Source organism: Dioscorea cayenensis, chromosome 4 (assembly GCF_009730915.1).
Source record: "Dioscorea cayenensis subsp. rotundata cultivar TDr96_F1 chromosome 4, TDr96_F1_v2_PseudoChromosome.rev07_lg8_w22 25.fasta, whole genome shotgun sequence".
In the NCBI taxonomy this organism is placed as follows: Eukaryota; Viridiplantae; Streptophyta; class Magnoliopsida; order Dioscoreales; family Dioscoreaceae; genus Dioscorea; species Dioscorea cayenensis.
Window position 1 is genome coordinate 18,298,986 of NC_052474.1, and position 72,089 is coordinate 18,371,074.

General features: G+C 38.8%; 2 non-coding genes and 1 pseudogene across 2 annotated transcripts; 1 reads left to right on the forward strand and 2 right to left on the reverse strand.

Moving 5' to 3' along the window:
• Positions 1–1,928: 1,928 nt before the first annotated feature.
• Positions 1,929–48,822, reverse strand: LOC120258733 (annotated as a pseudogene).
• Positions 5,956–6,062, forward strand: LOC120259694. The gene has a single exon (XR_005536250.1). It is a non-coding gene; the product is annotated as a small nucleolar RNA R71 (small nucleolar RNA).
• On the reverse strand, positions 28,211–28,317 carry LOC120259703. The gene has a single exon (XR_005536259.1). It is a non-coding gene; the product is annotated as a small nucleolar RNA R71 (small nucleolar RNA).
• Positions 48,823–72,089: the final 23,267 nt, after the last annotated feature.

The following is a 72,089-nucleotide window of genomic DNA, read 5'->3' on the forward strand; positions in this document are numbered from 1 at the left end:
CACTTAAGCTTTTGCTTATCCTCAAGCAAAAAAATAAAACAATGAAGTGTACATGAAGGAAAGATTGAATGTGCTTGGCCTTAGGTTCACCAAATACAGCAAGGAGAGCATTCTACAAGTAAGAGAAATTTCAACACTAAATACGAAAAAAAATCAATGCTCTAGCTAAAAACTTGAATAAAAAAGGACAACAAACCCAAAATCGTGTAAGTGTGTGAACTCGCTCAAGTCAACCCAAGGTATACTCCTCAAAGTTCTAAGTATAAGAGACTTATTTATCTACAAAAAGTAACAAAAATTTCAAAGATGGTAGTAGCTTCACACATCCTCTAAGGTAGCCCTTTCCAAAGTGGCCGCTAAGATGGGTTTCACACTTTCGAGGTGGTAGCTCTTTCTACCGAAGTGGTAGCTTTCACTCATCCTATGAGATAGCTCTTTTTCTCATTAGGGCATAACTAGTATTCGACTTATGAGAGTAGCTTCATACTTCATAGGCTGTAGCTCTTTCGACCCAACAAGCACAATTATACAATAAAACTATTTTTATTCTTTCTTTTGATTTTCCCTTTTTTTCAGAATTAACAAAAGAAACAACTATAACTAGTCCCTTTTACATCAAACTTGAGTTTCCAAAAGAGTTTAAAGAGTGAGTAGTGCAACAAGTGTCAATCGGGCAAAAATTGCTATAAATTCAAGCAAAAACTAGAGCATGAGAACATTCAGTGTTAAAAATTCTCCTAAACTCAAGAATGCAATCATTGCAACTAAGGTGAACTGCCATTGGCTATGTGAGCATGTATATCAATCAAAACTAGTATAAAAGATATGTGCATTATGAAACTCCCCCCCCCCCACACACACACACACACACACTTAAGTTGTACATTGTCCCCAATGTATACATGCAAGCTCACACATAATGTATATCAATCAAGAACAAATGTGGGAGAAGCAATCAAAACAATACTCCCCTGACTCCTAGTGTTGCATTTGAAGGAGCTAAATCCTTGGGAGTAATGTTCCAATGGGTTGCGAAGCTCACACGCCCAAATGCTGAAGCACATTGGCCGTGTCCATGACAAGTTCTCAATTCCCATGTTGACAAGACCATCTGCACGCATACACGAGGGGGTTCAGTGAAGCTCAATAAAACAAAAAACAACTCGAGTATATAAAAGATAAAGCAATGAATACAACTCGAGGCAACGAAATGAAATAAACTTAGAAGGAAAGTCCTTTCTGAGTATACAAGTCCAAAATGAAATGCAAAAAGTAATAAAAACGACAAAAACAAAGTCAAGTATCGATGTCACGCTTTGGCTCTACTGCGGATGCTGCTGGTGATGAGGTACACGGTGGGTCAACCGGTGTTGGACTAGGTGATCGAGATACCGGAGATATCGGGGAAGTCCGAGGTCTCAGAATAAAAGATGAGGCAATGTGTCGCTGAAAAATCTACTGTAGCATATCAAAATGTGCCATGAACTTTATATACTGTGAGGCTTGTGTAGCCTAGAACTCAGCAACCTCTCCTCAGACCTCAACGATCTCTGTCCGAAGCACTCCCAAAGCAATCTCGAGCCTCTCAAATCAATCATGGGCTCGAGATGGTGAAAACATGCGTACTGGGCTGGATCCTCTACCACAGGAGGTGCCTCCGTCTCCATCGGTGCCGGCTGAGGCTCAGGGGTAGGTGTAGAAGCACTGGCGTCATCATTATCCCCCTCAGCTATCTCTGGAGCTGGCATAATCAAGGCATAAACTCCAAATCAGATCCTGCGAACCATCCCCATCAGGCGAAACGTCTCTATGCCCAAAGGCACAGGTATACTCGCCTTGTTGATCCCCCGAATCGAGGTCAAAAGACCCATACCCATAACCAATCTCATGATGTATGGACCAGAGAAGATCACTCCCAATCTAGTGTACTACCACTGATGTCGTATATACTCCGTGACAATGTGTCCCAAATGGATCGGTGTGTGCTGAACCATCGAATACAGATACAACAGATCCTGCAGGCTCATGACGCCGGTGCTGTCACCACGGCCATTTACCGACCTACTCATAACAGCATAGAAATATCGATACGCAGGTCGGGAAATGCACGTGGCCTTCGACACCCCTGGCTCATACTGGCCCTGTCCACATAACACTCCATACGCCCTATACGGAGTCAAAGCACCCAGATAATCTATCAGTAACTGTGCGTACTCCTTAGTACCCGTAAACGCCTCCTCATACAACCCTAGTCTGATCAAAAAACTGTGTTGCACTCATGCTATAGTGATCCCCCAGCGCTCTGAACTATATAGCGGTGTCGCTATTAAAACTATCATACACACGGTTAAACTCAAATGAGGATAACACGTCAAGTGTAAGTGTACGGATGGCGGGCTCTCTGATCGTCAATAACTATCCCCAACCTCTGACTGATACCAACTCATCTACTTCATCCACTAACTTTCCTCCTTGCTGTATATCTCGTAATATGCTTGTGTCCAGGATATGAGCTTGTACGAATCTAAGTCTCGACAAACGCACAAAACCAGCCTGATGCTCAGGGATAGTGAATCTCATACTCTCGGACTCTGAAGATGACTCACGCGGCCGTTTATCCGCTTGCTCCTTTGATAGAGGTGCCATGATCTACAAAATTTAAAAGAAAATTGATCAAACAAGCTAAATAAGTAGTGCTGTAGAAATCCAGACGGTCATGTGAAATTTCCGCACGCCCATATGGATCCACGGGGCGTGAAAAACACACGGTCGTGCTTCAAAAATCCAACAATACACCATTTAATTACTTTTAACTTCGTTCTAAACACGCAAAACCTTTCTAATTGTAGAAACGAAACAATATTAACTAGTTTCATTGATTAAAATCAAGAATTGATGAAGAAAACAAAGAGATAGGGCTTACCGATGAGTTGAAATGAAAAAGAAACTTGAATTGGCTGGAAAACCCAATGAAAATCTCTCCAAAATGGCAGTACGAAGTCGGGAAGAAGTGTGAATGTGCTCTCAGGTGAATAGGGAGTGCGGAAAAGAAAAGAAACGATGATCCTTTGAAAAGGACTCACGCCTCTTGTCGTTTTGCGCATCCACACGGGCGTGTGGAAATTACCCACGCCTGTGGGCCTCTATAAGAGAGCCTCACAGGGGCAGATGCACGCCCCTGTGCACTCTCGGGAAAACACTCATTGTCTCTGAATACAACCTCACGGGCGTGCAGAAAATACCCAAGCCCGTACGCCCGACCCATAAGGGCAGCCGCACGCCACTATGGCTTCTCTGTCCAACTGAGAGAATCATCAAAGTGTTTCGCACGCCCGTGTGAAAATTATTCATGGGCGTGGACATTTACAGGCCCAACTCACAGGGGCGAACGCATGCCCATGTGTCTTCTTGGGATGGAGAGAGCTCTTCTGCAAAGATCTGCACGGGCGTGCGAAAAATACCCACACCCGTGCATTTGTCACAGGTTCACCTACAGGGGCGAGTCCACACCCCTGTGCGTTCTCGGGATAATTTGCTAAGTCTATGTATGAAAATGCATGCCTGTACTGAAATTACCCATGGGCGTGCGGAAATCACAAGGTCACGCACTGGGGCGAGTCCATGCCCCTGTGTATTCTCTTGATGAGCTAGCAGTACAAATCCACGGTCATGCGGAAATTCCACATGCCCGTGCGTTTTCTCTTGATGCCTTAAAAACTCTGCAGGCTCTGCATAAAATTTCTGAACATGTTTACACACTAAGAGCCTGCCCTATTATGCAAACTAAAACCAATGAAAAACATGAGAAACTAGCTCAAGTGACCAAAACTTTGCCAAATCCACATGAAAACACACGATGACATTGAAAATCATAGAAAAAAAAATCTAAAAATCAAGTCACCAACACTCAACACTTTATTCATGCAAACACTAAACTACTCAACTAAGAAAATAGTAAACACTTGGGTTGTCTCCCAAGAAGTGCTTGTTTAACGTCACTAAGCTTGACGTACCTTGTCTTACCTCACGGGGGTTCATAGATGAAGGTTTCCCTCTTACCCATGACTTGAAAGCATGATGAGCAAAGTCTCTTGAAGGTAGAGGGTGAATTATCGGGCTTGGGACCACCTAACAAAGGTTCATCCATTTGTTCAATTCACACCCATCTCCAATAGCCTTGCAGCATTTCCGGTGGTGTCTCCTAGCCCTCTTCATCTTTTGGAGCACCTTCTTCATGATTCCCTGGAGTAGATGGTAATTCTTCTATTGGACCAAGCATCATTACTTCTTCATTGTCCATATCTTGGTCGAGCAAACCCTCGTATGGATCTGGGTTGAACATTTCCTCCATGTATTCATCAAAAATCTCATTAGTAGTATCTAGAAAATACAAAGTATCATCAAAATCGAGAGAATGCCGCATGGCTTCGGCAAGGCAGTATGTGAGCTTATCATCTCCAACCCTCAGTGTCAGCTTCCCCACCGTCCATGTCAATTAATGCCTTAGAAGTGCGTAAGAACGATCTCCCAAGTATCAAAGGTACATCCTCATCCTCATCGACATCTAACACTACAAAGTCAACCGGAAAAAAATGTACTTGACCACCTTGACAAGTACGTCTTCAATGATGCCCCTCGAATGTCTCACTGTTCGGTCCACCAATTGCAAAGTCATCCGAGTGGGCCTAGGCTCTCCCAAGCCTAGCTTCTGAAAGAAGGTGTATTGCATGACGTTGATACTGGCCCCTGAGTCAGCCAATGCTATTTCTTCACCGAAATTGTGAATGTTACACGGAATGATGAAGCTTCCAGGGTCTTTCTTCTTGTTCGACATATTCTTTTGCAACACTGATGAGCAAGAAGCATCTAAGATCACTTAAGCACTCTCCTCCAACTTCCTCTTGTTAGTCAACAAGTCCTTCAAGAATTTTTCGTACTTAGGCATTTGAGCCAATGCCTCAACCAAAGGAATATTGATGTGAAATTGCTTGAACAAACTCAGGAACTTCTTGTATTGTTCATCCCTTTGGTCATTCTTCAATTTAGAGGCATAAGGGATTCTTGGCTCGAAAGGTGGGGGTGCCACCTACTTCTCTTTGCTTGTTCCCTCCTCGACCTCTATGACCTTGGGTGCATGTTCATTGGGCTTCTCACTCGGAAGCCCACCTTCAACCTCACGACCACTTCTCAAACTGATCTCCTTCACATGCTCTCTAGGATTGTTCTCGGTATTACTCAAAGAACCTACCTTGTGGTCTCTCCAATAAAGACTTCACAATTTGTTCCACTTGATTTTCAAGATTGTGCAAAGAAGCGGTGTGGTTATGAAGTGTAGCCTCAACTAATTGAAACCTTGTATCCAAAGATTGTATAAACCTAGTCAAAGCCTTCTCCAAATAGGTCATTCGGGTCTCCAAACCTGAAACTTGGTTCTCCATGTTTAGGGCTTGTTGTTGTTAGAAACCCGGTGGTGCCATGGCCTTTTGTGGACCTTGGTTGCTCCATGAGAAATTGGGATGACTCTTCCTACCCAGATTATAGGTATTGCTATATGGATTCCCTTGGTTCCTCATTGCATTACCCACAAAATCTACCTTCTCAACTGAAGAAGCATCACTAATGGAAATCGGGCAATCAGAGGGAGCATATCCTCCACCACACCCAGTGAAAGTAGTGATGGCCGCCACTCTATTCGAAGTTAGAAGATCTAACTTCTTTCTTACCGATTCCACTTGAGCCACCAATGAAGTTACTGCATCTATTTCATGGAGCCCGGGTGCCTTTTTTCTTTCCCGTGCATTTCACTGATAACTATTCATGGCCATGTCTTCCACTAACTAGCGGGCTTCTTCCAGGGTTTTATTCCCCATTGTACCTCCTACGGTGGTATCTAACAATTGCCTTGTACTCGGATTCAACCCATTGTAGAAAGTCTGAATAATCATCCACTCGGAAAATCCATGCTGTGGGCACCTCCCAAGAAGATCCTTGAAGCACTCCCATGTCTCAAACAATGACTCCAACTCCATCTGTACAAATGACAAAATCTCATTGCGAAGCTTGGCCGACTTCCCCAGAGGAAAGTATCTAGCAAGAAAAGCTTCGACCATCTCATTCCACGTCGTGATGGAGGCCTTGGGCAAAGAATGTAGCCACTGCTTGGCTCTTCCCTTGAGAGAGAAGGGGAAAGCGCTTAATCTGATAGCATCATTCGATACACCATTAATCTTTAACATATCTCAAACTTCCAAGAAGTTTTCTATATGGTTGTTTGGATCATTATTAGCCAAACCATTGAACTGCATTATTTTTTGAATCATTTGGATTATTGCCTGCTTTAGCTCGAAATTCTGAGCTCGAAATTCTTCCTCGATTGTGTGCCCAAAACTGAGGATCTAGCATAATCAGAAAGTGTCCTCTGTTGCTCATTCTGTTTTGCCATATTATCTGACCCTTCCACTTCTATCTTAGCTTGATTAGACGGTTCATGCACAAGTTCCTTTCCCCTTCTTCTGAGTGTACGTTCAAGTTCAGGATCTCCATCAATCAACATCAAAGGGTTCCCTCAGAACTTAACCTGGAGCTGCACCAAAAGCAAGAAAACAAAATCCGAACGATGATAGAAAAGAAGATGTGAAATAGAATGAATGAATGAAGAGCTAAGAAAAAAAAACGCAAAGTATCTCTAAATGCCTACTCCACGGCAACAGTGCCAAAAACTTGACAACGCCACTTGCGTATATGCCGCAAGTGCACGGGTTTGTCGAAGTAATAAATCTTAGATGAGTGGGTATCGTATCCATAGAGAGTAAGGAATAATAACACTTAAATTGTTTCTTAACTAAATGAAAAGTGAATATTGATTTGTGTGACAAAATGTGATGTAACAAAAGTAAAAGAAACAAGAGAGAGGGTGCAAGTAAAGGGGAGGTAAGACAATCGATATAAGTGGGGTACCCGGATATTGTTCCGCCTAGGACAATTGTTTTAAGCACAAAAACCCTCTATTATGCTTTCTAACTAATGCATTAATGAGTCATGGAGATCCTTAAATACATGGTGACAAATCTATGATCAACCATGCCTAACTCTATACATGTCTTGGAGGAGAAATTGAATAATTTCTCAACCTCACACTCGTATAGAATCACAATGAGTTCTAAAAATTCCAAGTGATAAATCCTCTTCCTAGATGCAGACCTAACCCTTTGATCCAGTTGGAAGGTCCCTAGCCACAATTAAGCCCTAGGTGCTAAAATCACTTCAACGCTTCACTCTGTTGCCCCTGCAACTAAGCCCCAGCGGAAGATCATCCCTTAGCATATTCACTCTACTATGACCTCAAAGAGCTCAAGGAAATGGAGGTAGAATAAATCACACCGGAGAGGAAAGGGGACGCTCCGCTACCTCTCGACTCACCCTCTCAACCCTCTCCAATCTAGCTTTGTATAACTCTCGTGGTGTGTCACTCACTCACAAGAGTTACCAACAAGAACTCTCAACCCTAGTGTCACTCTAAGGAAGTATTCAAACAATCAAGAATATAAGATTGGAACACAAATAAAACATCAATTAATTAAAAGCATAATAAAAAGGTTCAATAAAACGAATACATCCTAGGATTCACAAATATCCAAGTACCCACTAGGGGGTTTAGCTCTCCATAGAGCTAATTACAATCAATGATATCAAATGTAAAAGCAAAGAATCCATAGAAAACCCCCCTCGATAGTCATGGTGATCGTCTTGTGGAGAGTCCTCTCCTCGTCCAAGGGTCCCTTTGTCCGGCCTAGGATACACCTCACCGGATCGGTGCCGATAAAAGCTCTCCCACTAACCTTCTTCCAAACGGAGCGCAATCTCAGAGCAGTAGAACATCTCAGAGCAGTAGAAGCTCTCCCTTTGTCCTCCCAGAACCCTAATCACAGCCTTCTCTCAAGTTGAGGAAAAGATGGAGAATAGAATAATGAAATCAGGGCTAAAATCGGCCTTAAATAGGGCTGGAATCGGGAATCCACACGCCCATGTGAGCGCCCCTGTGGATTTTTCACACGGGCGTGTGGATTCTCTGTTTTACTCCTTCAACCGACTATGAATAGTACCTGCTGCAGTATTTGTCACAATACCGTGCTACAGTAATGGCTCGAAACACTCCCGGATCCATGCCTTCATCTAGGTAACATAAACGGGCACACGTTTACGCCGTAAATCGCTATGCTTCTTCAATAAACGGACATATTGGTGGAGATCTTGTTATATATGCACAAGCCGGAATGCTTGAATGTGACTGCCCTTATGGCCTTCCAAATCATTGTGTTAACTTGAATACAAGGAGGTTGGCACACATTCTCGCATCTTGGACATGACTTATGTCTTCGTATTTGAACCTTCTCAAAATTTCCTCCAAATGGTGCATTCACGATCTACATTAGCTTTTTTCTCTAACATTCTGCTTCACAACCCTATATGCATGAAAGTAACATAAATGCACACATATTAGCGTTAAAACCCGATAAAAGAAATGCTTATCATAAGGAAAGAACACTTCGCATTCTTATCACACAAGCACTTATCATCCTACCTCCATTTCCTCGAGTTCTTTGTGTCATAGTAGAATGAATGGGCTAAGGGATGACCTTCCACTGGGGCTTAGTTGCAGAGGCAACGGAGTGAAGCGTTGAAGTGATTTTAGCACCTAGGGTTTAATTGTGACTAGGGACCTTCCGCTTGGACCAAAGGGTTAGGTCTACATCTAGGAAGAGGATTTATCACTTGGAATCCCTAGAACTCATTGTGATTCTGTACGAGTGCGAGGTGTTGAGATTGTTCAATTTCTCCTCTGGGACATGTATAGAGTCAAGCATGGTTGACCTTAAATTTGGGACCATGTATTGAATGATCTACACGACTCATTAATTCATTAGTTAGGAAGCATAATAGAGGGTTTTGCACTTGAAATGATTGTCCTAGGCAGAATAATATCTAAGTACCCCATTGACAAGATCCCCTTGTGTATATCCCGCAAGTGCACGGGTTTGTCGAAGTAATAATCCCTGATGAGCGGGTATTGTATCCACAGGGAGTAGGGATTAAAAACACTCAATTCGCTTCTTTGCTATGTAAAAGATGAATAGTGATATATGTGACAATGATTCAATTCTCAAAAGTAAAAACAACAAGTAAGAGAGCACAAGTAAAGGAGAAGGTAAGGCAATCAATAAAGATGAGGTACCGGGATATTGCTCCGCCTAGGACAATCACTTCAAGTGCAAGAACCCTCTATTATGCTTCCTAATCAATGCAAGTGAATCGTGGAAATCCTTAATTATATAGTCCCAAATCTAAGGTCAACTATGCCTAACTCTATACATGTCCTGGAGGAGAGATTGAATAACCTCTCAACCTCGCACTCGCATAGAATTGCAATAAGTTCTAGGGATTCCAAGTGATAAATCTCTTCCTAATTGTAGACCTAACCCTTTGGTCAATGTGGAAGGTCCCTAACCACAATTAAGCCCTAGATACTAAGATCACTTCAACCCTTCACTCCATTGCACCCGCAACTAAGCCCTAGTGGAAGGTCATCCCTTAGACCATTCACTCTATTGTAGCTGCAAAGAACTCGAGGAACGGAGGTAGAATCTAACACATCAGAGGAGAAAGGGGATGCTCCTATACCTCTCGACTCATCCTCTCAACCCTCGCCAACCTAGCTTTGTCTAACACTCGTGGTGTGTCACTCACTCACAAGGTTACCAACAAGAACTCTCAACCCTAGCGTCACTCTAGGGGAGTATTCACACAATCAAGCATTCAAAGTTGGAACTCACAATAAACATCAATTAATTGAAAGCATAATAAATAGATTCAAAGAAATGAATAGATCCTAGGGTTCACAAATACCCAAGTATCCACTAAGGGTTTAGCTCTCCATGGAGCTAAGTACAATCAAAGAAATAGAATGTAAAAGCAATGAATCCATAAAAAAACCCCTTGATAGTCGTGTCGATGGTCTTGTGGTAAGTCCTCTACTCGTCGTCCAAACATCCCCTTGTCCGGTATAGGATATGCCTCGACAGAAGCTCCCCTACCAACCTTCTTCTAAAGGGATAACGATGTCGGAGCCGTAGAACCTCTCCAAAATCCTAGACAATACCTCTAAAAACCCTAGCCGAAACCCTCTCTCAAGTTAGGGAAAAGATGGAGAAAAGAATACTGAAATCGGGGCTGAATCAGCTTTAAATAGGGCTGGAATCGGGGATCCACACGACCCTGTGGACGCCCTGTGGATTTTTCACACGGGCCTGTGGAATTTCCACATGCCCGTGTGGATTCTCTATTATGCAGTTTTCTCGGCCGGCTGTGAAAAGTGCTGCTACAGTACTTTGCTACAATACTCTGCTATAGTATCCGGCCTGAAATACTTCCTGAATCCATACTTTCATCGAGGTAACGCAAACGGGCACACGTTGACGTCGTGGATCGCTTTGCTTCTTCAATGATGGAATAGTTGGTGGAGATCTTGTTCTATATGCATAAGTCGGAATGCTTGAGTATGACTGCCCTTGTGCCCCTCCAAATGGTTGTGCTAACTCAGATACGAGGAGGTTGGCACACACTCTATCATTTCACACCCGACCTATGTCTTCGCGTTTGAACCTTAGCAAGATTTCCTCCAAAATCATTGCATTATGATCCACATTGGTTCTTTCCTTCATAATCGGCCTCACAACCCTACCTGCATAAAAGTAACATAAAAGTAACATAAAAACACACATATTAGTGTAAAAACCCAAGAAAGGTAATGCTTAACATAAGGAAAGAATGCTTCGCATTCATATCGCACAAACACTTATCACCCATTTATATCAATTGCCTTACCTCCCCTTTACTTGTACTTCTCTTTCTTGTCTCTTTTATTCTTGTTTACATTACATCTTGTTAACAAAATCATTATTCATCCTTCAATTGGTTTAGAAACAATTTAAGTATTTTTATTCGCTACTCCCTGTGGATACGATACCCACTCACCTGGGATTTTATTACTCGACAAACCCGTGCACTTGTGGGACATAAGCAAGGGGTGTTGTCATTTACACATCCTCTAAGGTAGCCCTTTCCGAAGCGGCCGCTAAGGTGGCTTTCACATTTTCGAGGTGGTAGCTCTTTCTTATGGGGTGGTAGCTTTCACTTATCCCATGAGATTGCTCTTCCTCTCATTAGGGCATAACTAGTATCCAACTTATGAGAGTAGCTTCATACTTCATAGGTGGTAGCTCTTTCTACCCCAAATGCACAACTAAACCATATAATTTCTTTATTTTCTCTTTTCCAAAATTTGTTTCTAGCAAAATAGAACAAGTTCCAACGGGTTATGCAGCACACATGGCCCACATTGGTCGTGTCCATGACTAGTTCTCAATTCCCATAATGACAAGACCATTTGCACGCATGCATAAGGGGTTCAGTGAAGCTCAATAAAAACAAAAACAACTCAAGTATATAAAAGATTAAGCAATGAAATACAACTCGAAAAAAAATAAAAGATAAACTCAGAAGAAGGATCCTTTATGAGTGCAGAAGTACAAAATAAAATGCTAAATTAAAAAAAATATAAAGGTAAAGTAAAGCAAAGAGGCATCAAACGTCGGTGTCATCCTGTGTCGGCTCTGTTGCGGCTGGTGGTGGTGGTGGACTAGGTGGATCGATTGGCGCATGAACCGGTGATGATGGTCTTGGAGGAGCCAGGGAGGTCTGGGTTCGCAGCACAAATGGTGATCTCGCGTCTCGCTCTATCAACTGCTGTAAAATTTCCAAACACGGCAGAACTGAGTGTGTTGTATGGTCTGTGTCGCGCGGACCTCCGCAATCTCAGTCTGGAGTACACCTATAGCACTCTCGAGCCTCTCAAAATGATCGTAGGCTCGAGATGGAGAAAATATGCGCACTGGGGCAGATCCTGTGCTGTAGTTGTCTCCTTGGCCTCTGTGTGCTCTGGCTGCGACATAGGAGCAGCCTGAGGAACCTCCACTGTGTCATCTCTGTCCTCACTATCTTTAGTGTAGGTGTATTCAACACATACACTCCTGACTGACACCTGCAAACCATCCCCATCAATCTCATAGTTTCTATGCCCAGGGGAGCAGGTATAGTCACCTTCTCAGCCCCTCGGATCACATTAAGTAAGCCCATACTGATGGCTAACCTCATGATATAGGGACCAGAGAAGAGGGCACTAATCCTGGCATACTGCCCATGATGTCCCAAATGTAGCGGTGTGCTCTATACCATAGAGTATAGGTATAGCGGCTCCTCTTGGTAAAGCACACAAGTACTATTACCATGCCCGTTCATTGACCTGCTTAGAATAGCGTGAATGTATCTGTAACTCAGCCAGGAGAGGCAGGTGGCCTTGGAAACCCCGGGCTCATATTGCCCCTGTCCACACAATGCACTGTATGTGAGATGCGGCGTCAAACTCCTAAGATAATCTATGGGCAACTACTCATACTCCTCAGTCTCTATGTATGCCGCATCATATAACTCTATCCATATCGAAAGCTATGGTACTGTCTGAGGTCTCGAAACTGTATAGCTCCTATACTGTCAAAACTTGATTATGACCGATCAAACTCGAACGATGATAAAATCTTGAGTGTCATATAGCTATATCCAGATCAAAAATTGAGTCACACTAAACGGCCCCAACTACCAACCGCAAGCATATCCTCTATCTCGTCCACCATATCACCTGCCATCTGGATCTCTCTCAAAGTGTCTATGTCAGGAAAATATGACTGCCCAAAATGTAACTTTGACAACCTCTCAGTGTGAGTCTGGTGCTCGGGAATCATGAAGTCCATGCATTCGGTCTCAGGCCATGACTCTCGGGGGTGCTTTCCATCATGCTTCTTTGATCTGGGGGCCATATATGCAAAATTAAAATATAAAATCGATCAAAAGCATTCAAAAATTAATTCTACAAAATTCCACACGGTTGTGTGGAATTTCCACAAGCCCATGTATATCCACGGGGCATGAAAACCGCAAGGCCACACCACACTAAACCAAACATACACCTTTGTATCATTTCTAACTTGTTCTAAGTATGCATAAACCTTATATATATATAAATCAAGCAACATTCATCATTTTAATCGATTAAAATCAATTTATGGCAAAGAAAAGAGGAATTGAGGGTTTACCAACAGCTGAAGATAAAAACCTTTGAATTCGGCCGAAAATTCAAGTACAACACCTCTAGATCAACTGTGCTAATCAGGAGAGTAGTGGAGAGTGTTCTCTGAGTGATTAGGAGTGTAAGAATAAATAAATCTAATGGGCTTTTAAAGAAATCCCACGGCTTTTGCGTTTCTGTACATTCACACGGGCGTGTGGAAATTACCCACACCCATGTGACTCCATAGGAAAGACCCACAGGGGGAAGGTACACACCCCTGTGCGCTCTTAAGGAAACTTTCTTTGCCTATTTACGCAACCACTTGGGCATGCGGAAATTCCCCACACCCGTGCAGCAGACCTATAAGGGAATCTCCATGCCCCTGTGGCTCCTTTGTGCAACCGAGAAAATTCTATAAGTATTTCCCACGCGCATGCGGAATTTCCACATGGGCGTGGAACTTCACAGGGCCCGTTCACAATAGCAGATCCACGCTCTTGTGTATTCTCATGATGGAAGAGGGCTTTTTTGCACAGATCCGCAAGGGCATGTGGAAATTACCCACGCCCGTGCGTTTGTCACTGGGTCATCCACAGGGGCAAGTCCATGCCCCTGTGTCTTCTCGAGAAAATTTTCCAAGTCTCTACAAGAAGACACACACCCGTGCTGAAATTACCCAAGGGCATGCGACCATCACTAGATCATTCACAGGGGCGAATCCATGCCCCTGTGTGTTCTCTAGATGAGCTTCTCAATATAAACCCAGGGGCGTGTGGAAATTCAACACGCCCGTGCATTTTCTCTGGATGCCTTAGAAAACTGCAAACTCTATAAAAAATTCCTGAACCTATAAATACACTCAGAGCCTGCTTTTATCATGCAAAATACACTAGAGAAACATGCACAACCTGCTCAAATGATCAGAAACTTTGCCATACACATTTAAAACATAGCATGCACCAAAGATCCATGAGAAAATCTCAGCAATAGCATCTAAAAATCAGGATACCAACACTTAAAGCCTTATTCATGCAAACACTAAACTAAAAGCTAGAAAAAACAGTAAAGACTTGGGTTGCCTCCCAAGAAGTGCTTGTTTAATGTCACTTAGCTTGACGTACCTTGTCTTACCTCACGGGGGTTCATAGATGAAGGTTTCCCTCTTACCCATTGATAAGTGCTTGTGTGATAAGAATTTGAAGTGTTCTTTTCTTATGTTGAGCATTAGTTTTAGCAGGTTTAACCACTAATACATATGTATTTGTGTTTTTTTGTGCATGTAGGGTTGTGAAGCTAAGTATTGAGAAAAAAAGCCAAAAGTAGATTGTAAACGCATTGTTTGGTGGAATCTTGGAAGGAATAAACGGGAAGACACAAGTGGGAACTCCAAGATACGTGAATGTGTGCCAACCTCCATGAATTCAAGTCATTACAATGAGTTAGAGGGAGCACAAAGACAGTCACATTTGCGTATCCTAACTTGTGCATTGATAATAACACCTTCGCCAATGAAGCTTTCAATTGAAGAAGATGTGCGATCTTTGGCATAAACGTGTTCCTGTTTATGTTGCTTGGATGAAAAGTGTGGAATTGGGAGTGTTTTGCCGAGTTCTGTAGTAAGTTAGTGTAGCAAAATGCTATAGCAAGTATTGTAGCAGTTACAGTTCGCAGACCGGACGAATACAGGATTTGCAGAGAATCCACACGGGCATGCGGAAATTCCCCACGCCCGTGTGGAAATTCCACAAGCCCATGGGAAAAATCCAGAAGGGCGTGTGGATTTCCCGGTTCCAACCCTATTTAAGCCGTGATTCAGCATGATTTTTGGAAACATCTTTTCCCCTTTTCTCCAACTTTCGTCCATCTTTTAAGAGGCCATCGACTAGGGTTTAGAGAGGCTTTGGGCATGTCTTTGGAATGGTTCTAAGGATTAAACACCATGCTCCACTTGGAAGAAGGTTATTGGGGGAGCTTTCATCGGCACCGATCCGGTGAGGTGTGCCCTAGGAACGGACAAGGGGACCTTTGGAGAAGAGTTGGCTACTCCATAAGACCATCGACATGACTACCGAGGGGGTTTTCTCATGGAACACTTGTTTTTACTTTTGATTTCATTGTTGATTGTATTGTGCTCCATGGAGAGCTAAAACCCTCAGTGGGCGCTTGGATCTTGTAGACCCTAGGATGTTATTGGTTCATTGATATTTTATTATGCTTTCTTTAATTAATATTTCAATTGAGTTCCAATCTGAATGCTTGTTGAATGATTTCACCCTTAGAGTGACACTATGGTTGAGAGTCCATCTTGGTAACCATTGTAGATGAGTGACACACTATGAGGGTTAGACATTGCTTGATTGGAGAGGGTTGAGAGGGTGATTCGAGAGGTAGCAGAGCGTCCCATTTCTCCTCTAATGTGATTTATCCTATCTCTATTTCCTTGAGTTCTTTGTGGTCACAATAGAGTAAAGTTCTAGAGGATGAACTCCGCTGGTTCTTAGTTGTGTGAGCAACAGAGTGAAGCGTTAAAGTGACTCTAGTGTCTGGGGCGTAAATGTGACTAGGGGCCTTTTGCTTGGAGCAAATGGTTAGGTCTATACATAAGAAGAGGTGTTGAGACTGAGCGATTTCTCCGCCGGGACATAGTGTAGTGTTGGTCACGGTTGACCTTAGATTTGGGAACGTGTGCTTAAGGATTTCCATGACTCATTGAGCATTGATTAGGAAGTACAACAGCGGGTCTTGCACTTGAAATAGTAATCCTAGGGGAGCATTGTCCGAGTACCCCACTTCTATCGATTATCTTACCTCTCACTTACTTGTGCCTCTCATTCTTGTTTCTTTTATCTTTGTTGACATTACATTTTATTGACACTATCACTGTTCACTTTCACATGGTTAAATAGCAATTTTAGTATTTTTTCTCCCTACTCCCTGTGGATACGATACCCCACTCACCTGGGATTTATTACTCGACAAACCCATACACTTGCAGGGTCACACACATGGGGCATTGTCACCCATGACTTGGAAGCACGATGAACATAGTCTTTTGAAGGTAGAGGGAGAGTTGTTGAGCTTGTTACCACTTGAGGGTTCGTCGCCCTTGTTACATTCCCGCGCATTCCCAACAGCCTTAGGGCCTTTTTTGTGGCATTTTCTTGCTCACGTCATCTTCCAGAGCATCTTCTTCACAATCCCCAGAGTAGATGGTACCTTCTCCTCTAGACCAAGCATCATCAACTCCTCGTTCTCCACTTCTTGGTCTAGCAACCCCTCGTACGGGTCCGGATTCAATATTTCCAGCACATATTCATTCATTAGTTTCACCGGTAGTGTCAAAAAAATAGAGAGTATCATCAAAGTCAAGAGAATGTCGCATGGCTTCGGCGAGGCGGTATGTGAGCTTGTCATCTCCAACCCTCAGTGTCAACTTCCCGCTGTCCATGTCGATAAGTGCCTTGGAAGTGTGCAAGAAAGGCCTCCCAAGTATCAAAGGAACATCTACATCCTCATCGACATCCAACACTGCGAAGTCTATGTGAAATATGTACTTGTCCATCTTGACAAGCACGTCTTCAATGATGCTCCTCAGATACCTCACTATTCCGTCCACCAATTACAATGTCATCCGAGTGGGCCTAGGCTCTCCCAAGCCTAGCTTCTGAAAGAATGAGTTTGGCATGACGTTGATACTAGCCCCCAAATCCACCAATGCCATCTCTTCACCTAAATTGCCAATGTTGCACGGAATCACAAAGATTCTGGGGTCTTTCTTCTTCTTCAACATATTCTTTTGCAACACCGCCGAGCAAGAGGCATCTATGATCACCAATGCACTCTTCTCCAACTTCCTCTTGTTGGTCAAAAGGTCTTTCAAGAACTTGCCATACCGAGGCATTTGAGACAACACCTCCACAAAAGGAATGTTGATGTGCAATTGCTTAAATAGACCCAAGAACTTCTTTTCGTTGCTCATCATTTTGGTCATTCTTCAATCTTGAAGTATAAGGTATTCTTGGCTTGCAAGGTGAGGGTGCCATCTCCTTTTCTTTGTTGGCTCTCTCCTCAACCTCCATGACCTTGGATGCTTTAACATTGGTCTTCTCACTTGGAAGCCTACCCTCAACCTCACGACCACTTCTCAAAGTGATCACCTTCACATGTTCTCTTGGATTAGTCTCGGTATTGCTTGGCAAGCTTCCTTGTGGTCTCTCCGATAAAGACTTTGTGATTTTGCAATGAAGCGGTGTGGTTGCGAAGTGTAGCCTTGACCGATTGGGACCGTGTATCTGATGATTGCACAAATCAGGTCAAGGCTTTCTCTAGATCGGACATCTGGGTCTCCAAGCCTGAAACTCTTTTCTCCATGTTTGGCTCTTGTTGTTGTTGAAAACCCAGTGGTGCGGTGGCCTTTTGTTGCCCTTGGTTGTTCCATGAGAAATTAGGGTGATTCCTCTAACCCGAATTGTAGGTATTGCTATAAGGATTGCCTTAGTTTCTCATTGCATTACCCACATAGTCAACTTTCTCAACAGAGGATGTACCACCAATGGCTATCGGGCAATCGAATGGGGTATGTCCCCCTCCACATCCATCAGAACTCATTATGGCCGCCAATCTTAGAGAAGTTAGAGTGTCTAACTTCTTACTCAATGCTCCACTTGGGCCACCAACAATGTAATCGCATCTAACTCATGGATGCCGGCCACTTTCTTCTTCTCCCTAACATTCCATTGGTAGATGTTCAACCCCATTTCTTCAATTAATTGACGGGCTTCTCTGGTGGTCTTGCTACCTAAGGTACCTCCTGCTGCTGCATCAACTAGCTGTCATGTACTTGGGTTCAAACCATTATAAAAAGTCTGAATGATCATCCACTCTGGAAACCCATGTTGGGGATATTTTCCCTAGAAGTTCCTTGAACCTTTCCCATGACTCAAATAGAGACTCCAATTCCATTTGTACAAAGGACAAGATATCATTCCTAACCTTTGAAGATTTTCCAAGAGGGAAATAACAGGCAAGAAAAGCTTCTACCATCTCCTCCCATGTAGTGATCGATGCTCTAGGTTATGAGTGTAGCCACTACTTCGCTCTCCCCTTCAAGGAAAATGGGAAGGCTCTCAACTTGATGGCATTATCCGTAACACCATTGATCTTGAGTATAGCACACACTTCCAAGAAATTCTCTATGTGACTATTTAGATCCTCATCGACCAAACCATTGAACTGTGCGGACTGCTGTAACATGCGGATGAATGCCGGCTTTACCTCAAAATTCTGAGCTGTGATTAGGGGTTGCACAATGCTAGATTGTGTCACCAATACTGATGGTCTAGCATAATCAGAGAATGTTCTCTATCTGTTGTTCATTCTGTTCCGCTATGTTGTCAGACCCTTCAACTTCCACTTCAGCTAGATTTGACAGTTCTTGTACAGATTCTTCACCCCTTCTTCTGAGTGTACGTTCAAGTTTGGGATCACCTTCAATTAATATTTAAGGGTTCCCTTGGGTCATAACCTGGAGCTGCACCAAAATAAAGAAAACAAAATTAGAATAATGATAGAATAAGAAGATATGAAATACAATGAATGAATAAATAGCTAAGATAGCAAGTGCAAAGTATCTCTAAATGCCTACTCCCCAGCAATGGCGCCAAAAACTTGACAATGTCCCTTGCGTGTGACCCGTAAGTGCACGGGTTTATCGAAGTAATAAATCCCAAGTGAGTGCGGTATCATATCCACAGAGAGTAGGGAATAACAAAATACCTAAATTTCTACTTAACCAAGTGAATATGAATAATAATTATGTTGATAAGATGAGATGTAAACAGAAATAAAAGGAACAAGAATGAGTGGCACAAGTAAGTGAGAGATAAGGCAATCAATAGAATTGGAGTACTCAGACAATGCTCCCCCTAGGACTTATCCTTCAAGTGCAAGACCTACCATTATATTTCCTAATTAATGCTTAATGAGTCGTGGAAAACCTAAAGCACATGGTCCCAAACCAAAGGTTAACCATAACTAACCCTACACTATGTCCCGGTGGAGAAATCGCTCAGTCTCAACACCTCACACTGCACAAAGTTGCATAGAGTTCTAGGGATTCCAAGTGATAAATCCTATTCCTATGTGTAGATCGAACCCTTTGGTCCAGGCGAAAGCCCATAGTTACAATTAAGCCAAGATACTAAAGTCACTTCAACACTTCATTCTGTTGCTGGCGCAACTAAGCCACAACGGAGTTCATCCCTTAGCACTTCACTTTAGTGTAACCACAAAGAACTCTAGGAAATGGAGGTAGGATAAATCACACCGGAGGAGAAGGGGACGCTCTGCTACCTCTCGACTCACCCTCTCAACCCTCTCTAATCTGGGTTTGTCTAACCTTCAGGTGTATCACCCATCCACATAGATTACCAATATTGACTCTCAACCCTAGTGTCACTCTAAGGGAAAAATCATTCAACAAGTATTCAAGATTGGAACTCAGTTAAAAGCATCAATTAAGGAAATCTTCATGGAAGGTCAATGAAACAGTAACATCCTAGTGTTTATAAAATCCAAGTGCCCACTAGGGGGTTTAGCTCTCCATGGAGCATAATACAATCAACAATGAAATTGAAAGTAAAGATAAGCAATCTATAGGAAAACCCCCACGGTATTCATTTCGATGGTTTTGTGGAGTAGCCTTGTCTTTTCCAAAGGTCTCCCTTGTCCAGCCTAGGGCACACCTCGCTGGATCGATGCCGATGAAAGCTCCCCCAATAACCTTCTTCCAAGCAAAGCGCGGTGTTGAATCCGGAGAACCACTCCAAAGATGTGCCAAAAGCCTCCCAAACCCTAGCTGATGGCCTCTCAAAAGATGGAGAAAAGTTGGAAAGAAGGGGGAAAGAAGATCCCTAACATCAAGCTAAATCGTACCTTAAATAGGGCTGGAATCAGGCATCCACACGCCCCTGTGGATTTTCCACATGAGCTTATGGAATATCCACACAAGCGTTGATAATTTCCACACGCCCGCATGGATTCTCTTGAAATCTGATTTTTTGGCCGGCTGTGAACAATAACTGCTATAGTGCCTTGCTAAAGTGATTTGCTATAGTAACCTACTATAGTAACCCGCCGAAACGCTCCCAATTCCACACTTTTCATCAAGACAACATAAACGGGCACACTAGATCACAACTCTTCTTTAATCAAAAGCCTCGGTCATGAAAGATCTTGCTATCAATGCACAAGTCGAGATACGCAAATGTGACTACCTTCGTGCCCCTCCAACTTATTGTAATTGCTTGAATACATGGAGGTTGGTACACATTCACATATCTTAGAGCCCCACTTGTGTCTTCTCATTTGTTCCTTCCAAGATTCTGCCAAATAGTGCATTCACGATCTACTTTTGGCTTCTTTTCTCAAAACATAGCTTCACAACCCGACATGCGCAAAAAAACACAAATACACATGTATTAGCGCTTAAACTTGATATAAGTAATGCTCATTGTATGGAAAGAACACTTTGCATTCTTAACACACAAGCACTTATCATGCTTCCTTAAGGTGTCTCCGATAACGACTTCGCAATTTGCCCCACTTGATTCTCCTAATTGTGCAATGATGCGGTGTGGTTGCGAAGTGTGGCTTCAATCGATTGAAATCTTTGTATCCGATGATTGAATAAACTTGGTTAAAGCTTTCTATAAATTAGTCATCCAGCTTTCCAATCCTAAAACTTGGTTCCCCATATTTTGGGGCTTGTTGTTGTTGTTTGAAACCGAGTGGTGCCATTGTCTTTCTGTTGTCCTTGATTACTCCATGAAAGATTCTGATAGCTCATCGAACCCTAATTGCAGGTGTTGATATATGGATTGCCTTGGTTTCTCATTGAATTACCTACATTGCTATATGGATATCTAACTCCATAGAGAGCTAAACCTCTAGTGGGTACTTGGATTTGTGAACCCTAGGATGTATTTGTTTTATTAACCTTTTATTATGCTTTCGTTATTTGATGCTTTTAATTGAGTTCCAATCTTGAATGCATGTTGAATGATTTCTCCCTTAGAGTGACACTAGGGTTAAGAGTCAATATTGGTAATCTTTGTAGATGGGTGACACACCATGAGGATTAGACAAGGCAAGATTGGAGAGAGTTGAGAGAGTGAGTCAAGAGGTAGCGGAGTGTCTGCTTTTTCCTCCGGTGTGATTTATCCTACCTCCATATTCCAAGAGTTCTTTGCGGTCACAATAGAGTGAAGGGTTAAGGGATGAACTCCGCTGGAGCTTAGTTGCTACGAGCAATAAAGTGAAACGTTGAAGTGGCTTTAACACCTGGGCTAAATTGTGACTCGGGTCTTTCGCCTGCACCAAAAGGTTAGATCTGCATATAGGAATAGTGTTTATCACTTGGAATCCCTAGAGCTTCTTGCAACTTTACACTGTGAGGTGTTGAGACTGGTCGATTTCTCCGTCGGGACATAGTGTAGAGTTAGTCACGGTTGACCTTAGATTTGGGACCGTGTATTGTAGGATCTCCATGACTCATTAATGCATTAGTTAGAAAGCATAATAGTTGGTTTTGCACTTGAAACGATTATCCAAGATAGAACAGTACCCGAGTACCCTACTTTATATCGATTGTCTTTCCTCTCACTTATTTGTGCTTTTCTTTCTTGTTCTTTTATACTGTTTTACATCACACTTTATCAGCACAATCATTGTTCATCTTCACTTGGTTAAGTAGCAACTTAAGTATTTTTATTCCCTACTCCCTGTGGATATGATACCCCACTCTCTTGGGAATTTATTACTCGATGATAAGTGCTTGTGTGATAAGAATATGATGTGTTCTTTCCTTATGATGAGCATTACTTTTATTAGGTTTTAGTGCTAATATACGTGCATTTATGTTATTTTCATGCATATAGGGTTGTGAAGCCGAATGTTAGAGAAAGAAGCCAATGTAGATCGTGAATGCACCATTTGGAGGAAATCTTGAGAAGGATCAAACGCGAAAATATAAGTCGGGTTCGAGATGTGAGAATGTGTGCCAACCTCCTCGTATTCAAGTTAGCACAATGATTTGGAGGGGCACAAAGGCAGTCATATTCGAGTATCCTGGCTTGTCCATTGATAGCAAGATCTTCACTAATGAAGCTGTTTATTGAAGAAGCAAAGCGATCTACAAAGTAAATGTGTGCCCGTTTACGTTACCTCGATGAGAACATGGATTCAGGAGTATTTTGGGCTGGTATCCTAGCAGGTACTGTAGCAAACACTATAGCAATTCATTGTAGCAGGTATTGTTCACATCTTATAAGTGCTTGTGCGATAAGAATGCGAAATGTTCTTTCATTATGATGAGCATTACTTTTATCCGGTTTTAACACTAATATGGGTGTATTTATGTTACTTTCATATAGATAGGGTTGTGAGACTGAATATTAGAGAAAAGAAGCCAATGTTGATCGTAAATGCACCATTTGGAGGAAATCTTGAGAAGGTTCAAACGCGAAGACATAAGTCGGGTTCGAAATGCGGGAATGTGTGCTAACTTCCTCATATTCAAGTTAGCACAACGATTCGGAGGGGCACAAGGGCAGTCACATTCAAGCATTCCGGCTTGTACATGTATAACAAGATCTGCACTAACGTGTCTATTTTTTGAAGAAGCAAAGTGATCTACGGTGTAAACATGTGCCCATTTATGTTACCTCGATGAAAACATGGATTCGGGCGTGTAGAAAACATTGTAGCAGGATACTATAGCAAACACTGTAACAAATACTGTTCACAGCCGACCGAAGGAGTAATTCCACACGACCGTGGCAAAAATCCCCTGGGGCGCCCACATGGGCGTGTGGATTCCCGATTCTAGCTCTATTTAAAACCGATTTCAGCCCTGATTTTAGAATTCTTTTTATCCATCTTTTTCCCAACTTGAGAAAGGGCTTTAGCTAGGGTTTTAAAAGATATTGGCTAGGGATTTAGAGAGGTTCTACGGCTCTGACATCACACTCCGTTTGGAAGAAGGTTAGTAGGAGAGCTTTCATCGGCACCGATCCGGCTAGGTGTATCCTAGGCCGGACAAAGGGATCCTTGGATGAGTAGAGGACTCTCCACAAGACCATCGCCACGACTATCAAGGGGGTTTTCTATGGATTCTTTGCTTTTACATTTGATTTCATTGATTATAATTAGCTCAATGGAGAGCTAAGCCCCCTAGTGGGTACTTGGGTATGTACTTGGGTATTTGTGAACCCTAGGATGTATTCATTTCATTGAACCTCTTTATTATGCTTTCAATTAATTGAAAATTTATTTGAGTTCCAATCTTGAATTCTTAATTGTGTGAATACTCCCTTAGAGTGACACTAGGGTTGAGAGTTCTTGTTGGTAACCCTTGTGAGTGAGTGACACACCATGAGAGTTAGACAAAGATAGATTGGAGAGGGTTGAGAGGGTGAGTCGAGAGGCAGTGGAGCGCCCCCTTTCCCGTCCGGTGTGATTAATTATACCTCAATTTTCTCAAGTTTTTTGCGGTCATAGTGGAGTGAATGGGCTAAAAGATGACCTTCCGCTGAGGCTTAGTTGCGGGTGCAATGGAGTAAAGCGTTGAAGTGATTTTAGCATCTAGGGCTTAATTGTGCCTAGAGACCTTCCACCAGGACCAAAGGGTTATTGATAAGTGCTTGTGTGTTAAGATTGCGAAGTATTCTTTCCTTACAATGAGCATTACTTTTATCAGGTTTAAGCGCTAATACATGTGTGTTTGTGTTCTTTTGCGAAGGTAGGTTTGTGAAGATATGTTTTAAGAAAAGAAGCCAAAAGTAGATCGCGAATGCACTATTTGATGAAATCATGGAAGGAACAAATGCGAAGACACAAGTTGGGCTCAAAGATACGTGAATATGTGCCAACCTCCATGTATTCAAGCAATTGCAATGATTTGGAGGGGCACAAGGGCAGTCACATTTACGTATCCCGACTTGTGCATTATTAGCAAGATCGTCACTAATGAACCCGTTTATTGAAGAAGCGACGCGATCTATGGCATAAACATGTGCCCATTTATGTTGACTAGATGAAAAGTGGATTCAGGAGTGTTTTTGGTGGAGTATTGTAGCAGGTATTGTAGCAAAATCAATGTAGCAATTTACTATAGCAGTTACTATTTATAGCCCGTAGAAAATCAGAAATTCAGAGAACACACACAGGCGTGTGGAACATCCACACGCCCATGTGGATGCCCGATAAAAGCCGCGATTCAGCCCCGATTTCTTCATCTTTTCCCCTAACTTTTCTTCCACCTTTCCCCATCTTTGGAGGTGCCGGCGGCTAGGGTTTGGAGAGGCTTTGGCAAGGCTTTGGAGAGTCTTGACAGCCTTCAACATCGCATTTCCTTCGGAAGAGAGCTATTGGGGGAGCTTTCGTCGGCATCGATCCGGCGAGGTGTGCCCTAGGTTTGACGAGGGGACCTTTGAAGAAAACGTGGACGATCCACAAGACCTTTGACACGAACACAAGGGGTTTTCATTCATGGATTGCATCTCTTTACTTTTGATTTCATTATCTATTGTGTTTTGCTCCATGGAGAGCTAAACCCCCAGTGGGTACTTAGGCATTTGTGAACCCTAGAATGTATTCGTTTTATTGAATCTCTTTATTATGCTTTCAATTAATCGATGTATATTGTGAGTTCCAATCTTGTAGGCTTGATTGTTTAAATACTCCCCTAGAGTGACACTATGGTTGAGAGTTCTTGTTGGTAACTCTTGTGAGTGAGTGACACACCATGAGAGTTAGACAAAGCTAGATTGGAGAGGGTTGAGAGGGTGAGTCGAGAGGTAACGGAGCGTCCCCTTTCCCCTCCATTGTGATATATCCTACCTCCACGTTCCAAGAGTTCTTTGCGGCCATAGTGGAGTGAATGGGCTAAGGGATGACCTTCTGCTGGGGCTTAGTTGCGAGTGCAACAAAGTGAAGCGTTGAAGTGATTTTAGCACCTAGGGCTTAAATGTGGTTAGGGACCTTCCACCTAGACCAAAGGGTTAGGTCTATACATAGGAATAGGAATTATCACTTGGAATCGCTAGAACTCATTGCAATTCTATACGAGTGCGAGGTTGAGAGGTTATTCAATTTCTCCTCCGGGACATGTATAGAGTTAGGCGTGGTTGACCTTAGATTTTGGAACATGTATTAAAGGATCTCCATGACTCATTAAGGCATTAGTTAGAAAGCATAATAGGGGGTTGGCACTTGAAATGATTGTCCTAGGCGGAACAATATCCGGGTACCCCATTTATCGTCGATTGCCTCCCCTATCTTTTACTTGCACATCCTTTATCTTTTCTTATTTTCGTTTGCATTGAGTTTGTTTTCACATCACTTTCAACATATTTTCATTCTAGATAAATAGCAATATTGGTGGTTCTAAGCACTATTCCCTATCGATTCGACTACCCTCTCACCGGGGTATTATTACTTCGACACCCGTGCACTTGCGGTTTACACGCATATTCGATCGTGTCAGTTAGGTCGACATCTAGGAAGAGGATTTATCACTTGGAATCCCTAGAACTCATTGCAATTCTATACGAGTGCGAGGTTGAGAGGTTATTCAATTTCTCCTCCGGGACATGTATGGAGTTAGGCATGGTTGACCTTAGATTTGGGACCATGTATTTAAGGATCTCCATGACTTATTATTGCATCAGTTAGAAAGTATAATAGAGGGTTCTTGCAGTTAAAATGATTGTCCTAGGCGGAACAATATCCGGGTACCCCATTTATATCGATTGCCTTACCTTCTCCTTTACTTGTGCTCTCTTTCGTGTCCTTTTACTTTTGTTATTTCACATCTTGTCACACATATCACTATTGATCTTTAACTTAGTTAAGAAACAATTTAAGTGTTTTTATTCCTTACTCCCTGTGGATAAGATACCCCACTCATCTTGGATTTTATTACTTCGACAAACTTGTGCACTTGAGAGACCTACGCAAGGGGCGTTGTCAACAGCTGTTCAAGAAAAGTGATTTCCAGAGAATCTACACGGGCATGTGGAAATTTCACAGGCCCGTGCATTAGTTCCACAGGCCCGTGTGGGGAATCCATAGGGGCTTGTGGATTCCCGATTCCAACCCTATTTAAAGCCGATTTCAGCCCCGATTTCAACATTCTTTTCTTTATTCTTTCCCCAACTTGAGAGAGGACTATAGCTAGGGTTTAGAGGGGTTTTGTCAAGGCTTTTGGAGTGGTTCTCTGGCTTCGACACCGCACTCCACTTGGAAGAAGGTTATTGGGGGAGCTAGCAAGGCATGCCCTAGGCTTGACAAGGGGACCTTTGGAGAGGACGATGCCACTCCACAAGACCATCGACATGACTACCGTGGGGGTTTTCTATAAATTACTTGTTTTTACATTCGATTTCATTGATTGTAACTAGCTCCATGGAGACCTTGAATGTATTTGTTTCATTAAACATTGTTATTATGCTTTCATTAATTGATGTTTTATTTGAGTTCCAATCTTGAATGCTCCCTTAGAGTGACACTAGGGTTGAGAGTTCACCTTGGTAACCCTTGTGTGTGAGTGACACACCACGAGAGTTAGACAAAACAAGATTGGAGAGGGTTGAGAAGATGAGTTGAGAGGTAGCGGAGCATCCCTTTTCCCCTCCGGTGTGATTTATCCTACCTCCATTTCCTCGAGTTCTTTGTGGTCATAGTAGTGTGAATAGGCTAAGGGATGACCTTCCACTGGGCTTAGTTATAGAGGCAACGGAGTGAAGCTTTGAAGTGATTTTAGCACCTAAGGCTTAATTGTGACTAGGGACCTTCCCCCTGGATCAAAGGGTTAGGCCTATATTTAGGAAGAGGATTTATCACTTGGAATCCCTAGAACTCATTGCGATTCTATACGAGTGTGAAATCAAAATATTGTTCAATTTCTTCTCCGAGACATGTATAGAGTTAGACATGGTTGACCTTAGATTTGGGACCATGTATTGAAGGATCTTTGCAACTCATTAATGCATTAATTAGAAAGAATAATAGAGGGTTTTGCACTTTTATATTAATTGATTGTCTTATTTCTCAATTTTATTGTGCCTCTCCTTCTTATTTCTTTTATCTCTTTTTATATAAATCTCATTCATCATAACATCGATTTATTCTCATCATAGTTAGATAGCAATCATTGTGTTTCTATTCACTATTCCCTGTGGATACGATACCCACTCACCTGGGATTTATTACTTCGACACCCATGCACTTGCGGTTTACACGCATATTCGGTCATGTCACTCGACTAACCCGTGCACTTGTGGGTCACATGAAAGGGGCGTTATCAAGTTTTTGGCGCCGTTGCAGGGGAGTAGGCGTTTAGAGATACTTTGTACTTTGCTATCTTATCTATCTATTCATTTTATTTCTTATCTTCTTATTCTATCATCGTTCTAATTTTGTTTTATTTATTTTGGTGCATCTCCAGCTTATGACCCAAGAGAACCCTTTTATATTAATTGAAGGTGATACCGAACTTGAACGTACACTCAGAAGAAGGGGAAAAGAACCTGTGCAAGAACCGTCAAATCTAGATAAAGTGGAAGTCGAAGGGTCTGACAACATGGCAAAACAAAATGAATAACAGAGAACACTTTCTGATTATGCCAAACTGTCAGTATTGGGACAAAATCTAGCATTGTGCGACCCCCCATTACAGGTCCAAATTTTGAGTTAAAGCCAACATTCATCCAGATGATTCAGTCAGTCAGCTCAGTTCAATGGTTTGGTCGATAAAGATCCAAACAATCACATAGGGAACTTCTTGGATGTTTGTGACAAGCTAAAGATTAATAGTGTATTGGATAATGCTATCAGATTGAGGGCTTTCCCATTTTATCTCTAAGAAAGGGCCAAGCAGTGGCTTCATTCCTTGCCAAAAGCATCCATCACTACTTGGAATGAGATGGTCAAAGCTTTCCTTACAAGATACTTTCCTCCGGGAAGTCGGCCAAGCTTCATAATGAGATATCATCGTTTGTGCAGATGGAACTAGAATCATTGCCTGAGACATGGGAGCGCTTCAAGGATCGCTTGCGGAGATGCCCATAACATGGTTTTCCCTAATGGATGATTATTCAGATCTTCTATAATGGCTTGAATCCAAGTATGAGATAATTGCTAGATGCCACCGTAGGAGGTACAATGGGGAGTAAAACCCCTGAAGAGGTCCAACAGTTGGTAGAGGATATGGCCATGAACAGCTACCAGTGGAACGCATGAGAAAGGAAAAAGGTGGCTGGGCTCCATGAAATAGATGTAGTCACTTCATTGGTGGCCCAAGTGGAATCATTGAGTAAGAAGTTAGACCTTCTAACTTCTAATAGAGCGGCGGCCATGACTACTTTCACCGGGTGTGGTGGAGGACATGCTCTACCCGATTGCCCGATCTCTACTGGTGATGCATCTTCAGTAGAGAAAGTCGACTTTGTGGGTAATGCAATGAGGAACCAAGATAATCCTTATGGCAACACCTACAACCAAGGTTGGAAGAGTCATCCCAACTTTTCATGGAGTAACCAAGGGCAGCAAAAGGCCATGGCACCACTAGGTTTCCAACAACAACAAGCCCCGAACATGGAGAATAGAGTTTCAGGCTTTGAGACCTGGATGACCGATTTGGAGAAAGCCTTGACTAGATTTGTACAATCATCAGATACATGATTTCAATTAGTCGAGGACTACACTTTGCAACCACACCACTTTATTGCACAACCTACAGAACCAAGTGGGGCAAATCGTGAAGTCCCTATCGGAGAGACCACAAGCAAGCTTGCTGAGTAATACCGAGACTAATCCAAGAGAACATGTGAAGGAGATCACTTTGAGAAGTGGTAGTAAGGTCGAGGGTATGTTTCCAAGTGAGAAGACCAATGTTGAAGCACCCAAGGTCATAGAGGTTGAGGAAAGAGTGAACAAGGAGAAAGAGGTGGCAACCTCACCTTACAAGCCAAGAATCCCTTATCCCTTTAGATTGAAGAATGACCAAACAGATGAGCAGTACAAAAATTTTCTAGGTTTGTTTAAGCAACTACATATAAGCATTCCCTTTGTTGAGGCATTATCCCAAATGCCTAGGTATGCCAAGCTCTTGAAAGATTTGTTGACAAGCAAAAGAAAATTGGAGGAGAGTGCCTCCATGATTTTAGGTGCATCTTGCTTGGCGGTATTGCAAAAGAATATGCCGAACAAGAAGAAAGACCCAAGAAGCTTCATTATCCCATGCAATATTGGCAATTTAGATGAAGAGATGGCATTGGCGGACTAGGGGCCAGTATCAACATCATGCCATGCTCTTTCTTTCAGAAGCTAGGCTTGGGAGAGCCTAGGCCCACTCGGATGACTTTGCAATTGGCGGACCGAACGGTGAGGCATCCGAGCCGCATCACTGAAGATGTGCTTGTTAAGGTGGACAAGTACATATTTCCTATAGACTTCATAGTGTTGGATGTCGATGAGGATGCAGATGTTCCCTTGATACTTGGGAGGTCATTCTTGCGCACTTCCAAGGCTTTTATCGACATGGACGTTGGGAAGTTGACATTGAGGGTTGGAGATGACAAGCTCACATACCGCCTCGCTGAAGCCATGTGACATTCTCTTAACTTTGATGATACTTTATATTTTCTTGACAATACCGATGAACTAGCGATTTTTCTATTTATGGTAATAATAGATTTGATTATATCTTGGGACTAGAAATCTTAGATTTGTAAGCCAGTTTTGGCATTAGTTTACATTGTTAAGTTCTTTATTTGTTAGCTAAAATTTGAAAACTTATCTTTTTCACTAAATTTTGAATTTTCTCTTTTTTGAGTTTTCTCGTATCTTTCTTTGGCTCAATTTATTGTAAGCCTATTGGCTATGGAGGATTAGTCTTATAATAGTTATTTTTCCTTGAGTAATAAACCTTACTCCAGTTTCTATAAAATCCTGGTAATCTTTTGATGAACATTTTCAAGATTATCGCTGCATCAGTTTGGTGTCAGGGATGAATCGATCATGCCACCATGTGGTCAGGGATGCCCTACACAAAGGATGAACGAGATCTATGGGCATGATGATGATGCCTGATTTGAGCAGCGGGTTGGTCGCCTTTTGGACCATCGAGTGGAGTGAATGATGAAGGAGTTCACCAAAATTTTCACATCAATCGATGTCGTACGTCAAAAAAGGGACCAATGACTTCATCAAAGATGACTGTGGGTATTTTACTGACATTGCCCAGGCATGGCAGTGTGAATAAGAAGATCATGGGGGTGATGCTAGAACCCAGCACGATGTAGACAGGCGATGGGAATATGACATACTGGTTGAGATTCCAAAATTTCAAGGTGGACTTCAAGTAGAGGAATTCCTCGAATGGATGGCTATACTCAAGGATACTTGGAATTTAATGCGGTGCCCGAAGATAGGAGAGTGCCATTGGTGGCGATAATGCTTTACGGCCGCGCAACCGCATGGTGGCTGCAATTAAAACTAAGTCGCAGTAGGCTGGGGAAAGCAAAGATCAATTCTTGGGAGAAGATGAAGAAACACAAGCACTCCATTTTCTTGCTCCACAATTACTAGTGTTTGATTTTCAGCCACCTACATAATCTACACCAGGGCACTCATAGCATAGAGGAGTACACCACAGAATTCTACCAGTTGATTGCTCAAAATAAAGTCCAAGAATCAATAGACCAGTCAGTGGAGCGGTATATTAGGGTTTGCAAGTCCAGATCCAGGAGACCATCAACCTGATCGACCCAATCTCCATCTCGTTGCCCCATCAACAATCATTGATTATTGAGCGTCATTAGTAACGCTCAGTCCCTATGAGCTCAATGGGAGTGCTTGGAGGAAACATACCGCTTGTCATTGGTATAGGTGGTGTGACTCAAGTGGGGTTACTGCTGATCATCCCATGGAAACAGCCACTATGAAAGGGACCAATAGCAAAATCATTCAATGTTTTAATTGTCGGGAGAAAGGGCATCGTCAGGTAGATTGAAAGAGGTTGGGTAAAAGAGTTATTCTAGCAGAGGAAGAAGATGACACAATAGATTTAGGCCCGCTTGAGTTTGATGAAGGTGACCTCGATGAGAAGGTTGTTGAAGGCGATGTCGGTGTTGCCTTAGTTGTACGCAGGTCTTGTTTGACACCAAGTGGTACTGAAGACAATTTGCTATTAACCAACATCTTTCGTTGCACCTATACCATCCTCGGTAAAGTATTTAAGTAGGTGATGGATGCAAGTAGCTGTGAGAACATCATTTCTGAAGAGGCAGTGCAGAAGCTCAAGATCACAACCAAGCGGCATCCTACGCCGTAAAGATTGGACTGACTTAAGCAGGGATGTGATTTGACAATTTCCTAGCGTGCCTTGGTTGCCTTCTTAATCGGCGCCAAGTACAAGGATGAAGTGTGGTGTGACGTAGTGCCATGGATGCATATCACCTATTATTGGGGAGGCCTTGGCAATACGATTGGAGGATGGTGCATGACAGCCGCATAAACTATTATAGTTTCACCTTTGGAGTAGTAAAGATTGTGTTGGTGCCTAATAAGCTAGTGGAAACACCATCTTCTACCATTATTAACTCCAACCTATTGTCTTATGCACTGTTTGAGAGGCAGTTGGAGAATTCAAGAATTGCATTCATCTTGCTTGAAAAGACAGCATCATGAGCATAGAGACCTCAATAATTCTGAAAATTGTTCTTCCTCTTCTAGATGTGTTACAAGACATCTTCCCCACCAACCTAACAAATGGGCTACCACCCCTTCGGGACATCCAACATCATGTAGAGCTACAACTTTGCTCTGCCTTACAATATCGACCACACTACCAGATGAGTCCAAATAAACATGAAGAATTAGGCTATCAGATAGAAGAACTATTGATGAAGGTGTATATCCATGAAAGCATTAGCTATTATGTAGTTCGCGTCATGTTAACACCAAAGAATGATGGCACTTAGCTCATGTGTGTGGACAATATAGCCATCAAGAAAATTACTATCAAGTACCAGTTTCCTATTCCTAGTTTGGATGATTTGCATGGCCAGATTAGTGGTGCTATAGTGTTCACATGCCTGAATCTAAGAAGCGGGTATCACCAAATACATGTGCACCCTGGGGATGAGTGAAATATGGCATTCAAGACGTGTGAGGGGTTGTATGAATGGATGGTTATGCCATTTCGGCTTTTCCAACAACCCCAGCACATTCATGCAGGTCATAAATCAACTTCTATGACCATTCATTGGCATGTTTGTGGTTGTGTACTTTGATGACATCCTCATTTATAGCCTAAGCCATGAGATGCATCTTGTACATGTTTGAGATGTCCTCACTGCTCTTTAATCCCAACAGTTTTATATGGCCAGGAAGAAGTGTGTTTTCTTTATACCCAAGTTATTGTTTATCTGTTATGTTGTTTCAGGAAAGGAAATACAGGTGGATGAAGTGAACATCATGGCGGTGTAACAATGGCTAACTCCAACAAGCATCACAGAGGTGAGGAGTTTCCATGGCCTTGCTTCCTTTTATTAGTGGTTTATCTAGCATTTCAGTAGTATTATGGCACCACTCACAAAGTGTATGAAGGGTAGCAAGTTTCCATGGACAGATAAAGCAAATGCCGCATTCCGTATGATGAAGGAGTGCTTGACCATCGCCCTTATCTTGGCACTACCTAACTTTACCCACGTATTTGAGATGCTGTATTGAGCCAACAAGGGTGAATCATCATGTTTTTTAGTGAGAAGCTGTCGGGAGCACATTTGAACTATAGAACATACGACATCGAATTTTATGCTTTTCTTTAAGCTATCAAGTGCTAGAGCATTATCTAATTCACCGAGAGTTCATCTTGTACATGGATTATGACTTTCTACGGCATATCCATCAACAAGACAAGGTGTTCTCTCGTCGTGGCTAGTCGGTAAACTTTCTGGATGTATTTACCTTTGTTGTGAAGCATAAGGCAGTGGTCTCCAACGCATTGTGGATGCACTTAGTAGGCGTAAAAGCCATGAAGTTATGCTACGAGTCGAGGGACCAGGTTTTGCCTCTTTTCGTGATTTGTTTGTGACTATCCCATATTTTTCTGAGATTTTACTAGATGTAAAGGTTGCAAAACAGTAGCAATAATCTCTTTAATAAGATCTGATTATACAGATTTCTTACTATATGATGTTTTATTGTTCAGGGAAATGAACTCTATGTTCTAGAATGCAGCTTGAGGGTACAAATCATTAGGGAGTTACACGGCGAAGGCCACGTGGGAAGCGGTTGGATGGTCCTATTATTTCAGTCATCCTACTTTTGCCCGGGCATGCTCAAAAATGTTGAAATATTCATTCAACGGTGACGGATATGCCAAATATCCAAAGTTGGAGCAACCAAAGCTAGCCTCTATTTGCCACTATCAGTACCCTCACAGCCATGGATGGATATCAGTAAGGATTTTGTGCTTGGCCTGCCTTGAACTCAGTGTGGTAGTGACTTCATCTTTGTTGTGATAGACCACTTTTTGAAGATGGTGCACTTCATTTCCTTCAAGAAGACAACAAATACTATTCTTCCAGGAAGTCTACTGTTTCCACGGCCTTCCATCTTCCATCATCTTGGACCGAGATACACAGTTCCTCATGTACTTTTAGCATAGCTTGTGTAAGATGGTGAATACCCAACTCGGCCTTTACAGCACTTATCATCCCCAGGCAGATGGGTAAACTAAAGTTATCAACCGCTCATAGGGTATCTTATTGTGCTGCCTCATTGGGGACCATCTTAAAGGCTGGGACATGAAATTAAGTTAGGCAGAGTTAGCTCACAACCATGCTACAAATCATAGTACAGGATTCAGCCCATTTCAGGTGGTGTATTCAGCACCCCATCGTGTGCTCCTCTATTTTATTCCCCAACCAGCAAAGAACCAGATCAACGAGAAAGCCACTGATTTTGTAACAAGTTTACAGTACATTCATAAGACCATGCTTGACAACTTGATAGCTACAAATGCACGTTACAAGCATCATGTGAACCAGCACCGCCACCATGTTGAGTTTGAATTAGGTGATTTTGTTTCCGCTGTGCTGCCCATGGAATGTTTTTCAGTTGGGGACTACAACAAGCTTAAAGCTGAAAAAGATTTGGCCATTCAAGATCTTTGAGAAGCTCAACCCGAATGCCTATAGACTACAGTTATCAAGCCACATCCGGACAATAGATGTCTTCAACATCAAGCACTTCTTACCCTACTATGGTGATTTCTCAGACAATGATAGTTCATGGGCGAATTCTACCCTACCTAGGGGAAATGATGTGGTACGTATTGAGGAGTTGGCCTATGCTTTCATGAAGAGTGGAATCTAAACTACCAGGAGCATTTTGGTAATTGTCGGGGCGGCAGAGTTTAGTAGTTTTATGGGTCCTACTTGATGGAAAACAGGTTATCGAACACAAGTCACCAAAAATGTGGCCAAATTCCATCTTCTTGGCCTTCAAACAATGATTTTGCCATTTATGGTAATAATGGATTTGATTATATCTTGGGCTAGAAATCTCAAATTTGTACACCGATTTCAGCATTGGTTTTTATTTGTTAAATTCTTTATTTGTTTTTTGAACTTTGAAAACATACCATTTTGAAAAATTTTTTGAATATTCTCCTTTCATGGGTTTTCTCGTATCTTTCTTTAGGTCTATTTATTGTAAGCCTACTAGCTAGGGAGCATCAATCTTGTAATAGTTACTTTATCTTGAGTAATAAACCTAACTCCAGTTTCTGCCTAATCTTGGTAATCTTTGATCAACAGGTTCGAAGCCTTGTTACTTGCGTTAGTGCACAAATCAACAGTTTCAAGATTATCGCTACATCAAAACGCTTATTATACGTTTTTTAACTATAATCCCATATTTTTTAACTAAAATCCTAAAGTTATGTTTTATTTTCATAATGTCTACTATTTTTCAATCAAAACGCTTATTATACGTTTCTTTTCGGAATGTCTCATATTTATCGGATTTCAATAAAACCCTACCCCTATGTTTTATTTTTCGAATATCTCCTATTTTTCAATCAAAAACCTAATCCTATGATTTCTTTCAGAATGTCTCCTATTTTGTAATCGAACCCTAATCCTATGTTTTCTTTTCCGAATGGCTACTATTTTTTAATCAATCTTCTAATGCTATATTTTCTTTTTGGAATTTATGCTATTTTTGAATAACAAAAATAATCCTATGTTTTAACGCTAATGCTATGTTTTCTTATAGTAATGTCTCCTATTTTTCAATCAAATTACAAATCAAATGTTTTCTTATCTAAATGCCTCATTTTTTTTAAATCAAAACCCTAATTATATGTTTTCTTTTCGTAACACCTCCCATTTTTAAATAGGAATAGTAATCCTATGTTTTCTTTTTAGAATGTCTCCTACCTTTCAATCAAAACTCAAATCCTATGTTTTCTTTTCTTAATGTCTCTTATTTTCCAGTTTTGGTTCAAAACCTAATCCTTCTTTTTCTTTTCAGAATGCCACCTATTTTTAATCAAAACAATAATCCTATGTTTTCTTTTCGTAATGTCTCATACTTTTCAATCAAAACCATAATCCTATGTTTTCGTATTTAAATGACTCCTATTTTTGAATCAAAACACTAATCCAATGTTTTCTTTTGGGAATGTCTGCTATTTTTGAATTAAAACATTAATCATATGTTTTCATTGTTGAATGTCTACTATTTTTGAATCAAAACTCTAATCCTATATTTTCTTTTCTGAATGCCTACTATATTTTAATCAAAACCTTAATCCTATATATTCTTTCTGGAATGTCTCTTATCTTTCAGTTAAAGCCGAATATTATCTTTTCTTTTCTTAATGTCTCCCATTTATAAGTTTTGAATCAAAACCCTAACCTATGTTTTCTATTGTGAATGTATTTTTCAATCAAAAACTAAATCATTTCTTTTCTTTTTGGAATATCTGCATTTTTTTGAATAAAAACACTAATCATATGTTCTCCTTGCGGAATGTATCATATTTGCGTATCCCAACTTGTGCATTGATAGCAAGATTTTCACCAATGAGGCCTTTGATTGAAGAAAAGTTGTGATCTACGGCTTATTTCATTTCAGAGGGTCTTCAAGTTTTCAATCAAAACTCTAATCCTATGTTTGATTTTCGAAATGTCTCCTATTTTTTTTATTTCTAATCAAAACACTAATCCAATGTTTTATTTTTGGAATATCTCCTATTTTTCAGTTTTGAATCAAAACCCTAATCCTTTTTTTTCTTTTTAGAATGCCTCATTTTTGAGATAAAAACTCGAATCCTATCTATTATTCATGGAATATCTGTTAGTTTTTAATCAAAATCCTAATCCAATGTTTTCTTTTAGGAATGTTTCATATTTTTCAATAAAAAAAGTAATCCAATGTTTTGTTTTCGGAATGCCTCATATTTTTTAATCAAAACCTTAATCTTATGTTTGTTTTGGGCATGTCTACTAGTTTTAAATCAAAACAATAATCCTATGTTTCTTATAGTAATGGCTCATATTTATTTAAATCAAAACCATAATCCTAAGTTTTTCTTTCGAAATTTCTACTATATTTGAATCAAAACCCTAATCCCATGTTTTCTTTTCATAATGTCTCCTATCAATCAATCAAAACCTGAATCCTATGTTTTTCTGTTTTCAGTGTCTCTTATTTATCAGTTTTGAATCAAAGCCCTAAGCTATAATTTCTTTTCGTTATGTCTCCTATTTTTCAATCAAAAACATAATCCTTTCTTTTCTTTTTGAAATGTCTTCTAGGAATGTGTCATTTTTTTAAGTTTTGAATAACAACATTAATCCTTTATTTTTTTAGGAATGTCTCCTTTTTTTATTTAAAACCCTAATCCTATATTTTTTTTTTGGAAATCTCTACTAATTTTTAATCAAAACCTAATGCTATATTTCCGTTTTGCAATGCCTCCTATTTTTAAATATAAATCCTAATCCTATGTTTTCTTTTCGAGAATGTCTCCAATTTTTTAATCAAGCGCCTAATCTTATGTTTTCTTTTCGGAATGTCTCCTATCCATCAATCAAAACCCTAATCCTATGTGTTCTTTTCGAAATGTCTGATATAATTCAATCAAACCCTAATCATATTTTTCTTTGGGAAATGTCACCTATTTTTCAGTATTTCATCAAACCCCTAATCCTATCTTTTCTTATAGTAATGTCTCATATTTTTCAATCAAAACCCTAATACTATTTTTTCTATTAGGAATGTCTACTATTTTGAATCAAAATACTAATCCTATGTTTTCTTAAAGTAATGTCTCCTATTTTTTAATCAAAACCCTAATCCTATGTTTTCTTTTCGGAATGCCTACTATATTTGAACCAAAACCCTAATCCTAAGTTTTCTTTTCGGAATGTCTACTATTTTGCAAACAAAACCAGAATTCTATGTTTTCTTTTCTTAATATTCCCATTTTTTTAGTTTTGAATGAAAACATTAGTCCTTTGCTATCTTTTCGGAATGTCTCCTGTTTTTTTTAATCTAAACCCTAATCCTATGTTTTTCTTTTCAATATGTCTCCTATTTTTTTGACTAAAACCCTAAAACAATGTTTACTTTTCGGAAGGTCACCTAAATTTTGGTTTTGAATCAAAAACCTAATCCTATTAGTTCTTCTCCAAATGTCTTCTAGTTTTGAATGAAAACTCTAATCTTATGTTTTTTTCGAATGTCTCCTCTTTTTTTTTTTTAAGTTTTGAATCAAAACGCTAATCCTATGTTTTGTTTTCAGAATGTTTATTTTTTTTTTAGTTTGGAATCAAAAACTCTAATCCTATGTTTTTTTTAGAATGTTTGGTTTTTTTTAACATTAAAACCCTAATTTATGTTTTCTTTTCATAATGTCTACTATTTTACCATTTTGAATTGAAACCCCAATGCTATGCCTTAATTTTGGAATGTTTCCTATTTTTTTATTTTTTAATCAAAACCCTTTTTTTTATGTTTTCTTTTCGGAGTGCCTCCTCTTTTTGAAACAATGTTTTCTACTCGTAATGTCTTCTCTTTTGAATCAAAGCTCTAATCCTATGTTTTCTTTTTTGAATGTAGCCTATTTTTAAATTTCAATCAAAACCTTTATCATATGTTTTCTTTTCGGAATGTCTCATATTTTTCAATCAATACTCTAATCCTGTATTTTTTTTAATCAAAGCTCTAATCCTCAATTTTTTTTTAAGAATGTCTCATATTTTTCAATCAAAACCCTAATCCTATGTTTTTCTTTTGGGAATGTCTGCTATTTTTTAATCAAAACCGTAATCCTATGTTGAATGTCTCATATTTCTACTCGAGTCTTGGGAAATCTAGTGATATGGAGAAGTAAAAAAGCAATCTGTAGTTGCTCATAGTAGTGCAGAAGCAGAGTTTTGTGTTGTTGCTCAAAGAATATGTGAAGGGATGTGGTTAACTAGATTACTAAAAGAGCTGGGAGTGGCTTATAAGGAGTCAGTTAAGCTTTATTGCTATAACAAGGTAGCTATAAACATTGCTCAAGCAATGCATGTTGAAATTGATAGACATTTCATCAAGGAGAAAATAGAGAATGGAAGTGTGTGCATGGTCTACTTACCAACCAAACAACAAGTTGTGGATCTGCTAACAAAGAGTCTATCAAAACATGGATTCATGAAGTTATCAAACAAGTTAGGCTTGATCAATATCTATGGTCAAACTTGAGGGGAGTAATAGGAATCTTTGACTGAGATTAAGGAAAGATCATGTGGCTATTTAATTTTAGGGATTTAGAAGTTATATTTAGAGATTTGCTAACAATTTTGTTAGCTGTAAATAGCTGGGTATCATGTGTGATTACGCAGGTTTCTAGGAGATTTTATTCTTTAATTTCTTTCCTTGCATAACTAATTGTAAAGGCTGTAGTTACCCTATATTTCTATAATCTCTTAGTGATGGAGTATGAGTGACTGTTGAGTTCCTATCAACTTCAGTTTATAAACTACATACATACAAAAAAAAAATTAAAAATAATTTCTCCATATGCCTTAAGTGATATTCTAGAAAGTATAAACATAAAAAAATAGATTAAAGATAATTCCTCTATCTTATGTAGATAATTCATTTGTACCATTATTTATATATATATTTTAGTATCAAATTGTTTCTATTACAGCTGGTTCGCATGAGAACTCCGAAAAACATACACATAAAGTCTTTTACCCACTTTATCAAGTATAACTATGAGGAGGGAACTAAAATAAAAGTAAATGATATAATAGATAACAAAGTTAAAACATAAGCAAAAAACTTAACAAATCTTATTAGAATAGGATGATTTCATGCTAATTATGACAGGAATGAGAAATAACTCAATAAGACTTCGGTAATACAAATCATTTCCATTAAAGTCAAAAACTCACATGTATATATTTTCAGAATGTATATTAATTTACCCACAATTAATCCACCCACAAAAGACCACTTATTATTTAATGCCTCTTTTACATTTAAACGTACGATAGTCTCTAAAAATTTAAGAATTTTTTTCTTATATTGGTCACAATCAATTAAATTAACATATTTAAAAATTATTTTAATACCTTGCATACAATAAAATAAAATAAAATAAAAAGATCAAAAAGATCAATGACTCCCGGTGAAAATATGACAACCTTTGGCGGGATACAAAAGTCATAAATACCATAATTATTAAAACTACCTCCTCTTCTAATATTAAATAATTTCATCGGCACAAATACTAATATGAAGCTAATGGCCTCTAAAATTATTGACATCGGATCCTTTACATAAAGTGTTCATTTCGAAGTGAACCGAAATTGAGCCCTACATCCCCATAAGATGATGACACAAGTGCATTGAGCTATTAACTCCATGCTTGTGTACGTCTGTGAATTTTCTTAATAGGAGGTGCTTATCATATATTTGTAAAAAAAAACAAAATTCTACTATATATATATATGAGAAAACATAATATGGGGACATTCACAGAATGTTCGAAGATTACAAAAAGATAGAGAAAGACAAATAGTAAATATTGTAGAGAGGGAAAGCAACAAGAGCATGTATAGGGATCAAAACCATGATAATGGTGGTAGGGTGATCAAGTGAGAGGGTGTTTGGTTTTTTTAAAAATTGTTTTTGGGGGGAGGAGGACGTGCAGGGTAAATGAGTTTCGATGGCTTAAATTGCATGAGTATTGTTCCAATGAATAATCCAATGATCCAGATTTTATCATACAGTTATTACCGTACATCTCACTTTTTACGGTCTATTCATATTGTTCATTGCACTTACTATTTATAGAATTTACTATTTATGAGACTGAGAGCTGTTCGATTAGGAATAACCAGTGATCTATAAATGTTCATTGATATCAAATCTCTGAATGTTCACAAATGACGCACCCAATATATGCTCTCTCGATGGAAAGAGGATTTTGGAAGAAGGCATTTGGATCATTATCAGTAGGTGCCTTACCAATGAACTACTTACCTGGACTAGAGGGAGACTAAAGATATCTTTCTTATTTTAAGAGAATTGGTAGGATGCTTTTTCCTCCTTTCCCAAAACAAGTAATTCATCTAGGGTAGCTCTCTCAGTTGGTTAGCTAGTGTCATTGGTCTTCGGCTTCTAGCTTTCAGAAAAGTAGCTAAGTCATCTTAATCCAGTGATGACAACTCCTGAACTGCACTAGGAGAAGTGCTCAATCCCATCGCTTTGTCACTCAATCCGTTACTTCTTCACTAGGAACCTGTTTTGGCTTGAGCTTAATATTCGGAGATATATATCCACATCTAATATTTTAAATAAAACCTTACGCATATTATTTGATTAACAAAAGTTCATCACGTAATCAAAACAAATAGATAAATAAAATAATGCACTTAAATCCTTTAGATTAAATTTAAAAAATCATCTAATTTGATTAACAAAAGTTGACTGCATCATTCACCATGTAATAAAAATAAATAGATAAATAAAAAATGCACTTAAATTTTTTAGATTAAATTAAAAAATTCAACTAGCCCCCTACACCTAACCAATAATGTCATTAGAACCCTAAAATATACAAAATTTAAGAGCTTCATTACTGATAATTCAAATACCTTGAATGTATCTTGTGCGCTTGACAATAGTATGTGCACATAAATTTTATTTTTGTATTATTATTCTCACTTTCTAGATTTCTTAGCTAAATATATCAAATGCTATATAATCCATCTCTGATAAGTGCTTGTGCGATATGAATGCGAAGCGTTCATTCCTTATGTTGAGCATTACTTTTCTCGGGTTTTTTCATTAATATGTACGTGTGTTTTTATGTTACTTTCGTGCAGGTAGGGTTGTGAGGCCTAGTATGAAGGAAAAAAGCCAATGTGGATTGTAATGCACCGATTTTGGAGGAAATCTTGCTAAGGGTCAAACGCGAAAACATAGGTCGGGTGTGAGATGCTAGAGTGTGTGCCAACCTCCTCATATTCTAGTTGGCACATCCATTTGGAGGGGCACAAGGGCAGTCACACTCGAGCATTCCGACTTATGCACATAGAAAAAGAGCTCCACCAACTTGTCTATCATTGAAGAAGCAAGTGATCCACGACGTGAACGTGTGCCCGTTTCCGTTACCATGATGATAGTATGGACTCGGGAAGCTATTCAGGCCGGGTACTGTAGCAGGGCACCGTAGCAAGGTACTGTAGCAGCACTATTCACAGCCGGCCGAGAAAATATGAATTCAGAGAATCGACACGGCGTGTGGAAATTATCCACGCCCGTGTGGAAATTCCACATGGGCGTGTGAAAAATCCACAGGCCCGTGTAGTCGCCCGACTCCAGCCCTATTTAAAGCCGATTCAGCCCCGATTTCAGCATTCTTTTTTCCATCTTTTCCCCAACTTGAGAGAGGGCTTCGGCTACGGTTTTGAAGGGGTATTGGCTAGGGTTTTAGAGAGGTTCTATGGCTCCGACATCGCGCCTCGTTTGGAAGATGGTTATTGGGAGAGCTTTTCGTCGACATCGATCCGGCAAGGTGTATCCTAGGCCGGACAAAGGATCCCTTGCGACGAGTAGAGGACTTTCGACAAGACCATCGACACGACTATCGAGGGGTTTTTTTTTATGGATTCATTGCTTTTACATTCTATTTCTTTGATTGTACTTAGCTCTATGGAGAGCTAAACCCCTAGTGGGTACTTGTGTATTTGTGAACCCTAGGATGTATTTGTTTCATTGAATCTCTTTATTATGCTTTCAATTAATTGATGTTTATTGTGAGTTACAACCTTGAATGCTTCATTGTATGAACATTTCCCCTAGAGTGACACTAGGATTAAGAGTTCTTGTTGGTAACCTTGTGAGTGAGTGACACACCACGAGTGTTAGACAAAGCTAGGTTGGAGAGGGTTGAGAGAGTGAGTCGAGAGGTACAGGAGCATCCCCTTTCCTCTCCGACTTGATAGATTATACCTCCGTTCCTCGAGTTCTTTGTGTCCATAATAGAGTGAATGGTCTAAGGGATGAACTTCCGCTAGGGCTTAATTGCGCGTGCAACGGAGTGAAGCGTTGAGGTGATCTTAGTATCTAGGGCTTAATCGTGGTTAGGGACCTTCCACTTGGACCAAAGGTTTAGGTCTATAATTAGGAAGAGATTTATCACTTGGAATCCCTAGAGCTCATTGCAACTCTATGCGAGTGCGAGGTGTTGAGATTGTTCGATTTCTCCTCAGGGACATGTATAGAGTTAGGCATAGTTGACCTTAGATTTGGGACTATGTAATGAAGGATTTCCACGACTCACTATTGCATTGATTAGGAAGCATAATAGAGGGTTCTTGCACTTGAAGCAATCGTTCTAGGCGGAGCATTATCCGAGTACCCCATCTTTATCGATTGCCTTACCTTCTCCTTTACTCATGCTCTCTTACTTGTTGATTTTACTTTTGAGAATTGAATTATTGTCACACTTATCACTATTGATTTTTCACATAGATAAGAAGCGGATTAAGTGTTTTTATTCCCTACTCCCTGTGGATTCGATACCCGCTCATCTGGGATTATTACTTCAACAAACCCGTGCACTTGCGGGATATACACAAGGGGACCTTGTCAATCTCCCATCTCTGGACATATTTATACACACTTGGAGAAGAAAACACTACTATATAATTGTGTATTTGTAGTGGTCATAAATCTCTATAAAAGGCCTTAAGTCCATTGCAAAAGGCCTATTGTAGTGGTTTGGCAGCCGTTGCATCTGCTTCCGTTGCAATAGGTTATTGCAGCGGTTTGACATCGTTGTCTAAACACCAATTAACATTGACTTTTGTAGCAGTTTGTATTTATGCAGTGGTTGCTTCATATACCCAGTGGTTTATTTTGCAATGATTATTTTATATAATACAGCGGTTTCACAATACCAAATGCAGCAGTTTTCTAGCATCTATTGTAGCGGTATTGTAATATCTATTATAGCAGTTCAATAATACATTTTGCAGCGATTTGGTAATATTTATTGCAGCGGTTTGCTAATATATGTTGCAGTGGTTTCGTAATACCTATAGCAGCAGTTGTGTAAAAACTATTGCAATGATTTCCTCGAATCTATTGCATTAGTTTAGAATATCTGCTGCAATAGTTAATAAATTCTATTGTAGTGGTTTTATAATCCTGTACCATTTTACAAAATATTAATAATTCAATTCAATAAAATTATAACATCAGCAAACATTACCCTAAAAATGTAATAAACACTTAGAGTCAAATGAACATTAAAATTGACAAATTAAAATATTCAATAACATACAAATTCAAGGATAAAACCAGTTAATACAAAACAATTTCGAAGTTAATACAAAACAAGTCATCTTTAATTTTTTGGGATTAAAACTAATTGAAAGTATAACATCATCATCTTCCACATAGTGAGATATACGGAATAAAAAAACCCCTCAATTCTAAATCTTCACCAATAGAGAGAGATAGAGTATAACAGGATCACAATCAACAAGTAAGGCTTGACGGTGAGGGAGAAGAAGAAGATAGCAGAGACGTTGATGCCTATCCCCACCGATTGTCTGCTAGAGAAGAATGAGATGAAGCTCGGACAGGTGATTTGAAGACCAAATCCTAACATAATAAAAATCCGATGCAAAGACAAAATTCACCATTTATTTACATGCAAAATGAAGATGTAACCATAAAGTAGAGATTCTGATATGAAATTAGCTTCGATTTGGAGAAACCTTTTTAGGGTTAGACAAGCAAAAGACAAGCAAAAAATAGAGGAAATTCGTATAAATCCAGACAATGAATGAAATGAACAAATCAAAGAAGGGAAGGGTACTGACCAGGGTGTCATCCAAATTAGCAACAAGAATGAACTTGCCATTGGGGGAGAAATTAACGAATAAGAAGACGATCTTATCATCAATTAGGACCTTTAGGCAAGCGCTAGAGTTAGCATCCCAGCACTTGAACGTCCCATCTTGGCTCCTGGATATAATTAGAGAACCATCATGGATGAAGTACACAAACATGACCGAAAGGTTGTGAGCATCCATGGAATGAAGAGAGCGGCCGGTCTTGATGTCCCAGACGCAGATGGTGTGGTCAAACGAGCCGGAGATAATGAGATTGGAATGGTGATTGAAGTTCTTACAGAAGACAAAGTCAGAGTGACCGCAGAGGACACAGACGCACTTGATGTTTGGCGTCCCAGATGCGGATGGTGTGGTCATCAGACGTGGAGCAAACATAGTGGGAGTCAGAGGACTAGGTGAGGTCGGAGATACCCTCAGAACTGCATGAGGAGATAATGATCTGGCTGAGGGATTGTATGGACCACACGATTAGGGTTTTGTTGAGGGATGCGAAGGCAAAGTGGCGGCCATCATCGAAGAACTTTACATACGAGGCGGTATGGCTGGAAATTAACTTTAACTTTAACTTTAACTTTAGCTTGAACCTTTTTTTTTATGGTATTTTTAGATTATAACATATATTTAAAAAAATTTTACACAATACAAAAACAATATATATTTTTACACAATAGATAATTATTTGCAATTATGAATTAATTTTATTTTCTTCATAATTATATGCCTTATGTTTTCTTTTTGTGTACGTACCATTAACACTTTGTTGTTGTCTTCATATATTTGATCTATTTAATAACAACTTATATTGATTTGCATTATATATTAAATTTTTTTATGTAGTGCATTTATTTGTCATAAACAAAATATTATCGTAATTTCCTGTAATCCATATATATCTAGTGATATTGATTATATTTTCTTCAAAATCCAAACAAATTTGTCTCAAGATGATTTTGTGAACCATATTATATCATTAGAAACTAACTTCATTTTAGAGATAAATATATTAATTTATTTACATCAAATAGTATATACTTATACATTTGTATTTATATTTTAGAAGTTTTAAAGCGATAAACCTATATTTTGACTATAAAAGTTTCTTTAATTCTCATACAAACAATTAATAAAAGAACTAATTACATATCAATATTTAAAAAAATTAATAAATCATATCTGCATTATTAGATATATTTTAAAAAAATAATATTTTTTATTTATTAGTTTTATTGATTTTGTCATCCATAAGTATAAATTTTATTAAACTTATGCATTATTTTCACATATGCAGCAATTTTAAAAAACGCTACATATCATAACACATACGCAGTGGTTATAAAAAACCACTACATATTATAATCCATAAGCAGTGGTTATTGAGAACCGTTACATTACAATGCATATGCAGCGGTTACGAACAACTGCATTTTTTAACATATACAGCCTACTGCATATCTATCTCAGTATGCAGCGGTTTTTATAATGGATTGAGTCAAGTGTAATACTTACTTTGGAAATTGCCTGCAATGATATGAAATCGCTACAAAACTGCTGCAATAGATAACCTATTGCAACAGTTTTATAATCGCCACAAAGTAACCGTTGTATAAGTGCAGTTATGTAGTAGTGAAACAATATAGAAAAATTTAATTTTTAAAAATAAAAATTTACTTTTACAAAATGGTACATTTTTATTGCCAACATTTTAGTGTAGCTTTTAATAGAGTTGCAAAATGTTGGTTGTAACTTAGAGAGGGTACATAAAAAGATTTATTTTTATTTTTATTTTATTTAAAATGGACAAACTAGAGTGCGCAGGTGCCAATTTAACAACAGTCGGGCATTAACTGTGAAAGTGCATGTCACCCGTACTAAATCACACAACCATCTGATGGCAATTTTGTCGTTAGATAAACACAAAGCTATTAAAAGAAACCAACCAAAGCTCCCATCCTAAAGCTTTTCCTTATCATCTAATATTCTACTATTATACTTGCCATATTGTTAGACTGACTCTGGTGTGCACAAATAATAAACTAGCATTCTTAAGCCCTTCATTTTAGACTCCTTCTCTTGTCCATAATCTCTTCTCTTCTATTTCCTTCTTGCACTTCTTTGGTCTTCATGCCAGGCTTTGAAGAAAACCAAATCACTAGAAGCATCAATAGCAGTGCACCAGAATTCCTCCTATTTCATGCAAAAATAGAAGAAAAGGAGAAGCTACCAAACTGTAAAGAGACATCTAAAGAAAGCAAGGCAATAGAGAATGATATCGAGACTATGGGTAGCACTGGCAATCTAACATGTCCTCGATGGAAGAGCAAGGACACAAAATTTAGCTACGCCAAAAGTTTTAATTTCAATTTTTTGAGCAAAAGAGCTTATAGCTAAAATAAAAGAAAGAACAAACAAAACAAAAAGACAAGAAAATCAAAAGAAGAGATTGTGATTGGGACAGATCTCTTCAATCCAGTTTGGCCTATCTAAGCCTATGAAAAAGAGACACAATTGCAGGTTAAGGCTTCCATAAGCAGCAAGTTTATCACCAATGGTGTTCTCCTCCCTAGAATATTAGTGATATATGTCTGGGAAGGCTTTTATCAGTAGCTTTAGATTCTTGATCAACTCATTAGATCTCCAGGAAATATAGGGGTTAAAATTTTGACTTAGCTGAGCGACCCTTAGATAATCACAGTAAATTCTGTCTTGATTTCAATTGTTGTCTTTGCAAATTTGAAGAGCTTGGTAGATAGCCACTACAAGAAAATAGGGGAATCAGGGACGGAATATTTCTAATCTAATTTTTCCATGGGTGAAAGTTAATATCATTAATAGATTTTGTAATGGAATTCCAACGGAAAGAATTTCTCATCTACCGAGATATTAGTGATGGAATATTATATTATCACCAATGGAATATTCCGTTGTTGATATGTTCCGTTGGAATTGCGTTGGTGAACATTATTAAATTTTTCTTAAGCTTTAAAATATTCTTTAAATATATTTGTAATAGAATCTTGAATTATCACCAACAAAATTTTTGACTACACCAACGGAATATAGTATTATCACCTACAAAATTTTTGGATTTTTACCAACGGAATTTGATATTATCACCAATGGAATTTTGTATTTTTGACAAACGGAATTGAGCACTTTTACCAACGGAATTGTTTACTATCACTAACGGAATTCTTGTATTATGACCAACAAAATTTCTTATTATCACCCACGGAATTTAGTATTATCACCAACGGAATTTTTACATTATTACCAACGGAATTTGGTACTATCACCAATGGAATGTTTTATTATCACCAACGGAATTTATCACACTTACTAATAGAATTTTGTATTATCATCAACTGAACTTATCACTTTTACCAACGGAATGTTGTATTATCACCAACGGAATTTCTGGGTTATCACCAACGGAATTTGGAACTATTACCAATGGAATTTTTGGATTATCACCAAATTTTGTTTTTAATTATATTTAATTATATTTAATTATATTTAAAAATACAAATTAAATATATTCAGAAAAATTATCTATATTTGCATGAATTGTAAATATCATATTTATAAATAATTTTCACTTATATGTTTTATTAATATTATTTTTATAATATTTTAAAAAATGTATACATTTGACCGGAGTTTAAAAGAGAAAAAAACCGCAAAATCCTTGGACACATATATTCCATTTTGTGAAAGTATATATTTAATATGAATGTAATAGTAATATATTATTTGAAATTTATATTTTTATTATTCATTTTAAAATTTTATTTATTGCTTTATTTAATAATAATATTTTCCATATTTTACAAATATATTATTAATTGCTTTCAAAATAACATCAATTTTAAAACTAAAATTTATTGATTGTTTTTAAAATAAAATAAATTTTAAAAAAATAATAAATGTTTGGATTCCAAATCGATCCCGAATCCGCTTGAAAATAATTAGAGATCGACACATTTTCAATGCGTCAAAAACATGCCTTGGGATATGTGCCTCGATGTGAAAAGCCACTTGATGCTATCCATAGCATGGAAGCTTAGTAAAGCGATCTGACTTGACAGACTCTCTGACCCCCTACTTGAAAAATGTAGGTGTAAATTACATGGCCGACATTGCTGGGGCTTGGCTTTAAATTGAGGAAAACCGAATATGTGTTCTATTATTTCAATCATTCGGAGAGCCAGTCACTTTTGCATATCGTTGTCAGAGCCATGGCATCCAGACATCAACGTGGACGAGCTTCATTGAGGACCAGAAGACAGAGAGTGGAGAGGTACCTATTAGAGCAGCAAAGGAGGAAGGAAGAAGAAGAAGCTCGAGCTGTTGCTGCTGTTATAGTGACTATTGTTGCCATTGCTGCTGACAAGCAAGATTTAGCTCAAAAGGTATCACAAGGAACCCCGAGCTCCACAATGATAAAACAACCTAATTTGGAACCCTGAGCACATGTCTTAGTGCCTCATACTAACCTAGTGGTGAGCATGAACACTAGAGACTTCATCACAATCGTTGTATTTGAGCTTCAAGATATCTACATGGAACGATACCATATTGAATCACGTAAGATACAGCAACTACGTAGGTGGTATGGAGTACTCGGGAGATATTGCAACAAATTATGACTATGCTCATGCAGTTCTTCAATATGGTGCAGTTGATGAGCAAAGGAACCGTGATGGACGACACCAAAGGCGCTAGGCTGAATAGAGGTTTAATATGTGTTAACATCTGTCCTGTTTGTGATCGTTGTTGTTGTATTAGAGTTGTGCGTGTTCTTTCTTTGAGTGTATTTTACAACTTTCCTTGTTACCATTGCTCTCTTGTGTTATTAGTTCAAAGCCAGTTATGATTGAAGACTGTGTGTTTTGATGTATGTCTATATATGTTAATGATATGGAATTTAGTAACTACTATTTATTTAAATAATTAAAAATAAAAACATACAATCAATTAATTAAAATATGATCTATATTTTTTGAATTATAAATCAAAATAACATCAACTCAAAGGTAAGGCCAATGAAGCAATTGCTTTAGGCCCTTTATTTTTATAAATCATCATCTTTAGATTTATTTTAATAATAATTTTAAACACTCAAATTTTGAAAGACAATCAATATATAATTATCATAATAAAAAAACATTTTAATTTAATATTTATTCAATGTAATTTAATCTTAGTTAATTTTAAAATTTGAAAATAATACAGTAATATATTAAATATTTTATTTATTTTATGTAATACCATATTTATTTATTTTATATTATTTCCTATAATTATAAAAAAATATAATATGAATGCAATATATAGTGTTAATTTTAAACTTCGTATATTTGTTATAATTATATTAGATTTGTAATGAAGGATTAAATGATAAAAACTCATTAAAAAAAACTAAGCCCTAATCTTGTTATAATTAGGGTTACTCCCTTCTTTTTCTTCTTCTTCTCCTTTTCCCTCTTTTTCTCCCTCTCGCTGTCACCGCCTAGACCACCCAATCTCTTTCTTGTTCACGTCCTCCATCCCCAGGCTGAAGACGGCCCCCTCACTATGCTCCCGCGCCACGATGGAGAGATTCATTAGTGTCGACAATGCCCCTAGATCGCACAAGGAGAGGTTCACCAACACTGTGACAACAGGACAATAGCTTTAGGATGAGCATCAATAGGAGCGGCCATACAAGAAACTTAATCCGTAACAATTCGATTGTGTATGGTGGTGGGTCCGCTGAGATATCCTATCCAATTGTTGTTGAAGCTGCAGCAGATAGATATCCTGGTGTTGAGCAGGTGAGTGGGCTTTATATATTTTAGAGTATATATTAAACATTGGCAGCTCATGGCTTATCGTTCTTTTTTTAGTATGTCATTGGGTCCTTTGCTGATGCACTAGATTGAATTCCATTGACTCTTGCTGAAAAGAGTGGTCTTCAGCCTATTGACACATTGGCAGCCGTAAAGTCACAGCAAGTTAAGGTACGATATGAACTCAATTTTTTCTTTATAAAATTTGTTTTTATTCTATATGAAATAGTGCTTGTTGAGAGCCTCATTACTTTCCACTAGGTGTTTTCCACTATAACCTACAAACTTGACATTGTATGCAACATGTGTTGAACATTAACTTGAAGAATGGCATCCTGTTAAATATTGGTTATAACGTGGATGACATATGATTATTAGATGACATCATTGACACAAATCAACACTTTTGTGTCTACATATTCATGCGTGGTTATATTGTTTGTAGCTTATCTTCTGATTTCAGTTTTCTCAATATGCTTATCTATAATTTGATTTAGGAGAACAATCTATACTTAAGTAATGGTTATGCTTGTAGTAGTCTTCTCAGAGTTCTGTTGCCCATTCAATTCTGTGGATATTAAGCAATGGGTGAGTAACACCTAGAGGATCTTCAGAGAAACTCTTGAACTCTAAGTTCTAACACCATATATGACAATCTAATGTTTCTTGTGAATTGTTGAATGATCAAATAGTTTTCCTTAATCTAATGTTTCTAGAGTTTTACTTAATTTAATAATTTAGGATTATTTTTTAAATTTATTATTTGGTGATCAAATAGTTTTCCTTAATCTAATATTTTTAGAGTTTTACTTAATCTAAAAATTTAGGATTATTTTTTTTTTGTGAATTGTTGAATAATTAAATAGTTTTCCTTAATCTCATGTTTCTTGAGTTTTCAAGCATGAACTTCTTAATTTAATTATTATGTTCGTATTTTAGTTCAAAACTCATGCCTTGAACTAGAAAAAGTATCATATCTTCTTGTAACATTATAAAATTGTATTTGTTTGTTTCTTTTTTAATGATAAGAAATGAAAAACACGCTTATATTTAGTGTTGAGGTGCCTTTATTTGTTGAAGACACGGTTTGTATGAAATAGTATATAGTTGATAATGGCGCTGACACTATTTTCAGCAAGTTGTTATGATGATTGATGTTCCTTGCGGAGTTACAATTTAAAATAGTAGTTGTATTAAGAAATGACAGTGCTTACTAATTGAGATGCATGTTTGCTTTGATAAGTGAGTTCTTATTGCATTTTTCTATTTTTTGTTCTAATTGTGAATCATGTGTTATTATATTAGGTCTATGATGTAGGCTTTATTTTGTTTGGTTTTCCAATTCTTCATATGTTTAACTTGGTAACAAATGGTATCTTCTTAAAAAAGAAACAAAATTAATATGAATTCTTGTTTAATCCCAATTTAAAAAAATTATATATAAAAAAAACTTTGAATCCCAAGCCAAATAATATTAAAAGACCCACTTAAAAAAATAAAAATGTTAGAACCTTAATTTTATCTTTTTATCTTTTTTATGTTTTATGTTTTATGTTTTATTTATTTGGCTCGTTGTTAATGAAATATAAAAATATCTACCTAAGAGTAAATTTTTCATATGACCAAATTAATTTTACTGTTTCTCTTGTTACTTATTATTTTGAAGAAAAAGAGTGGATTTCTTTATTTTCAAGCCCGGCCCATTAGTGGCAATGTTAACATTCTTCAGTAGCAGGCCCATTTACAGTTGTAGTGCTAGTTAGCCCATTATGAAAATCTTAATCTTATTTCAACTACAAATGTACAATCATTTATTGTTATAACTTTACGTACATTATTTTGTGAGATGATGGATTTTTTTTTATTAACGTACAAAAAAAAATAATCAGCCTTATTACACATATGTAAATGATAATTAATTAATTAAGGCTTGCAACACATTGATTAGCCTATTTCTAACTGATATCTTTATAATATTTATGCAATTATAAATGAGTCTTTATTCTTTGTTTGTTATTGTTTTTAAGAAATCATGCCTAAAGGGAAAACTTTGAATAAATCAAAAGGTAAGAAAAGGGTTGGAGCTAGAGTAGTTGAAGAGCCTCCAAGTGCAGCAACGTTGGAAGCATGGTTTAGACCTACTATATCACATCCCTGAAGTCCACCTTTGATGAGGCCTTTGTATGACTCATAAGCTCCATTAGCAGAGGTACCAGAAAACAAAAATCCACATATTAGGAATGAAGAAATTGAGGTTGTGATCACCCAGGATGTAGAAACAAGGAAACGTTTCAAGAGGTCCAAATAAAGTAATTCCTACACCAACAAATCCTAATGATTGTGTCCTTACTACCACTTTACATGATGAGTATGTACATTTGCAATTCATCTTATTTTATACTAAATCAAATTATAAATTAATATAAAATAATGTTTCTTTGTCTTCTTATGACAGAAAATTTGTTGAAATCTAGAGTTGTTCGAACAATTACAAAATGTATAAAACTTAATTTAATGATGCATGGCCAACAGGAAACAAACACCTAATGGTATAAAAAAGGACATGTGGGCAAAATTTCAAGTGTGTGTTTGCTTTAATTTCCTATATACCTTTAAAGTTATATAGTACACAATATATATGCGTTTCAAGAAAAAGGAGTTTGTGTTGTGTTATTTATGGATTAATGACTCTTATTGTCAACAATTTGCCTTGTTGATAAACATGAACTTCACCATCTTATCTCTTTGAAAAAAAGCAAGCATGTCATATATATATATATATATATATATATTTGATTTTTGTATGAGATTCACATCAATGATTTGTTCATAGCATATGCATGTAGTTTGTATCAACATTTTGTTGAAAATAAGAAATATATTGTCTTTGGTATATTAATTTGTTATGTAACACTTGTTTATATTTTTTGATGTATGATTAGCTTCTATTTCTTGAAAATAGTTTACTACTTTTATAGTTTGAACATATTATCCTATTCTTATTTATTGAGTGTGGTGTTGGGAATATTTGGTTTTTATATTTTAATAGGAACAATTTGTATGGCCCATAGAAAAAAGAAATGTTGTACGAAAATTATGAGACACTACACGCAAAGAACGATTTAAAGGAATAATTGAAGAAGAAAGGAGTCGAGCAAAGAAGCATTTTTGACTGAGTGACATTGCACATTGTAAAGGCTATAATGAAGGTTGGAAAGAGTTGATATTTGGGATATTTTAATTGACAATGTATGGAATATTGGAAAATGGAAAAATTGATCTCAAAGGCCAAGCAAAATAGGCACACAAAAAAATGGAAGTATTACCAAACATATTGGTGGATCGATTCCTTTTTTGCTTCATGCAGAGAAGATGGTATATATGATCATTATTGCTTATTAATTGCAGTTTTCAAGATTTTATATCTTTTTCACAAGGATTACATTTTCTTAATTATATGTCCATGAGTAATTTATTCTATATCTATGTGTAGGCAACCCAATTAAATCGGAAGCCAATATATGCAGAAATGTTTAATCGCACACACAAGCATGACAAGGGTCGTGGTGATTATGCTAATAACAAGTCTAAATCCGTGAGTGAAAATAAACTAGTTTCATAATTATATTCAAATTATTAATATACAATTTTTATTTCTAATGCATTAATAATTCTTTTATTATCTTAACCATTCCATTTATACGAATTTTATGTTTTTATAGGAATCTTATACTTTTTCAATGAGCCAAAAACATGGTGGCGATGAATCTTCTCATCAGGAATTTGACCCACAAGCTTGGTGTGATGCAATTGGAGGAATGGAGACTACGTGTACACATTTGTATGGATTCGGGAGCATGCCATGTGTAAAAAATTTAATTTCTACTCCTATTAGCATTGGGGAAGGCTCCTATTCATCATCTTGTAGTCCACTAGTTGAAGCTCCACGTCCTCCACCGAAGTTGATAATCTACGGGAAGAAGTAGTGATTGTGAAGAATAAACTACAAAGCTTGGAGGATTCTAAGAATGAAATCAAGACATTTTTGTATTGCATTACCAAGATGTTAAATCCTGCAACATTTGGTAGGAATGCTAGATTTTCTCAAATTTGAACGAATGACGAAGACTATGAAGATGAAACCACCAATGGTGAAGATTGAATGTTTGAGAGAGTGATTCATAAAACTTGGGTGTTTGATAGTTAATTTTACGTATGACTTCTCTTATGATGTTTTTAAATTTGATGAAACATTGAAGGTTTTTGTCTTAAACAATGTTGGAATTGTCTTTTTTAATGAATAACTAATTTTAGACATTATAAATTGTTTGTGAAATAACATTTGTAATATATATGTGCTACAGGGAAATAAAATAAGAAAATGAATTAATAAAAAAATAGTATTAGAGACGAAATTTTATGGATAATAAAAATAATTAGTGACGGAGTTCCATTGGTAATTAGTACCTCTAGTGATAGAATTCCATGGGTGATAAACATTTTCAGTGATAGAATTCCGTTGGTGATGAAAACCATCAGTGAGGAATTTTGTGGGTGATAAACACTTTCAGTGACCAAATTCCGTTGGTCATGATAGGAATCAGTAATGGAATTCCGTGGGTAATAAACACTTTTAGTGATGGAATTCCATGGGTGATAAACACTTCTAGTGATGGAATTCTATTGTTGATGATAACAATCAGTGACGGAATTCCGTTGGTGATGAGAACTTTTAGTGACGGAATTCCGTGGGTAAAAAACACTTTTAGTAATGGAATATTCGTCACTAATACTTCAACATCACCGACGGAAATATTTTTATTAATGAAATAGTATTAGCCATTTCATTAATATCGACAGTAATTTTCAATGGTGCAAGTCATCACCCATGGAATTTGATCTTTCAGTGACAAAAATTTCCATCCCTGATACCCCTATTTTCTAGTAGTGAGCGCCAATTTCTGCATTTATAGAAGAGTGGCTAGTTCTCATGGATCCTGCAAGTAAAACCATACTAGGATTAGCAATGATAAGGAAACCAAGTCCTGCATTCTTTGAATAAGCATTCCAAGAAGCATCAATGTAGAAAAAAATGGATTTAGAAGAATTAATAGGCTTAGAGTACTCCTTGTTTGCTATGCTAGCTGCATTGAAGAAATCCTCACAGTAGGCACCTACCTTGGAAAGGATAGAACCAAGATTTGGATTAGTGCATTTGAAAATGTGATTACATCTCTTCTTCCAAATAAACCAAGCAATAGTGGCTATCAAAGCTTTAATCTGGTCTCCATCCAATCTATCCCTACCATTATAAAATAACCAACTACTCGAGCATAAAAGGTGAGATCATTTGGATTCATATTCATCATAGTAATCATTGAAGTCTAGCAGTGATTAACTTTGTAGCAATTCCATATGATATGATTAGCCCTTCCTCTTCCAAGCCAAGAAAATGACAACTAACAAAGTGGCCAATGTTTAAACTATAAATAAAGGCCCAGTAGTTAGCTTTCCATGTGCTAATTTCCAAATGAAAGTTTTAATATGGGGAATGACATTCAAATTCAATATTTGTTTCCAAGCCTTCCAGGATTCATTTGAATTACTGATCGAGTTGATATGATGATAAACATTAGAAAGAGATAGTAGCATTGTGAGTGAGGGAAGTCCAAACCCACAGGTTTTCTCTAACATCATCAATTTTGACATTCAGATTCGAGTCAAGATCCACAAAATTTCTAAAGATAATTCTCAGAGAATCAGTTTGAAATGCATTATTCTCAAGAAAAATCTTTGAAGTGAACATTAGCAAAATTAATGTCCATGTTCATGAATGTGGGCTTATGGGAGGTGGGACGATCCATTATCCAAGTCGTTCATCCTATCCAAGCCATCTAGATTTGTAGAGATAATTTTAAAGATGATTTTGAGGAAAGCAGTAGAATTGCAAATAGATTTAAAAACCAAGAAGAGTGAGCAGGTTCATTTTTAATCCAAGGATGCCAGCCATTTTTCTTTAAAAATATAAACCAAAATCTTACTTTCAGAGTTAAGGATAACAAAAATGTTTTAGGACATAAGAGAGTGTTTAACATGTTTGAGATTTCTGATTCCTAGCCTTCCCTTCATTTTTTTGAGTAGTGAGTTCTCCACCAACAGAGTGGAAACCACTACTATTGGTTCCATAACCCTAGAGAAAGTCCCTAGAAATCTTTGAAATTGAATCAAAAATAGAATTTTCAAAGATTCATGACTGAGAGGATATAGTTTGGGATGGCAAAGATATGCTATTGATTAGGACGGAATGATCGTCTAACGAAAGATGTGAATGATTCTAGGTATGAATAGCCAATTGCACTCTATTAGGAAGAAAATTTAGTTGGTTTACAAGGAGTCTTTTAGGAGAAATGGGGATACCTAGGTAAGTGAAAGGAAATGTACCAATCCTAATACCTAAAATCTTAGAGATAGAATTGGCAATTTTCATATTACACTAGGTGGGAAGATAAATTGCAGACTTGGAGGGCGTAAGTTTTTGGCATGTGAGCTTATGATAGATGTTAAGACACAGGAAACAATTTTTTGTAGTTATCCCTGAGGCTTTGGTAACCAAAATGAGATCATTAGCAAATATTAAATGGTGAAGTTTCTAGGGAGGTTGTTGATAAGTGCTTGTGTGATAAGAATGCGAAGTGTTCTTTCCATATAATGAGCATTACTTTTATCGGGTTTTAATGATAATATGTGTGTATTTATGTTACTTTCATGTAGGTAGGGTTGTGAGGCCGAATATTAGAGGAAAAAACCAATGTGGATCATAAATGCACCATTTGTAGGAAATCTTGAGAAGGTTCAAACGCGAAGACAAGCATTCCGGCTTGTGTATGTATATCAAGATCTCTACCAATGTGTCCGTTTATTGAAGATCCAAAGCGATCTACGGCGTAAATGTGTGCCCGTTTACGTTACCTCGATGAAAATATGGATTCGGGATTGTTTCGGGCCGGTATTGTAGCAGGATAATGTAGCAAACACTGTAGAAGGTACTATTCATAGCCGGCCGAAGAAGGATTAAAACAAAGAATCCACATGGGCATGTGGAAATTCCACACCCCCGTGCGAAAAATCCACTGGGGCGCCAACATGGGCGTGTGGATTCCCGATTCCAGCCCTATTTAAGGCCGATTTCAGCCCTGATTTCATATTTCTTTTCTCCATCGTTTCCCCAACTTGAGAGAGGGCTTCGGCTAGAGTTTGGACAGGTATTGGCTAGGGATTTGTAGAGGTTCTACGGCTCTGACATCGTGCTCCATTTGGAAGAAGGTTAGTGGGAGAGCTTTCATCGGCACCGATCCGGCGAGGTGTATCATAAGCCGGACAAAGGGACCCTTGGACGAGTAGAGGACTCTCCACAAGACCATCGCCATGACTATTGAGGGGGTTTTCTATGGACTCTTTGCTTTTACATTTGATTTCATTGATTGTAATTAGCTCCATGGAGAGATAAACCGCCTAGTGGGTACTTGAGTATTTGTGAACCCTAGGATGTATTGGTTTCATTGAACCTCTTTATTATGCTTTCAATTAATTGATATTTTATTTGAGTTTCAATCTTGAATGCTTGATTGTATGAATACTCTCTTAGAGTTACACTATGGTTGAGAGTTCTTGTTGGTAACCTTTGTGAGTGAGTGACACACCACGAGAGTTAGACAAAGATAGATTGGAGAGGGTTGAGAGGGTCAAGCGAGAGGTAGCGGAGTGTCCCCTTTCCCCTCTGGTGTGATTTATTCTACCTCCATTTCCTTAAGTTCATTGCGGTCATAGTAGAGTGAATGGGCTAAAGGATGACCTTCTGCTGGGCTTAGTTACGGGTGTAACGGAGTGAAGCGTTGAAGTGATTTTAGCACCTAGGGCTTAATTGTGGCTAGAGACGTTCCACCTGTACCAAAGGGTTAGGTCTACATCTAGAAAGAGAATTTGTTACTTGGAATCCCTAGAACTCATTGCAATTCTATACGAGTGCGAGGTTGAGAGGTTATTCAATTTCTCGTCCGGGACATGTATAGAGTTAGGCATGGTTAACCTTAGATTTGGGACAATGTATTTAAGGATCTCCACGACTCATTATTGCATCAGTTAGAAAGTATAATAGAGGGTTCTTATACTTGAAACGAATGTCCTAGGCGTAACAATCTATGGGTACCCCATTTATATCGATTGCCTTATCTTCTCCTTTACTTGTGCTCTCTTTCTTGTTCTTTTACTTTTGTTATTTCACATCTTATCACACATATGCCTATTCATCTTTCACTTAGTTAAGAAACAATTTAAGTGTTTTATTGCCTACTCCATGTGGATACGATACCCCACTCATCTGGGATTTAATTATTTCGACAAACCTGTGCATTTGCGGGACATACGCAAAGGGCGTTGTCAGTTGCTATTGAAACCAAGAACAATATTGAGATTCAAAGCCTTATTAAGAATAGCAAAAAGAGTTTGGGAGATGAGAAGGAAGAACAAAGGGAAGAGGGGACTTCCTTCTTGATTTCTGTACTACTCTTAATCTAAGAAGAATGCTGACTGTTGAGAACAAAGGAGATGGAAACAAAGGACATATGGTTGTTCGATCCCGCAAGTGAGCCGGTAAAGTAGCTCAGGCAGATGAGAAAGGAAAGCTCAGGGAAAGTGGGAAGATCATTGTGGAAAGTGGGACCTATGGATCAAGTATGCACTCTTGGCTTATCACTATGATCCTCAAGTGTCACTATTTGAGACAGAATAATGAGTTGCCAAACTAAATTTTAAGACAGTAATCTTCTCTGGTTGCAGGTCTAAAAAAGTTTTAACCTCAATGAACCTCAATATTTTTTTCAGTCTTGTCAACATTATTGGACAGCCGAAAGGAGGTTGAGGGACAACCCTAAGGACCAGTACTGGGCAGAGAAAAGCCCTGTTCGTTTACTTGGCTACTTCCCTGGTCCAGCTTTAGATTTATTTGAAATAATTAATAATCAGGTCTTCCCAAACAAAGTGATTTTTTTCATGATGATGTTGAAGTTCATTATCTAGTATTTTTCCATGTGAAGTTTATTTGAAATTGAATTATATATTGAATATTCTCTTTATAATCATAATCTTGATTTCTCCAATGGATTTTTATAATTTGTGTTTCCATTTCTTTGTTTTTATTTTTATTTTTTACTTATTGCTTTTTTACTTTAGAGTAAGTAATCAATCAAGAAGAAGATTTTCTTCAATATTGTCACTCTTTCTATGATACAGTCCATATTGGTATATTGAAAAGTTTAGAACAAAAGAATTAATTAAATTAGGAAAATTACATGCTATTTGACCATACTCTGCCCAACCAAATATATGAAATCGTACATATCCACGCAGTCCTAATTAACTACATCCATCAAAATTTTGAGCTTGAGGTCGCACATTTAGCCATTTATCTTCTTGCCCCTGTTCTTCATGGTTGTTTGCTTGGGGACAAGCAAACGCTTAGGTGTGGGAATGTTTGATAAACGCCTAAATGTTTGTATTCTATACATATTTTTGGTTCTATTATTTATGTATAAATCAATGAGTTGTTGCCGTTTTGTGGTTTAATTGGTCTTATTCATGTTACAGGTCTTGAGGATGCCCCGGTGAGCTCGACAACACATTTGAGAAGGAAAACGACATTGAAAACAGTGTTTTAGGGCCTGGTATTGTAACAGTACTGTAGCAACTACTATAACACAAAGGAGTTAGGAAACGGCAAAGTCTCGAGTTTCGTTGACGGGTTTGCTGATGGCCATGAAGTCGCCCTTGAACCAGCTAAAAAATGCATAGTTTTACTATAGTAGTACTTTACGGAATTTTTGGCAAAATCCAGAGACTCTTATGGGCTTCTTCAAGGGGTATTACTTTACATTAGTTTTACTCATTCTTTGCTCAACTAGACATCAGAGGATAAATTAGTACTTTAAGTCCGGTCCCTGAGGCTCGACAACCCTACCCTTCACGGGGTACCACTTTACAACTTGTGTGTGACCTGTGCACTTGTGGAGAACACATCATGTTTTTCCAAGATAACTAAATTACCAAGACAGCTGTGTAATTCAAGCCATCAAGATATGCAAACACAAGATTAAACACAAGAAACTCAAGAACTCCGTAATCATTAATAGTCAAGTAGTCAAACCATACAAAACCACATAGTTCAACATCCCGGGGTGCCATGGACGGTTAGCCCCTCATGGATGGGTACAACAAGAAAGACATAAATGAAGAACAAGAGAAAGAAGGTATGACTCCCTTCTACTCAAGGTGATCTTCCTTGTCAAGCTCCGTACGCTCAACCCCACTTCTCTTGTACCTCCGACTCCTCCTTGATCCCCTTAGAGTGTGTGATGAAGCCTGATCTTCGCCCTCTTCAGTATCTCCCTGGTGGAGATTTGAGTCCTCGAATAAAGATGAGAGCAAAACCGTAGAAACTGTGGTTAAAAAGGACTGTCTTTTACCTTGACGCGGTCTAAGCAGGATCGTGCTTTGACCATGTTTCCATGCCACCTTTGAGTAAATTAGCTAAGTGTTTGCCTGAGATTTTCAATGGGACAAAGCATGGTTGTTCTTGGCACGTGTTTCCATGAACATAATCATGCTAGGAACCTCCAGCACATGATTCCCCCATTGAGAAGAATAAAAACTCCAGCCTGAGATATTTAGGTGGAGTGACACGATTGTGCTTCAACTGTGTTTGTCTCAGTGTCACACCCCTGCAAGCTTCTTCACTTGATCCACACTAGACTGAGAGATTCAGGGGGAATAGAGCATGACTATACTCTGACTATGTTGAACTTGAACACTTAGCATATCTTCCATTTTTCCTTCATCCGATGACCTACTTCACTCCTAGTTACATCAAGGTCCTCAATTCCTGCATCATTAACAAACATACCCAGAATAGCACCGAATATATACAAAGAAGTGCTAAAATACAAGCAAAAGTATGAATTTAGGGTAAGAAAACATGATATGAATTGCACTCATCAAATACCCCCACACTTGAATCATTGCGTGTCCTCAAGCAATCATACATCACTCAGATGAAAGGATGGATGAGTACATCACCTCTAATCTCAAGAAAAACTTGGACTTCTTAAACAAAGGAAAAGCAACAAGGATTAGAAACAATAAGGATACTCAATGAATGGCTACACTCTTACTTCTAAGTTGTGTGTGTGCAACCCCTAAATTGAGTGCCTCACAGATCTCAGGTAACCTAGCAAAATTAAACACACAATTGACTATTTACACAGGGTAGTAGCTTCATACACCCTAGAGGTAGCCTTCTCTCCTGGCAGGTCATCAAATGTACACTTGTAATGCCCAAAATTCAACTACTCAAGAGTAACTTTCACTCTTCCAGGGTGATAGATCTTTCTACCATCTTTTCACAAAGTATTCACAAATAACCCATAGGGCATCTCACATGGGATCTGACTTTCAAGGTTTTTTTTCATAACACAAGAAGACATGCGGCTCCACAATTAGGATTTAGTAATAAACTTGAGCCTTCGAAGTAAGAGCGAGACTACAATATGGATCTCACATAATAAACTAACACACAAGTGTTTCCCTAAGGTTAAGAAGCTCAACATGTCATTGATCATAGACCATCATCGGTTAAACACTCATCTCTTAGCAAAACAAGCATGCAACCCTCCCCCACACTTGAATGATACATTGCCCTCAATGTAAAATGATGAACATGGAAAAACACAATGAAGAGAATAAAAGATAGTGGGGGTTGAAGAAATTTTACAGAACACGGAGAGTGACGTTGCCGCTCTCAATGTGTGTGCTATTCAACTCCAAGCGCCCACATAATTCCTGAAAACAATGGAGGACACAAGTAAAGCTCCCAAAATATGACAATATATAAAAGATAGGAAAGACTAAAAAGAAACTACAACTATAGAATCAACAAGACAACCAAACCAAAATGTAGTAGGGGACTCCCCATGCTAACTGACATAAAAGGAAATACAAGAAAAAGAAACAAAGGTAAAGACATGAAAAACTAAGGAAGGTTGACTTCCGGTATGAGAATCATTGCTTGATCCCTCAGAATCATCCGAGACTCCCCTAAATCAGAAGTATCTACCCCAATATGGCGAATCAGACGCTCAAGGGAAAGTCTCACACCTAGATGCTCAGTAATCCAAATGATGCTCCGCTATACCCACCGGAATGCTGTTGCAAAACAAGTAATCTAGTCTGGGGCATGAGGGGGTAATCTGGATCTCGGGCGTGAAGTAGAAGCAGGTGGTGGTGGGGTAGGGATATCCTTACCTAACGGGGGTACATCTGAAGCAAAAGTCGAAGCAGTGGACAGCCAAAATCTATACTCCACTCCCCTTTGCTTCATGAGCATGCTGCAACATCCCCATCGACCTCAAAGTCTCGAAGGATATTGTTGCAAATCCCCCGATAATGCTCAAGTGATCGGTCTCCTGAAGAAGGCCCATATGTCTAATAAAGCGGGTGATGTAGGGACCAACAAGCAGGGCTCCAATGTGGGAGATTAGTCCCTTTATGTGCAATAGAAACTGCCATCTCGTACCCCAAAGGTAAGTGGAATCCATCCATCATGCTCAATAGAAAGTCAAAGTCATGATGACTAACTACCCTAGTACTATCACCGCATCCAGTAAGAGAATGACTGAGGATATAATGAATGTACCGAAGTGGCGGAGAGCGAGAGTGGTGGCCTTTGACCGATGAGGATCATAAACAGGTGTAGTGCTCAGTCATTGCCAAGCCTCCTCCATAGAAATCCCCAAGTTGCCTGGAAATCAACAACTCCTCATAAGTAGGAGTTCGAGTGAACTCTGCATCATATAGTCCAAGATGGACCGAGATCTCTATCAAGCTCATCTATTGCAAATCACCATAAACTTGGAGCTGTATGAAATCGGCTCGATGGAATGCGACGGTGCCATGGGATAATTCAAAAGTAGATAACATCTCGAGGGCCAACTTCTCATAAGTGTTGTATGTGATCAGGTATAACTGCCGCTATGGCCAGACACTCAAATACCTTTGAACTTCTTCCTTAAGTCCCACCTCCCAGGGAACATCCCAATCAATCTCCCGGGACTCGCCAAATTGGTGGCATGACAGATGAGTGTATCACTCCTGATGAGCCGTAGTAAGAAATCTAGGGGTGTGATCAACATCAAGAAGAGGGTGCCTCCGCTTGGGGTCACTTTGAAGGTTTCTTGGGAGCCCCAACTGATGTATGCCTCTTCGGCATTATCTGTAAAAGAGAGGAGTGAAATCAGTATGAGGAATATAGAGAAACAGGTGGAGCACGATCATGTAAGGTTCATGGAAAGTGTGTTGTACTAGCAGACATGATCGTGGACCACATTCTCCTCCTGCATAAACGAGGGGTACACAATCATGCAAAGAATCAAAACACAATCATGTCCCAAAGTAATCATCATCCCTGCAGGAAAGTGCAAAGCAACCTACTTGAAAATCTCTCAACAACCTCGAAGGAAACCTCAAGCAATAGTCAGAATGTTCCCGAGCAACCGAAAAACTGACAAATAGAAGTTAAAACAACGGAAACACTTAGAATGAACCTCTTAAAAAAAATAGAGGCGAGTTCTTACCAAAGTGGAAGAGTACAATAATGGCAAAATGCACCTCGATCTGGCAAGATACACAACAAACCTTGCGGAAACAAAAATTTGAAGAGTAGGAGAATAACGACCAAATGAATGGAGTGAAACAACGTGACCGGTGGCTAGGTTTTAAAGTGAAACTGTGGAAGCTAAACGGTCATGATCAAACACGCAAAACACGTGCGTGCTCGGAACATTCAAAAGTCAGGCTTGAAGTTGAAGCAAGCACGATCGTCCAAAAGACATGTTTCTCCTCTGAAAATCTCATATAAGCTTTTCAAAACCTTGAGGGGTGAGACACGATCATGCTTACCCTCCTAGCACGTTCGCGCACTCAGCACAAGCCTCCCCCTGAAAATCTCAGGAAAGAAATGTGACCCAATGAGGAGGAAACCATGAGTGTGCGTAGATCCTGCTTATCTTGCTGAAGCTTAGGGCACACTTGTGTTTGGCCCGTGCTTGCCCTGAAAAACTCTAAAAATTAAAACTAGTGAAAATCAGTAGGACAAGAAGGGGTGTGCTATGCTTGTGTTTGCCCTGCAAAAGTTCAAAGCAAAAGTCCCCTTACTCAACATTGATCAAACAAATCACACTAGGTCAATTAGTGAAAATCTCAATTCCACAACGATAAAGAAATGTACACCGAGAGTCAATCAATGAGATAAAACTGTAGCAGAGATGGTAATAAAATGTACACCGAGAGTCTATCAATGAGATAAAACCGTAGCAGAGAAAACACAAACAACAAAAATCCACACGATGTACCTGTTCAGTGCTCACAGAGGCTCATGACATTGAGGCCTCACATCACCACCTGGTGTACAAAAGCAAGAATATGGTAGTAATGAATTGATTAAATCGTCTCACCAAAAGTCCATAAATTTGAATGACTAGGAGCGGGAAGTGAGTTGGGTGGCTTCTTCTTTTTCTTGATCACTTTCTTCCGCTAACGAGTTGCTCGGGAGACTTTCTTCATCAGTGGATTGGGGAGTGCAGTTGCCTCTACTCTTGCCACATCAAGACATTGTAAGTCCTGAACTCCCTCATCAATACCCACATCGTTAATAGGGTTATCTTCAAGTAGTTCCAATAATTTATCTTTCATAATGTGTCCTGCACATAATTAGAAACAAAGTCATCAATAGAATCCACAAAATAACAAGTATCGTCAAAGTCCATCGTATGACACATAGAATCATGGAGCTTGAAAATTACTTCATCTTCTCCCACTCAAAGTGCCATGAGACCATCCTTAACATCAATAAGAGCCTTAGATGTAGCCAAAAATAGTCTACCCAAAATTAATGGCAGCTCAACCTTGTCATCAACATTCAGGATGACGAAGTCCACTACAAAATGAATTTATCCATCTTCACCAAAACATCTTCAATGATTTTGCAGGGTTGTCTGATGGACCTATCAGCCAATTACAGTATCATCAGAGAGGGTTTCAGCTCGCCAAGTCCAAGCTTTTGAAATATTTTGTAGGGCATGAGATTTATGCTTACCCCCAAATCAGCTAGTGCCTTTTCATCAATCAACCCACCGATTGTGGAAGGAATAATGAATCCTTCAGGGGTCTTTTTTTCCTTCTTGGGGAGAGAGTTTGTGATCAACACCGAACACTCCTCACTGAGTGTCACTGATGACAAATCTTCTAGTTTTCTCTTATTCGTGAGCAATTCCTTTAGAAATTTATCATATCCTCGCCATTTGAGCAAGAGCTTCAACAAATGGAACATTTATGTGCAAGGTCTTCAAGATGTCGAGGAATTTCTTATATTGCTCATCTTGTTGATCTTTTCTTACTTTCATAGGGTAGGAGAGATTGAGTTGAAACACGGGTGATGCACATTTCTCCTTACCCTGCTCCATTGTCTTTTTCCCTTTCATCCATTGGAGCCTCAAGGTCAGCAATGTTAGATGGTTCAACTTCCTTTTTTGCTTCTTTTTCAACAGAATTTGGGAGTTTCTTCCCACTCCTCAATGATACACCCTTTGGGTTGATTTCAGTGTTACTAGGAAGTAACCCCGGAAGTCTCTCTTCAATTAATTTAGACATTTGAGCCATATGGTGTTCCAAATTCTGTACTATGGCATTGGTGTTCTTGATCATCTCTTCAAGGTTCGAAAGATGACTCTTTGTGCCATCTTGAATTGACTGAGTAACTCGGTGAGTCTAGCAATTAAATTTGAAGAGGACAAGGGTTGCGATGATTTTGTGCTCGGTGGAGGGAGTTCTATTTTGTTGACCTTACCCTTGTCCAGATTGGCTCCATGAAAAGTTGGGATGGTTTTTCCACCTCGGATTGTAGGTATTGCTGTATGAGTTATTCTAAAATCGGTGATTCTGATCAATAAAATCCACCTGTTCGAACTGACATGCACCCATATTAGCAGAGCTACTAGTCTCATATGGGGGTGCCCAAATATCTCCAGATGGTCCACTACCTGAGGAGATCGATTGGATTGCATCTAATCATTTCGTAATGCCTTCAACCTGTGCAACCAATGTGGTCACAACATTGACTTGTTATATCCCGGCTGCCTTGACTGGTTTGTTTCTCTCAGAACTCCATTGGTAGCCGTTACTTGCTATCTCTTCGATCAGAGTGTATGCCGCACTTGGTTGCTTGTTGCATAATGATCGCCTAGAGGCATCATCAAGCATTTGCTTAGTAGATATGTTTAGCCTATTATAAAAAAATCTGGCTTTGCATCCATTTCATAATTCCATGTGGTGGGTAGTGTCTCAGCATTTCCTCGTACCTTTCCCAAGCGTCGTACAAAGATTCGGACTCAAACTGTGTGAAGGAGGAGATGTCATACCTCAACTTAGTGATCTTCACTTTGAGGAAAATATCTTCTGATGAAGGTATCCGAGGTTTGCTTCCATGTTATCAATGACCCTTTCGGTAAGGAATTTAGCCACTGTCTGGCCCTTCCTCGCAATGTGAATCGAAAGAGTCAAAGGAGAATGGCCTACTTAGAGACGTTATTCACCTTAAAAGTATCGCAAATCTCAAGGAAAATTCTTATGTGCTCATATGGGTCCTTATCTTGAAATCCATCGAACTTACACATTTGTTGTATTAATTGAATGAGATTGGGCTTAACTTCAAAATTGTTTGTGGCAACCAGAGGCCAAACAATACTAGACCCTATTCCCTCCAAATTCGGTCGGACATAATCTGAGATACTCTACTGCTCGTTCCCAGCCATATTCTCGTCTTGACCTACTTCCACGCTTATCTCTACTGAGCCTGTTTTGCTCAAGTTGATCTGCCTAATCCTTCTTCAAAAATTCCTTTCAATTTTTGGATTAAGGTTCACCAACGGGGAAGAGGTACTCCCACATGTCATACACATTTGCCAATGTCCTACAAGAAGAATCACAGTGAGCTTAAAGAAAAAAAAAAGAATGATAGTAGAAAGAAAGGTAAAATAATAAATAGAAATAAAATAAGGAAGCAAATATTCACAAATATAGACAATATGATCAAACTAAATTACCAGAATCCAAATTTTCCAAAAAGTTGCTAGTCCCTCGCAATGACGCCAAAAACTTGATGTGTTTTCCACAAGTGCACGGGTCACACACAAGTAGTAAAGTGGTACCCCGTGAGGGATAGGGTTGTCGAACCTCGAAGACTGGACTTAAAGTACTAATCTATCATCTGATGTCTAGTTAAGCAAATATTGAGGTAAAATTGAATTAAGAATTAGTAGTGAAAGAGTGAATGAAGGTAGAAATCCAGGGATTAAAATTATGTTTTCAACTACAAGAGAGCAATGCCCCGAGACGATCCCTATGAGTTATAATATGCTGACTTGACTAAAATGGTTACCAGGTACATTCCAAGATTCAAGTGAGTGCCCTAAAGTAATGTTGCATCTATGGTTCTCAAACATACCAAGTTATGCCAAGATAATTAAATTACCAAGGTAGATGTGCAATTCAAGACATCAAGATATGCAAACACAAGATTAAACACAAGAAACTCAAGAACTCCATAATCATTAATAGTCAAGTAGTCAAAGCATACAAAACCACATAGTTCAACATCCCGTGTCACCGTGGATGATTAGCCCCTCATGGATAAGAACAACAAGAAAGATATAATAAAGAGCAAGAGAAAGAAAACATGACTCCCTTCTACTTAAGATGATCTTCCTTGCCAAGCTCCGCATACTCAACCCCACTTGTCTTGTGCCTCTGACTCCTTGATCCCCTTAGAGTGTGTGGTGAAGCCTGATCTTCATCCTCTTTAGTGTCCTCCCCATAGAGAGTTGAGTCCCTGAACAAAGATGAGAGCAAAACCCTAAGAACGGGAGTTAAAAAGGGTTGTCTTTAAGCTTGACGCGTCTAAGCATGATTGTACTTTCACCTTGTTTCCATACCACCTTTGAGTAAATCATCTAAGTGTTCATCTAAGATTTTCAGTGGGAGTAAGCGCTCATGCTTGGCACATGTTTCCATGAACATGATCGTGCTAGGAGCCTCCAACACTTGCTTTCCCTGTTGAGAAGAATAAAAACTCCAGCCTGAGATATTCAGGGGGAGTGACATGATCGTGCTTCAACCGTGTTTGTCTCGGTGGCACACCCCTACAAGATTCTTCACTTGATCCTCACCAGACTGGGAGATTCAGAGGGACAGAGCATGACTGTGCTCTATCCGTGTTTAGCTTGAACACTTAGCATTTCTTCCATTTTCCTTCATCCAACGACCTAATTTACTCTTAGTTCCATCAAGCTCCTCAATTCCTGCATCATTAACAAACATACCCTGAATAGCACCGAATATATACAAAGAAGTGCTAAAAGATAAGCAAAAGTATGAATTGAGGGTAAGAAAACATGATATGAAATCCACTCATCAACAGAATTTTTGGCAAAATCCTGAGACTCTTACGGGCTCCTACACGCTCATAAACAAGGCCGTGAAGCCATCCTAAGAAGGTCTTTAAAGGATTTTTAGGGCTATTAGGACATCATCTTCTAGACTCTCTTCTCCTACCTTCACAATCCTTCTCCATCTTCCAAATCTTGGGTAAAGAAGACTCAAGGGGACATTATTAGGCATGGAAATCAAAGGAAGAAGCAAGATCTAGCAAGATCTTCCTTCATCTCCCATTGTTCAAGCTTGTAGAGAGCAAGGAAGCTACCCATTTTTTGGTGTCGTTGGAAGCTCTCCTTGACAATGCCCTTGCGTATGTCCCGCAAGTGCAAGGGTTTATCGAAGTAATAAATTCAAGATGAGTGGGTATCATATTCACAGGGAGTAGGGAACAAAAACACGTAAACTATTTCTTAACTAAGCGAAAAGTGAATAATAGTTGTGTGACAAGATGTAATGTAACAAAAGTAAAAGAGACAAGAAAACGTGCACAAGTAAAGGGGAGTTAAGGCAATCGATATAAATGGGGTACCCGGATATTGTTCCACCTAGGACAATCATTTCAAGTGCAAAACCCTCTATTATGCTTTCAAATTAATGCATTAATGAGTCGTGGAGATCCTTCAATACATCGTCCCAAATCTAAAGCCAACCATGCCTAACTCTATACATGTCCCGGAGGAGAAATTGAATAATCTCTCAACCTCACACTCGTATAGAATCACAATGAGTTCTAGGGATTCCAAGTGACAAATCCTCTTTCTAGATGTAGACCTAACCCTTTGGTCCAGGTGGAAGGTCCCTAGTCACAACTAAGCCCTAGGTTTTAAAATCACTTCAACGCTTCACTCCGTTGCCTCTACAATTAAGCCCCAGTGGAAGGTCATCCCTTAGCCCATTTACTGTACTATGACCGCAAAGAACTCGAGGAAATGGAGATAGGATAAATCACACACGAGGGGAAAGGGGACGCTCCGCTACCTCTCGACTCACCCTCTCAACCCTCTCAAATCTAGCATTGTTTAAAACTCGTGGTGTGTCACTAACTCACAAGGGTTACCGAGGTGAACTCTCAACCCTATTGTCACTCTAAGGGAGCATGAAATCAATCAAGCATTCAAGATTGTAACTCAAATAAAAAATCAATTAATGAAAGCATAATAACAAGGTTTAATAAAATAAATACATTTTAGGGTTCACAAATCCAAGTACCCACTAGTGGGTTTAGCTCTTCATGTAGCTAGTTTCAATCAATGAAATCGAATGTAAAAACAAGTAATCCATAGAAAAGCCCCTCGATAGTCATGACGATGGTCTTGTGGAGAAGCCTCTACTCGTCCAAGGTTCCCTTTGTCCGGCCTATGATACACCTCGTCGGATCAGTGTCGACGAAATCTCTCCCACTAACCTTCTTCCAAATGGAGCGCGATGTCGGAGCCATAGAATCTCTCCCAATCCCTAGCCAAAACCTCTCAAAACCCTAGCCGCCAACCTCTCTCAAGTTGGGGAAAAGATGGAGAAAAAGAATGCTGAAATCGAGCTGAAAACAACTTTAAATAGGCTGGAATCGGGCATCCACACAGGCCTGTCGATGTTCTACACGCACCGTGTTAATTCTCTTGAATTCTAATTTTCGGCCGACTATGAATAGTAACTGGTACAATAAATTGCTACGGTAAATTGCTACATAACCCCCGGCAAAAACACTCCCAAATCCACTTTTCATCGAGGCAACATAAACGGGCACATGTTTATGCCATAGATCGCCTCGTTTCTTCAATAAACAGGTTCATTAGTGAAGATCTTGCTATCATTGCACAAGTTGGGATACGCAAATGTGATTGCCTTCGTCCCTCTCCAAGTCATTGTAATGGCTTGAATACATGGAGGTTGGCACATATTCACGTATCTTAGAGCCCCACTTGTGTCTTCGCATTTGTTGTTTTCAAGATTCCACTAAATAGTGCATTCACGATCTACTTTTGGCTTCTTTTCTTAATACTTAGCTTCACAACCCTACATGCGCAAAAGAACACAAATACACATGCATTAGTGCTTAAACCTGATAAAAGTCATGCTCATCGTAAGGAAAGAATACTTCACATTCTTAACACACAAGCACTTATCAAATATCCCCACACTTACGGTTTTGCTTGACTTAAGCAAAAATTAAAACATTAAGGCATAGATGAAGGAAATATTGGAAGCGCTTGGCCTTAGGTTCACCAAAGCATACAAAGAGAGCATTCTATAGGTAAGGGATATTTCAACATTAAATACGAAAAATCAATGCTCTAGCTAAAAACTTGAATCAAAAAGGATAACAAACCCGAAATCATGTAAGTGTGGGTAAACTCACTCAAGTCAACCCATGATATACTCCTCAAAGTTCTAAGTAAAAGGGACTTTATTTATCTATAAAAACTAACAAAAATTTGAAAAAATGGTAGTAGCTTCACACATTCTCTAAGGTAGCCTTTACCAAAGCGGCCGCTAAGGTGGCTTTCACACTTTCGAGGTGGTAGCTTTCACTCATTCCATGAGATAGCTCTTTCTCTCATTAGGGCATAACAAGTATCCGACTTATGAGAGTAGCTTCATACTCCATAGGTGGTAGCTCTTTCCACCCAACAAGCACAACTAAACAATGAAACTATTTTGTTCTTTCTTTTCCTTTTTCCATTTTTTTGTCAAAATTAACAAAAGAGACAACTATAAATAGTCCCTTTAACATCAAACTTGAGTTTCTAAAAGAGTTTAAAGAGTGAGTAGTGCAACAAGTGTCAATCGGGAAAAAATTCCTAGAAATTCAAGTGAAAACTAGAGCATGAGAACATTTAATGTTAAAAATTCTCCTAAACTCAAGAATGTAATCATTGCAAGTAAGGTGAACCACCACTGGCTATGTGAGCATGTATAATAATCAAACTAATATAAAAGATATGTGAACTATGAAACTCCCCACTTAAGATGTACATTGCGCTC